This window comes from Numida meleagris, chromosome 1 (assembly GCF_002078875.1).
Source record: "Numida meleagris isolate 19003 breed g44 Domestic line chromosome 1, NumMel1.0, whole genome shotgun sequence".
Classification (NCBI taxonomy): Eukaryota; Metazoa; Chordata; class Aves; order Galliformes; family Numididae; genus Numida; species Numida meleagris.
The window spans coordinates 11104022-11176110 of record NC_034409.1 but is presented as its reverse complement, the minus strand read 5'-3'; the positions used below and the strand labels follow the sequence as shown (position 1 = coordinate 11176110).

The following is a 72089-nucleotide window of genomic DNA, read 5'->3' as shown; positions in this document are numbered from 1 at the left end:
TTGTTTGTTTGTTTTTGCCAGACTTGACAATGTGTCCATTCTAACAGCAGAGGTAGTTAGAAAAAAAGAGTTAAAACACAGAGAACAAATACTGTTACAAAAAAGCCCACTCAGTACTGTAGTCAATGGTAAGATAAGGCACTACTAAATGGTACTGCAGAAGTGTTGTGAAATCACAGAATTAATTTGTAGGAAATTATTCCCACTGGAAACTGTATTTTAAGACAAAACAGTGAAGTGTTAAGCCAGGAGGAGTTTGAGATTCCTTTGAGAACTAATTTGCATTGCAAGCAAGCTGAAGATCAAGATCCAAGGTCTGAAATGCAAGCTACAATGGAAACATTTATTCTCCCTTTTGAATGGCCTTCACCATAGCAGATGATTTTTCCTAGACTACTGAAGGAACAGATATTTCAGCAACAGAAAAGGCATTTCTTATGAAAAGGACAGTCAATTTTACCTATTACGTGAAAACAAAATCAAGAGACTGTAAAATAAAAACACATATTTTTTTCCTGTGTATAATCTAGAACAGATGAACTAGAATTCTTATATATGAGATCCAAAAGCAAAGGAAATTTACTAAGAAATATTGGTGATTAAAGGTGCACTTGGTGATCTAAGATCAAAGGCTTTATGCAATTGCATTTACTTCTAAGAAATTTATTTTCTCATGTTCAGTATTTTATCAAATTTGGATAGAAAATATAGAAGATATTTAAAGTCCTAAAATTCTAATAATTTTACATTTTATAAATCTGAGAATCTCAGGGACAAGAGAGACCACAGAATCAATAAAATGGAATAAATATTCACCCACTTTAAGAGTTTACAAAGACTTGTAGCCTGAAAATAAGCAGAAGGAACCAAATGGTATATGATTTGCCATATATACAAAGAAGAAACCATTGTTTAATAGTCTTCAGATGTCATGAAAGAATTCAGTTGAAGAAACATCCTTATTTGGATATTTCACAAATCTTCATTAGTCTTACCAAAGTCAAAACATCAATGAGACAAATAAGTATTTTTTTATGAGGTCTGCTTTTAATAAAGACGGGTCTAACTTTGACTTTATTTATTTATAAATGTATTTTTTTAATTTTAGGGATAGAAGAGAGATGAGAAAGGTTGAAGAATCTTCTTTAGGATTCACACTTGTCAGTAAGAGTTTGAATAGTTTTCTGAAGATCCTTCTGATATACTACTTTGAACCATGTCCAGGAAGTTGATAAAATTCAGTGTAATCTCCATGTCAATATACATCCAATGTCTTCTTGTCTTCTGAATTTTATTGTAGCTTTCTGGAGAAAGTTTTGTCCTATTAAATGGATTTTTATGGGAGTTGATGACCATTCATTTGCTTTCATGTGAAAATCCCAAAGTCAGCTTGTCCTTACAGCAATATGCACGACTCTGAATGAACGACCTGGCCAGGCAAAAATGAGCACTGAATACTTGTGTGTATTTCTGTCATTGCGCACTAGATGGCCTCGACATCACTGAGCTCACCTTTGCTGAGGTCGCTATTAACCTCTCCATAAGGGACTTGATGTAACAACACACAGGGTGAGACTGTCCCTAATATGTCTTTGGATAATGCTTGGGAGAAAAAAAAAAAAAAAAAAAAAAAAAAAAAAGAGAGAGAGAGAGAGAGAAAAGAAGTAGTTTTCTTAGGAAAAGTTTACATAATTACTCTAACTTCTTAGTTCTTGAATGATTTTTTTCTTTCTGATTTTTACTAGTTTTAGTATTATAATAATTTGCCTGGGAAGAAAGAAGATTTCACCAGCAAAACTTAGCTAGCCCTGCACAGTAAGACAAGAGCAATTATAGCAAGAGGAAAGGCCCCTGGGGTTTTGGATTGGACTTCTAAACAAAATAGTATATTTGGCAAAACAGTTAGGAATAGCATTCATTCCAAGCTACCCTACAGTCAGAAAACATCAAAACAAAACTACAAAGAACAAAACAATACACTATTTTTTCATTACTTTTTTTTTTTTTAGTTTCATTCTCTGGCTTATGGACAAAACACAGCTACTTCTGAGATGCTAAACAATAGGCAGCTTTGTTATAACCAAATATATCCCAGATGGGAGTGTCTGCATGAACAAAATCCCACACTTGGTGCACGGATTTTAAAGGCCGATATCTCTTTTAGACATAGCTGTTTCGAAGGGGATCTGAAATGGCCGTGCACCAGTTCCCTACCTGCCCCCAGATTAGATGTAACACATCGATGCCCCGTGCTCTTCCAGTCTCGTTCCTGCAGCTCAGCTGTGGGCTAAAGGGGCTGTGCTTGGTGGCATGGCACCACCCTTATCCGTTCTGAAAATCATAATGGAATAGAACTTTAGAAGATGCTGTATATTTAAAACCTTCAACAGGGCTAGAAGACTATTTTCTAAAAAATTACTATATGCCTTCTAGGAAGAACTGTCTGCTTGAACAGTACACAGTACGCAGCACAGTGAAAGACACAAGTTAGCGAAGAAAAGGAAAAAAAAAAAAAACTGAAGCCAGAATCTACCACTAGGTGGCAAAATGGTGTTTCCTATGTTGTAACCTGGGAGCGGGACTCACTGACACCGGATTTAGAAATGGTGTCTGCCGAAACAGGGTAATTAGAAGTAAATAATGCTTTGTAACGTTGCAGTGTGATTCCATTTGTGGGAAAACCACCATGCCATGGGTCTGCTGACTTACTTCACGCTGTCACTATTAGGATTTCTCTTATTCTGTCTCTAGTCTGTAGCAGAAGTCATTAGACAATACCTGCATGTTGGCACAGCTTTCCATTTATGTCCTTCTGACATCATGAGCTTGATGAGACAGCTGGTACTAATCACTTACAAACAAAGGCTTGCAGACTGCAAGCTTTCTTACACTTCGCTCCATGTCACGGAGTATAAAATGGGAACTAGTCTGAGTTCACTATAACTAGTCAAGTATGAAGCAGATGAGATAGAAGAGTCAAATTACTTTCATAGATAGAGCTTAGATAGTATTTTAAAGATGCCATCAAAGAAAATATAAAAATGTTTGGTACTACAGGATACACAATGCAGATTTCCTCTATAAACTCAGATGCAGTCCTGTGCTTTGAATGGCTGAGCAGCCTCACCTCCCTGCACTCTGAGAGTCCCAGAGATGGGCCTGCAACATGCAAGCACCACGCTGCAGGAAAGTGATAAAACAGCTGCAGTTAATATCTAATCTGGATCTCAAACAAAAAAAGGCATTATGCGACATCCTTGAATTATGTTAAGGACCTGGGACTTACTCTGTTCTCCTGGCTTTTAGCTGCTGTGACACCACAGTGACTTACCTGCAGACACTGTCCTGCCAACACTGCTCTTTTCCCACCCATTCCTTTCCAGCCTGCCCTGTCCACTTCATATTTCTCTGTTCTCCACAGTTTCTACTGGTCTTGGACCTTCTTGGTATCTGTTTTGCAGACTATATTCTCCATTATAAGCCTGCTTTTATCTGCAGAGCACTGGGCTTTCTGAAGAAATACCAGGATTTAGTAGACCTATATATTACAGAACAACCTGCAAAAGGAGAACTGTACTACACCTGGCACAAATCACCAGAGGCCAAACACAGCTTGCTTTGCCTCTGAACCTTTGTCCAGTCCCCAGGTTATTGCTTAAAGCAGACAGCAGGACTGAGCTTGGTCCACTTTGCAGGATGCGCCCGGCCTGCTACTGAGACGCCAGGCACGCGGCAACCGGTTCCAGCCAGACCCTGCCCCAAAGAGCTTTGGTCCCAGACAATGAAAACCCTCCGACATCTTGTCTAAATGATTTCCATTCTGTCAAATCATCAGTGTGCTCAAATAAGACAATAAAATGCTTTAAATGCATACCCCAATGGGTATCCCAAGGGGTACAGCCCCTCAGCTCTGCAGTGCAGCCTTTTCAGTGATCTCTTATTGGTCCAATGTACACCCCTCAAGGGTTATATCCCACATGTGTTTCATGAAGTCATGAAATAAGATCACTGATGGATGAACTGTAAATGCTGAAATGTAATGTAATGAAATGTAAATGCTGAAAATCAGGAGTAAGAGATCAGAGTGAACCGGTTGGAAAATGAAAAAATAAACCCCACTACTATAAATACTTATTCTGTACCCAATATAAATTAGCTGTTAATTTTGCGAATTCTATCAAAAATATCAAAACTAAATTGTTGGTTGACATCTGTTGGTTTGTACTATGAGCCTCCTGTAATAAACATTTTAATTCATATTCAATTTCATAACTTTAGTCTTTGAGGAAAATTCACTTTATATTTACATTGCAAGATCATTCAGCAGTGCAGTGAGGACTGCCTGAGGCTGTATATTCTGTTACTGACCAGCATGTATGAGTCCCTGTATGCTGTACCAATTTTGAGGCAAATTCTCTTTAACAGATCATTTTGAAGAAAATATTAATGATTCCAAAGGGCATACTCTTTTTTTTTTCCTTTTTTTTTTCCTTGTATTTCTGGACTTAATTTCAAAGCTGAAATATACGTTTATATAACAGAAATACATGCAATGTTATAGAGTCCATGGTTCAAATCTGACATACAGCTACAATTGTTTCTGATAAAACAAACCATTTACATGATTATGGCATGGTATGTAAATTGTTTTCAGCAGATTTTCTACAATTGTCCATACATTTCTGCCAGTATATTTCCAAGAAACAAGTGGGAAAACAACCCAAACACCGATAAAACTTAGCTAGCCCCAGGCAGGCTGAGTCCTGGGAACAGAGGAATTGATGTTATTTGTGGAGTCCTTCAATTACAGAAAAAGAAGGGGGTGAGCATGCAGTAAAGACTACACTGACACATACAGAGTTAAATTGGTCAATATTATTGTACATAGACTAAAAAGTCACATTTATAATCTAGCAGAGCCCTCCTCATTAGGACACGCTAATGGAGAGTGTTCTACCTTGAGCAGACATACTGAATAACAGGAAGATAAAAATATAAATGAAATAAAGAACAGACCTGCCTAGAAATAATATTCACAGCATTGTGACTGAGCCTGATATTTTCCTCTTTCTTCTAATCCCAGTAGGGCAATATCCTTATAAAGGCTTCAGACTGAAAACACAGGTTTCATTCTGACTTGACATCTCGCACATCAGCTGACCAGCAGAACAAGGATGCACTGAACTGAAATTACATTAATGGCAGAGAACAGTGGTTGTGAGATACTCTTGGCACTTCACTGTCTGATATAACGCATCACGGTTAGCATTAAGTGATTTGTGTAGAAGCTGTGTTTCAGAGCTCCATCAGTGAGTCTACAGAACCTAGCAATGATTAAACTGTGGGTGGTTGTCTGAGCCTTGGAGGCGATGAGGTTGCAGCTCGTATTGATTGCCAAAACTGGAGCTGTCGGCCTGACATCAACCATAGGCAGCTTTGAGTAAAATCAATACAGTGTTGGTCAGAAAGATCAAGGAAAAATCCTGAAGTCACAAATGTGGTGAGCAGCCGAGCTGAGATCCAGCAGCTGAAAGCTTCCCTTAGCTATACTGCATTCTGTGTGTGCCATAGCACATCACGCTTTAGCACCAGAGTGCACAGGAGTGGTCACCTTTCTAACAGCACACCAGCTAGTGCAGGCTTCTCAAGCTGTCCAAAAGTTATTCCTAGTCTGAATTATCACACCAAATTGTTTTAATAGCCATATTCGTGTTTATAACTCTATGCATGTGGCTAATGTAATGCTGTTGACAAAACAGTGCCCCTTAGAATTTTATGTAACAGTGGAATGCTTTCAATAACTGAAATGATAGAATGTATGATTCGTCTTTTCATAGTTATTCAGGAGTAACCATTCCTACAGGGGTTAACATTTAAATTAGTCAAGTTGATGCTCAGACATACCACAGACACAGTATTTTTTACAAAACCGACAGAAATCATGAGCAATGCCAGCTGCTGGCTTGCGCCAAACATCATGGTCACATGCAGAGCCTTAAGCTGACCGTGTTAGTTTACTGTAAACCAAACACACCCCACAGGCCACACCTTGTGAAAGCATTTTGGCTGCAAAGCTATTGTATCTTATCAGGACGGGATCTCCAGATTCTTTGTCCCTGTGGCTGAAGGGGATCGTTTCAAAAATAGATGTATAATGTTAGCTCAGATACTTGGAATGAAAATTATCAGAAGAATTTCATCCTTTCGCACATTTCTGTACTAATTAGGATTGCTTTGAACAATTTAGGTTTTTCTCATAGAGCTTGCCAAACACTGTTTGACAAAACTACTTTACATTTATAGAGAAAGTCAATGACCTAGAAATATAATGCCATAGAAGAGAAGTCTAGCAGCCTTGAATTTTCCATCCCGCTGCTGGTGGCATTCCAGACGAGGCACATGTCACGCTTTTCATACAAACACATAAATCTGTTACAAACTTTAAAACATTCATTGCCTGACAGAACGGGCATCTTGAATTTATTTTATTTCCCTGGTTTGCCTGTGGAGTTGATAGTCCCTGAAATCACAGCCACATGCGTTCACACGCACTCGTACAAAACACAGCAGCGCAGTCCCTGGCCACCCTGCAGCTGCAGGCTGTGCGCTGCCAGAGCTCTGCTGCAGACCTACAGAGCTCACACAGCCTCAGCTGGGACGGCTCAGCATTCCATCACACCTCTTGCTCTGAGCACATCCAGCTAACTGATCTTAGAGGATGCATGGAAAGACACGATAGAGTCAGCTATTCCGGCTGTATTAGTAGCTTTCATACTTTCAGATGAGCCGCGAGGTGCAATCAGCACTCCATTCGTTTCCCAGATAACTCTTTTTTGTCCCCCTACGGCCAGAAGCTTGAACAATGCCAGGTGTAAGAGATTATTAGCTTGCTCTTACTCCATCCATAATGAAGTAAAGACGATGTTCTCAGTTCTATTCTTCGTGTAAGCACTTAGTTCACAGAAGAAAAAACATTTTCTAAACTGTAAAGCTGAAACATTTCTTTGGGCATGCTGTCAAGTCGTCTATTTGAACTACTGTCAGCCACTGTTGGAAGCTACACAATACGCCAGTTGTTTCCATTCGACAGTTTACTGTGTTCAATAAATAAGAATGAACAAAGGAAGTAAAGATGCAATTGTGTTTCAACTCGCGCAGTTAAATGGAATAAATTATTTCTGTTTTCGGTTTTCCCTTTGCACTTTTGATATCATAAAATTATTTACCTCAAAGTTTTCTATCAAAGTACACAGCATCAAAATCACAGTTGGAGTAAACCAGTCTTGCTGTATTTATACCAGTGGAATTCTGTTTATTTGAACAGTTGATAATTTGTTCACAGTTGCTGTGCTTAGCCATTGGCATCCATCATAACTCGAGGCCATTAAGATATTCTAGAACGTTTCCAGTGCATACAAAGAAAATTACAAAACACCTTGACATTAGGTTTTCTTACGTTTTTTTTTGTTTGTTTGTTTTGTTTTTGTTTTTGTTTTCCCACTGGAAACGCAAGCATTTCAATTCAGAAGGTAATCTCTCCGCTTCTGGGGAGTACTGTGGTATTTTGTTAAAAAGCTGCATCAAGCCACAAATTCATTACTACGGTGACGTTTTACTACATCTATTGTTTTACTTATTAGATTCTACACAGACCTATATTTCAGCTTCACTTTTTCAACCACTTTCCTTCTCGTTGGGGTTAAGTGGGACTCATCTCACCTAGCTCTTATCATCTGCAAGTGGAGCAAGCTGGGCTAGTCGTGCCTGGTTTCCTTTGTAATCAGTGTAAACGGACTGATAAATGTAGCGGGTGACTCATCTAATCCTAAAATGGCTGAACACAACAGGAGATAAATTGCGTTTTGGAAGTGTTTATCTTTTCCATTGCTTGTTAAGGAGGTAACACTGATCAGGTAATTTCCTTGGATTGGATGCCTAATGTCCAGACAGCTAAAAGCAGAAGAAATTCTTCATTAGTGATGAGAGCACAGTTTGAAAGTAACCGATTTCTGCGGCAGCAAAGATGCCGGTCCAAACTGTAAGCTCACCGTTGGTGGGGAGACTGTTGCCATGTGGGGCTGTCCATTCTCCAGCAGTCCCAGGAACAGGTCACATAACTCAGCACCAGCCATGTGCTGCTGCAGCTTCCAGTGGGATAGGGGCAGAGAGAAGGGAAGTGAGAAAGTTTGGGCTGAGATACACCAGGTTTCACTAAACTGTGTACATCTAGCTCTTATTGTCCTGGGAGAATTTAAGGATTATATTTTTCTTGTTAAGTACAGAATTCTACAAGACATGCTCACATCAGCTACACGTCAATATAAGAAATTTTAAGTTATGTATCTCCTCTTGAGACTTCCAGTACTAGAATGCAGACATGAGCAGTTAAAATCCTTCTTATTTCTTACTACCTCTCACATCCACTCGCTGTCTTCCACCAACTTTCTCAGGTAAACAGTATCTGCTGGATCTAGGCATTTCGGTGTATTACTGCCCACAACAGTCACTACAGTTTATTTGCAGTAGGTTATTGCATCTGCAGTAGGAGAAGTTAATGTACGTCAGCTTCTCAGCTGCCACGGCCAGCCTGCTTTGATCGGAAGGACAATAGAAAACAACAGGGAGAAAAATGGGCTGGAGGCAAATTTTTCACCACAGCTCTGCCAGATGTATTTCCAAATAATTGAATTACTGGTATTATTTTACAGAAGAGTGATGAGGAATTCAGATGAACTCAGAGAACTCAGGCTATAAACTAATGGAAAGGACAATCCAATTTCTTGCAAATAACAGCAAAAATTGACAAAGTTGTCATGTTGATTAGTTACAGTTTGGATGAGTGATGAGGACAGAAGAGATGTGAGGAATCTGGGGCTCACTCAACACTCATAAACCCTTCAACATTTTCATCTTTCTCCCCCTCCCACCCTGCCAAGAAGACCCTCTTACAGTCCTAGGACATGAGATGTGGACAGTGACAGAATCAGAGCCAGGTTACAAATCCGAAGGAAGTCTGCATAAAACTGCTCAAGTTCATAAATTAAAGCCATCTGATCAAAAAGGGAAAAGTCACTAAAGGAAAAGTCATGTGTCTCTGTAATGAAAGACGTGAAGCCGGGTGAGGTACACTGAAATACAGCTGGAAGGTAAAGAATTTTCCCATCATCAAATTGTTTCCGCTGTTCAACAGCAAATGATCTGCTGTGGGAAGGAGCAGTATAAAGATAAAGGAACAAAAGAAAAAGCAGATCATACTTTTGTTATACTCTATTCTAATTGTCAGAAGAACAATGGTAGCCATTTCTCCAGGATTTCATAACTTTTTGAGAAAGAGAACAAATGAGACTCTCCAGAAGCAATATTGGCGCTTACCAGCACCGGCCCATTTGTGGCATGTACCACTAATCATGGTAACTGCATCAAGTGCTTCTGTTAATATAACTCTATGTCACTTGCCATACTATCTATTATTTAATGATCTTTCTCAAACATATAATTGCTTTCTAAAATCAGCAGGTGATTTGTAATATTGTTTGATTGAATCCCTAGGAGCTGGCTTGTCACACTAGCCTAGCTTTTTGCTGTTTCCAATAGCATAGGAGGAAAACAAACTGGGTAAACAGAGAGGGTAAGTGTTCCTACAGTGCCCAGGCAGTAAACCTAGAGGGATTTCATGGTAAACTGATGCTCAGATAGTGCAATAACATAAATGACCAATTGAAATCCATAGAAGCTGTAGGTTAGTAAAAGGTCTCATGATTGTCTGTGTCTCATTTTGAGCAGTAAATCATCTCCTGATGTTTTCTGTCTGATTAATTCCATAGCTTTATCAGTTTTTAGAGACGTTTGATTTCTATGTCCTTGTCACAGTTTCAATATAAAATCAGAAGCTTTTTGTCAGATTTGGTTGTCACTCCTCATTCTTGCTTTTCAGCTATGTCTGTTTATTGAATTTATTCCACCTACCCTCCAGCTATTTGCTATATATTGTCTCCATAGCAATCCCTCTTTTCTCCCCAGTACAGAAGCAAAAGAAGATGCTTGATAATTGTGATTTTAGATGCAAGGTGCCATTTGAATGTTTTCAGGAGTGCAAACAGCAGGTCATTTCTGACACTTTAGGATAACATCACTGCGTGAATTCTTTTTTCCATATTCATATTTCATCAACCATTTGCAAATTCTCATTTTACTTGATTCATTTTAACATTGGTTTTGCTCTCATTTAATAAATATGAACGATAAAAACTTAACAATACAGTATTCCTCTCTCTGGGTTGCTTTCCTTGTGCAATTTTACATTTACACTGTAAGTCTTAAGAAGCCTTTATGAACTACCTTTCCCTAAGTGTGAGAGAAAATCACTTGCTTAAACTCCCAGGATAACAGATGGAAAGGACTCTTCCTCCTCAAAACATTTGCCATGTCCTTTCTATCATTTTAGCTTTTTTACAAACCCACTATTGTTAATATCAAGGAGGTCCACTTAGAAATTTTCTTTCAAGAACCAACAACAGTTGGTAAACTGAGTATTGTGGACATGTACCACTGCTGGAGAGCAGCTGAAATACAGTAATGACATTATGTCATTATGAAGTCTTTTTTTGTATCTTGTATTATTTTTTGTAGAGTGAATTAAGTGTGGATAACTCTTTAAAACACAGTGAGCTTTAGGCTGTGCCTTCAGTAGCTTGTAGTCTGGAATGAACCTTAACTAAACATTATGTGTAGAAACATGGCAGCAGGGGTAGACAAATTTATATATAATAGTGATGAGGAGTGACTAAGCATGGGAGAATTTTGATAGAAAACATAATTACTTAAATATGGAAAAAACATATTTTTCCCCCTCCCACCCAACCAAAAACAACAACAACAAAAAAAGACAGTGAAGTATAACATTTTCCAACAAAAAAAGAACCACAGGTGAAAATTAATTAGAGGCCATGACCCAAAATGAAATTCAGTCAGCATCATATGACCTACTTTTGAAATACACAGCAAAAGGTAGTATTACTAAATGCTATAGTTATTTCTCAAGGTCTGTAGAGTTTCATACATTCAAACTAAAGGAAAGGCAATACATACTCGTAAGCCTGCACTTTTTTCTTGCTTTCAGGTGAAATCAATTATCAGATATTCTGCAGAGAGTTATCTGAAGTTCAAGTTGCAGAAAGTAAAGGTAAGAACTGGGAGAAGGAAGATCTGACTGCTGTAAGTGAAGGCCAGACTCAACACCATCTAAAGAACCTGAAGGTACAAAAGCCCATGGGACCTGATGAGATCCATCCATTCTGAAGGAACTGGCGGATGAAGTTGCCAAGCTCATATCCATCATATTTGAAAGGTCATGGCAGTCTGCTGAAGTTCCCACTGACTGGAAAAAGGGAAACATAACCCCCACTTTCAAGAAAGGAAAAAATAAGATCCAGGGAAGTACAGGCCAGTCAGTCTCACCTCTGTATGTGGCGAGATCATGGAGCAGATCCTCCTGAAGGCCCCACTAAGGCACATGGAAAATAAAGTTTAGGTGATAGGAGTTGACCAACATGGCTTCACCAAGGGCAAATCATGCCTGACAAACTCAGTGGCCTTTTATAATGGAGTTACAGCATCAGAGGGTAAAGGAATAGCAACTGACATCATCCACCTGGGCTTGTGCAAAGCATTTGACATTGTCCAGCATGAATTGGAGAAAAATGGGCTTGATGGATGGACCACTCACTGGATAAGGAATTAGCTGGATGGTCGCACTCAGAGAGTAGCGGTCAGTGGCTCAGTGTCCAAGTGGAGGCCAGTGATGGATGCCATTCCTCAGGGATCTGTGCTGGGACCAGTGCTATTTAACATCTTTGTAGGCAACATGGACAGTGAGATTGAGTGCACCATCAGCAAGCTTGGAAATAACACCAAGTGTCTATTAGTGGTGCAGCTGACATGCTAGAGGGAAGGGATGCCATCCAGAGGGACCTGGACAGGCTTGAGAGGTGGGCCCATGCCAATCTCATGAAGTTCAACAAGGCCAAGTGCAAGGTCCTGCATCTGGGTTGGTGCAATCTCAAGCACAAATACAGGTTGGGCCAAGAATGCCTAGAGAGCAGCCCTGAGGAGAAGGATTTGGTGGTGTTGGTTGATGGAAGACTCAACATGAGCCAGCAATGTGCACCTGCAGCCCAGAAGGCCAACTGTATCCTGTGTTGCATTAGGAGAAGGGTGACCAGCAGGTCGAGGGAGGTGATTCTGCCCCTCAGTTCTGCTTTTGTGAGACCCTTCCTGGAGTGTTGTGTTCAGTTCTGGGCCCTTAGCACAAGAAGGACATCGAGCTGTTGGTGTGGGTACAGAGGAGGCCCATGACGATGATCAGAGGGCTGGAGCACCTCCCTCACGGGGATAGGTTGAGAGCTGGGGCTCTTCAGCCTGAAGAAGAGAAAGCTCTGAGGAGACCTTATAGTGGCCTTCCAGTACCTGAAGGGGGCCTACAGCAAAGCTGGAGAGGGACTTTTTATAAGGGCATGCAGCAACAGGACAAGTGGAAATGGCTTTAAACAGGAAGAGGCTTGATTTAGGCTAGATATTAGGAGTAAATTCTTTACTATGAGGGTGATGAGACAGTGGCTGCCCAGAGGTTGTGGATTGTACTTCCCTGGAGGTGTTCAAGGTCAGGCTGGATGGGGCTTTAAGAAACCTGGTCTAGACAGAGGTGTCCCTGCCTACAGGAAGGGGTTAGAACTAAATGATCTTAGAGGTCCCTTCCAACCCAATCCATTCTATGATTCTATGAAATTCAGTGAAATTCTTTAAGTACTCGTTATACGTCAAGATAAAGGTTTAAATAAGACCTTTCCATCCTGTCTATTGAAAAGTACTAGCATTTGGAAGAAATCTTGCTTTTTCTATATATATTTTCCAGTTTGTTTTCCTGGAAGTTCTACCAAAATTTAAGGAGTTTGGTATCTTATGGTTCAACAGGTCTTTATTAACTAATGAGTGTGTTAAACAAATTCAAAGAAGGAACAATAAATCTGTCAGGCTCTTGCCTGTTTGTTATCAAAGAGCCTTGGTTGCATTATGCTTTCTTTGTATCTTTTTGGCAATGAACTGATTCAATAGTACTTTCAGAATGAGTACATTTCTTACTATTAAGGACCAAAATTTCTCACTGATACGAGGAGATGATAAGCTTCTTCAGTTAAGGGTCAGATATCAGAGTTCTGCAAAAAGATGGAGCTCATTTATTTATGTTTTCTCCCTAGCAGTTTGTCCATACAAGAACCCAAAAGGGAGGGAATAAACTTGGAGGAGGAGAGTGTTTGGAAAGAAAACACTTTTAATGAATAGATTTAACAATGGTTTATCTTTCCTGTTATTTAACAGTAAGAAATGCTCCATGGAAGGGTTAAAGCTTAAATCTCTTGTGTATTTATTGTGTTAAGAGATGGAAGTATATTGGGGATAATTCCCTACTTTAAAGCCTACTTTAATGAGGCCTTGGAAAAAAATAAAGTTCTAACAAAAAACAGCCTGAAGAGATTAGTTAGTTTCAAATTCAGGAAAACCATGTTGGTAACAGACAACGACGGACAATCTTAAGTTGTAAATCATTTCTTATTAATCAGTAATTGTTCAATGTTCAGTATTGTTTAGAATCAAATTTAATTTTTACTGTTTCCAGACTGAGTCTTTTGAATACTTTGAATTCACAGATTGACAGTATAAATCTTGGCAAAAAAGAAGTTAGTAACCAAAACTAGCTATCCTCAAAGCAGAACAGACTGCATGACTGTCTCTTTTATTTTTCAAGCATAAAAAAAAAAACCCTTTATGATAAAATTCACCACTGTAATTCACTTTATACATATTAAATACGGGAACCTGAGGGCAAATATGGAAATCATATTTTAATACAACTTATAATTCATTTCTTTATAACACTACTATGAAGTATTTGTATGGATAAAAATGTTGAGGAAAAAAATCAGCGTGAATAAGAAAATGCTGTCTTCAATCACACAAACTTAAAATACTAATATTTGCAATGATGATTTGTATAAAAGTTTACTTGTTGATGTATTTGAACATGATTGTCCACCAGAATATTTTGTAATATCTATTGGGAAACAGAAGGGGCCAATTATTCTCAAAAAAAAAGGGATACCACAAAAGGTTAATTAATTTCAAGTGATTACTACTCCTGTATGCCAGTAATTAACATTCTTCTTTTCAACTTGGAAATGAAAGAAAGAATGCAATGGATGACCATAAATTATCCTTTAATAGGAACAGATTTCTCCTTGGGTTACAGTGAAAAAATGATAGTAGAGATACCAAGCAAGCCTGTGATGTAGCTCCCCTGCAGCATATTAAAAATGTGTATCTGTTTGTAAAGCCTTTGGCTTTTACAGTATAAATTCAGTTCAGTGAAATGCCACAATTCCATGTAGTTTAAGACCTTATTACCATTTGAAGTAGAGAAAATGCACACTGTAGCAACGTGGTGTTTACTGATGCATGTGTATTTTATTTTTTCAGATAGATTGTCGATGTTTTTTCAGTGAAATTATTGTTTTGGCCTAAGGAATTGCAAATAAGCATTAACATAAAGCACTAAGCAACAATTTTTGAAGTGGAAACAGCATCAAGAAAAACAGAGGTGGCAGCATGCTAGCAAAAAAGCTAAATTATTTGGATTAATGAATTCTGTACCCAAAATATTCGACAGTTATTTTAAGGGCATAGTAAAATATTTCTAGATAGAAAAATACACATATTATATATAGAAAAACACCATATATCTATGCCAGATGTAAATATCAGATACATATGCCATTTCATAAAACATGTACAATGCATAGCAAATGTATTTAAACAGACAGGCGTCAAAATCTGAACAACTCCCGGATTCATACTTAAGCCGTTGCCAATCTTCCTATTAGTATTTAGCTTTCAGACAGAAATAAACATTTCTAAATTTGAATTTAATTACCTGAAAAAATTAATTGGCATTCTGAAGATAAAAACTTTTTTGTCTGTTTGTTTGTTTCAATGTTTAGATAAATGTGATTCTCATTTTGTGCAATGCTGAACATTTTAGTGTTGGCTGATCATGATCCATCTGCATTATATAACTGTCAAAAGCCTGCCTTGGCCTTGGAGCACGCTGAAAGCAACTATTGTATAGAGGGTCACTTGTCATTTTTATGTAATTGTCCAGAGAATGCCCTAGTCCACATTTAAATGACTCTACGATACAAAATTTCTCCCAGCATTCAATCAGGCTTTTGTATTGCTCTGAATAGACCCTATTAAAAAGCAGAAATGTATGAATAGAGAGAATACCCCACTGCCTGCTTCAACCCACTAGAAGCTGTTACATTCTTGTGAATAAACAACACACATATATATACATATATATATGCACACACACATACAAAGAGGAAGATAAAATGAAAAAGTTCAGTATGAAAAACAATATTTATGTTCAGGTAGTCTATGCTGGTGTGACCATAGTGCAATTCCTATTCCAGAAAAAACTTGTATATTGTTCTTCAGTCCTGAAATCTAGGCTTCTGAGTGTCTTATTGTGGCCTTAAATAGAGCGTAACAAGCTAAGAATGTTTCTTACTATTTTGTACTATGCACATTAGTAGAGGCAGATACACAGATACAGACCTTTCAAGCTTTGCTGAAGAGCCATAGGAGGTGGAGACCCAGCTCTTCTATATAAGCATGGCACTGCCCATAAGCCCTCAGTGAAGCAAGGCAATGCAAAGCTCGTCTTCCATGGCTCTTTCACAAGACCACACTGAGGGCATTTATAGTCTCTAATTACAAGAGATTTGTTACAGTTCATTTCTTAAATTGCCTTATGATGGACATGCTGACATGAAGGGATTATAAAAAACGGAGTACCTAGTTTGATTTTCCATATAAAACTTGTCATCTAAGTAAGTTCCAGCAGTCTTCTCAGTGCGTAGTATGAGAGGATTGCTCTGAATCCCAGCTGTGCAATGCTTTCTGAAGAGGCTGCCCAAGGTGAAGTTAGGCACACTGCAGCCAGCTCCTTCTGTTGCCTCTCACATTCCTTACCATTTTTATTAGAGAATTCTCCCCAGTCATTTTTATGACTGTTTTTACATTTGACTCATTTTAGACTGACTGCAGATTTTCAGTTTCCTTTTTTGGTAGGCCCACACTAGCTCTTTAAGTCGTATTTCAATCTTAGTCTAATCAAAACTTCAAGAAGAAATAAATCTCTGCTCATAAACTTTTTCGTTGTTGACCTACACAAATATCATATATATGTAATTATATATATATATACACTATATGTAGTTTTTTTTCCTCAGCATTACATATTTTCATTCATTTCTGAACACAGCCATTTCTGGAGTCATTACATACTACAACACAATGAATAATACTCTGTTCTTAAGCATAATGTTTTGTGTATGGCTGAAATAAAACATATCTTCTCAGAAATGGTCCAGCTTTATAATCATTCTAGGTCACCCTGTACAAATGCACTAGACCCATTACTAGTTAATGATTTGCCAGCCTGTGTGTCATGTTGATGATGCCTGGAACATTTCCTTTATGAGGAAAGGCTGAGAGACCTGCGACTGCTCAGCTCAGAGAAGAGATTGAGCGGGGATCTTATCAATGCTCATAAATATCTAATGGGGGGGAGTCAAGTAGATGAGGCCAGGCTCTTTTCAATGGTGCACAGCAACAGAACAAGGGGTAACGGGCACAAGCTGGAACACAGGAAGTTCTGTCAAAACATGATGAAAATCTTCTTTACTTTGAGGGTTATTGAGCACTGGAACAGGCTGCCCAGAAAGGCTGTGGAGTCTTCTCTGGAGATATTCAAAACCCATTTGGATACTTTCCTGTGTGACTTATTGTAGGGAACATGCATTAGCGGGGCAGGGGTGGACTAGATGTCTTCAGAGGTCCCCTACAACCCCTGCAGTTCTGTGATTCTATGTGCCAGCACTATCAGCTATGGTATGATATTTACTTTGAAGATACCAAACAGTGTCTGAACAGAACAGAAATTAGCCCTGTATTCTGTAGAACCTGGACATCATATTTACATAAATGTCATGAATAACAAAATTACACATCCATATAAAGAAAAAAAATTATGTACATTTAAAAAATCTGTCATCTCACTTATCTTAAATATCTCTAAGGTCTGAATCACAGATAAAGCATATTGCTGCAATTTAAATTTGAATGTCATGAAATACTTAGTCAAAAACCTTACAGATTTTCACTATTTTTTTTTTCCAGAAAATAAAATCCAGTAAAATGTTGATTGGAAGTAACTTTATTCCTAATTGTTAGTTCATAAGAAAGTGAATCACGCACCTGTTTTGTTATTTTGTCCAGGATGTTTTCAGGTTAACTGGCCTACTGTAGTAAGGGCTATCTTGGCAGCATTCATTCAATGTTAACATCAGGCTTATTTCTTACAGTATTTCCATATGTATCAACACATTGTCACTTTTAAAACAAACAATACAGTAATATCAGATCCAGTTCTGTAGGAACAGAAACCCATAGAAATGAACTGCATATACATTAATTCAACATGCCTCGGAATCTCACCTGAAGTATAAAAACAAAATACAGATGAAATGCACACCTATTCTATCAAAAACAAGTGTTCTGATAGGACTTACTCTTTTTGTTTCAAAATTAAAGGCAGGCAGGTAAAACTGAAAGAGAAGGCCTCCTTATACCAAAGGAAACCTATCAAATGGGTTAGTTCAGAATCTAAAACTATGAGAATATTATAAGGTTGGTCGGTTGTTTTTACTTTGGTGTATGCATGTCTAAAAAACACAGTTTGTGGGCTCCAAACTATTTTGCACACGGTGTATACAGTTTTGGTCCAAGACAACTCTGGTGGAAAGCTGCCCATTGCTTCTAAGTCTGTTCTGGAAGCACAGATGAAAGGCTACAGCCCAGATCAGCCTCTGGACACCAGGAATTGCTGTGTTCCAGAGGTGGAAACTTGAATTGAGAGGCAGAGAACCTTTCACAGCTACTCACTGAGATAGTCATTCATATCCATTAGCAAAGGAGCTGTTAGCAAGCATAATGATTTCTCAACTGAAACCACTTGGGGTGGGAGCCCTGCAAACCTCAGTTTTCCCATGATAACAAACATTGTAAATCAAAGTAAGTGCCCGTAGTACTGCCCTACCCCACCCAGGGGAAGTGTAGCTGCTTGGTCACAGCAAACAGCACACTCGCAGGACGGCAGGTAAACCTTGGCTCTGATTGACACAACTTTTTCAGTGCCTTCTGTCTTGGAGACAATGACCTATTTAGTATGACGGATGTGCCTCAGTTCCCCATCTATCAGCTCCTGAGGACTCAACCTCTGTTCCAGCTGCAGCTCGTTACTCACCTTGGCTTTGTAGCTTGCCTCCTCTGGCTCTCACACTTTGCTCTCTTTACAGTGACCTAGATCTTCTTCTGAACATAATTCTGGTTTGCAATCTGACTCCCTTGTCTCCAGTTCCATTTTCTGCTTCTTTAACCAGCTAGGTGCCTTGTGGACTAGCCTGCACTGCTGACCTGGTTTGTCTGACCTCAGACTGACTTTCTGTCGAAAGCACAGAACATCAGGGCAATGGTCATTCTGCATACAGTATTAGCATTCTGCAGTAACAAACAGTACTCAGCCTTTCCTGTTTAAATTCCTGATAGCTCTTTCTCATCTAAAAACATTTCCTGTTTTTTTTCCCCTTAGACACTTTTATCAATACACAGTTTTCTTAAACTGGGTTCCTCACATTCTTTCAGCAATGGCTCACAACTCAGTTTTATAGTTCTTCAATTAGGAAAATAGCTGGATCTTCCAAATGCCTCTCATGAGAGAGGCTGAAAACAGCATCTACTTTCTTGGGAATAAAGCCTCAATACTGGCCAAAACTCACCATGAGGAAATAAATTGCATGGATTATCTTGCCATATTATTCAGTCAGGTGATCTCATGACACAGAGAGGGAAGAATTATTTTTGCATACTGGGAAAGGGAAGAGATTATTTTGTTAAGTAAGGTTTTTACTTCTAGATTTTTTTTACCACTGTTCAGCGCTGTGGAAACCAAAATGTTAACAACAGTATTTTACACATACTCACAGTAGCATTCTTCTTTCATACAGTTGATCTAGTACTTTGAATTATTAGTAATACTGGCAGAGCTTAGGTAATATATATTACGTCCATTGCTAGCCACAGTATTTTTAAAACAAACTACCACTGAAAATATTTTATCATTTTATATTTTATCATTTTATGATATTATCAATTTATCAATGTATATTATCAATTTATCAGTTATTATTTTATGATATCGTTTTCTCATTTTATGATATGATTTTATATTTTATCATTTAGAACTTATGCCTGTTTCATCATTACATTTTTATATTTATGTTACTTGATTTTATTCTGTTTACACAATTGATTCTGCAAATTTTATTCTTGAAAAGAAAAGAAAAAATCTGTCAGAATCCTACTCTGGTCATCTATTTGTTTATTTTGTGGAATTTAAATGATGGAAAAAAACAAAGGATCAACAGAATGCTCCAAGGCAAAACTTCTTAGCTTTCCAACAGAAGATTTTATTCAAAATGTAATTTATAATACCAGACACCATTAGATATAATGTATTATTCAGCTAAACACCATAATGGTATTCAATTCACAACAATAGTTAAAAATTAATAACTTTGTAACCATTCATTTTCTGCATTCTGCACAGAGTAAAAAAAAAAAAGAACTAGTTATTTTTAAAGAAGTAGCAGTCCATTATTTCTAAAAGCTTTAAGGACATTAAGCATGTAAACAAAGAAAAGAATTAATAGTGTAACTCAGGCAACTCGGACTAATATGATATTAATATGAAAGTGGAGTAACTGCCAACCAAACAAAGGAACACTGAAATATAACACACTACTGGATGAGTTTGCTCAGTCCTGTTCAGAAGGTGAAGGAAGAAGAATTAGAAACCGTTAGTTCCTCTAATACGGCAAATACCTCTTTTGCTCTGAATAATAATTAATTTTCTATGAATCAACAAAATGCAACCTATTTTACCAATGCATTAGAGAATATCCTGCATATTTATTTGCATCTCTGAGATGATAAGAAGTAATCCGCTTTTTATTTCTTTAGGCCATTGAAGGAGAAACTGAAATGAGGAAATTACTCAGACCAAAGAGATGGAAATTAAGTTGTGTTCTGATTTCAAGTCCTAAATTCAGAGAATATCTTTTCTCCTAAGACGTTCAGAAGATTTTAAAAAGTTATAAAGACTTCCTTCATTTTTGCAACAAAACTGGTGTTTTTGCAGTAAAAACAATATAATGAGTATCAGCATAATCTGTTTAGATATGCAAGTCTTAATTTTGCAAGATGTCAAGCACCCTGGCTGTAGATCAAGCATGCACTTAGATACAAGTATAACTTCAAGCATTTGAGTTCCAAATGAGAAATTCCATCTGTACTGATGAGCAGTACGATAAGTTAAAGATAACATTTCCATTGACTTCAGCGGAGCCAACATTTGAATCACGAACTTTGTTGTTACTAATAAACTGCTTAATACTGAAGTTTGTTGGTAGAGGTAACATTTTTTATTTAGATCAACTCGTGCAGCTAAAAAAAAAAAAAGCTTTACAAAACACAAACACTTTTTCAGAAGGAGCAGAGTTCAAAGCTAAGCACAAGCTAAAAGTAAAAGTAAGCATAGACGGAAATATAATTCTGGATTGAATCTGGGACCTTGTACAAGCATGAACGGGAATATTTTGAAGACTGAGTATACTTGCAAGCACAAAATCATGGCAAAGGCCTTCCTTCTGACGTGCCTGATATTACTGGGCATTAAAAAGTAATCAAAGGAGATAAGCAGTTTTAAGACTTTGCTCCTTTTCCATCATTAGTAATCAAGAGAATCCTAGAGTCACAATAATAGAATGCCAAGTTCTAGTATTAGGCTTTGTCATCATGCCTGCAAAGAAGGACAAACCCACTTTGATACAGATTCCAAAGTTATTTTATTTATTGATCAGTACTCACAGTTAAGCAACATTCTTACATGGAAAGACTGCTGCCGTAACCAGCACTTACAAAGTTTGCAAAAATAAAAAGTAACACTTACTAAAAAATTATTTTTTATTTACATGCAATGTCATGTACCTTTAATGTAAAAGAAGTCAAATCATATTTATTTGATAAGTGGGTCATAAGCTACTCCATTCAATCAGTAAGTTTTACCAGCTATTTATTTTAAATTACTAGTTAAAGTTAAAGGCACTGAATCTCCATAAGTCATCAGCCCTGCTTTTTATTATGGTGTTTATATGCTTTGTCACCAAAATGGCTGCTGAATGTATTGTATATTTTTAACTAGGAACTAAAATCTTGCAATAATATTTTATAGAATCTATTTATCAGAATAAGTGATGTTCATATGTAATTTTCAAATGCAGGGAAAGGAAACAGATTATTCAAGCTACCTACTCACAAGAGCTGCCTTTTATAGTACATACGATGTCATTACATTTTATAGTTGAAAAGCTGTTAAATTTTCTTGAACTCAGTGCTTGTATGAGAGAGAAATGGAATATCTACATAGTCATTTCTCTCACTATATTCTGACAAATCTTGTATAAATATATTTAACTTAAAGCTGTTAAAAACACATCAACATTTTACTACCTAAGAATAATCTTTATAAGTACCAATATTTTTGCATTAACACTAAAGTTTACTTCCAGCTACACATGAATATACACATTCCTATATAAGGCATGCATCTAATTCTTACTCATGCACAACACTGTTTATAAATAAAACAATGGTTCAAAGTGCTGCTTCACAATTACTGTGAAAGAATTTAAAGTTTTCCATATTTACATGGAGCAAAGAATAAACACATATCCCACAGAGACACATACTTTGTAGTATTAGCTGATTTTTTTCCTGTTTTAATTTATGTATAATTTGTTTCTGCTATGTGTATGCTCAAGGCACAAAATTTTGAAGTACTGGAGATCCTGTGCAGGCTTCAGCACTATGGAAATAAAGGTGTATCTTTGTGTGTGCATGTCACTCTTTTACAAGCTAATATAATATTTATTAATAACACTCAATTGTTCAATTAGTTCTTTTATTTATTTATACTACGAATTCCTTATCATGATTACTTAATTTGCAGCTCAGAGTTTGAATGGACAGTGGCTTTTGTAGTTTCTTTTACCAGAAATACTGAGAATTAAATCAAACAAGATAATCTTTCAAGAATATGCAGATGGAACAAAAAGAAATCCACCTTACTAAATATTTTCTCCTGGCTCTAACACATTCTATTAAAGGACCTGTTTACAGTATCTTGAATGTTGAAATCATCAACTTAGAGTTAGCTCACACAACTTACTGGAAGCCTCAGCTTTTGGATAGATTGACAAAACTTGAATTAAATGTTAAATACCCCTCTGCCCCATTGATGAGTCTTCTTCTAAAACACACGTAGTCCACTTTCAAAGACCTCCAGATTACACTGTATGCATACACAAAGCTGATTCTCCTCTCACATTAGCATAATTAGCATTGACTTCATTAAAATTAACAGAAGACTTACTGCATGTTTCAGGGCAGCAGTGAGTACTAGGTCACACATAGCATCTGCTAACCTACATGGCATACATTTCCTCTCCCTTCCAGCAGCACCACCCTCGGACAATATACATCCTGGAATTTCCTTGCAGTCTTCCAGGTCACTGCCAATAATTATTTGCACCCATTGCCCCCATATTAACAAGCAGCATCAATGTTAGCATGCTGACAAACTGCAGCTTAATCAATTCAGCATTGTTCACCCACATCTTCACAAAATTTGAACTATTTTCTTTGTTGTTCCAAAAAAAATTCATTTTGACTTTACTTTCAGAGTATGGAATTTACTAAGATTGAATTTACGTAGGATGCCCCTAGTAATCTGGAAGAAAAAGGGGGATAGTAGAACTGTAAAAAAAGAAGTCAGGAAACTGTCTAAAACCAAAACTGTAATATACATACTTCAAAAGTGAACTACTGGTATGAAAGGGGATACTTTTCACTGGACTTTGGTAATATTTTGTTTTCTTAGCACAAAAATAAAGTAAATTATATCAAATTTTATCTTAGATTAGGCATTGAGCTTTAATTAACCATAGAGTGATGTGCTTTTTTTTCTTCCATGAAATCACCTTACCTTGGTCTTTTCCCTTTTCCAAATGTAACAATTCAAATTCTCATTCATTTTCCTCTGCTTGGATAACAATTGTATTTGGTTTCTCAGATGTGATGTTGCATATTTTAATCTGATTAAAAACAAAAGAGCTAAAAGGTGTAAGATGGCTGAATTAGATGATTTAAATTAAAACCAGAAAAACAGCAAAGAAGTTTTAAGGTTTCTGAATCATTATTATACACTATAAACTATCGTATCAAACATAATAAATTCTATCTATTAAGCACGTGCAGTAGCAGCTGAAGATAATCTTACTAAAAATGAGCCTAAAAGCAGGTGATGGGGAGTCAAAGGGAGGTCATAACAAGCTACTGCTACTTGTCACTAAAGCAAGCAAAACAACAAAATCTCTTGAAATAATCCTCTCTCAGAAATGAGGCTGCAAAACACACACATAGCTTCTGAGCATTCTACCAACTTGTCAGATGAAGGGAAAAAGCTGTATAATTCTAACTTCAGGGATGAAATACACTATTTCATTTAACTACACTACTGAAGAGCAATTCTAACCAACATGCTAGAGCAAACAGATTCCTGACATTTTGGAATAAAACGGATAGATGGTGTATTGTCCAAATACAGATAATGTTTAAATATTTAATTATAGAGTTTTTTACTCTACAATAGAATATTTTAGATTAAAAGAAAATACTTCAGAACACTAGAAGTGAACCTCTGCCACCACATAAAGATCTCTGCTGGCTCCAGGTGTAGATTCAGACCTCCGCTGCTCTACAATTTAACATTATGTAAGGTATTATTTGTAGAAAGTACTGCACAAACTTTTTTCTCAGTACTGGCAAGAATAATTAGCACAGTAATTATTCAACCTTTTGGGGCTCTGTAAAAGAGTTTTAGAGATTCTAGGACCCTGAAAGCTTCTACTGATGGAAAGCAACTCTGGAATACAATCAAGTATCAGTTGAGGAATTACTTAGTAAGTAGAAGAAAACAAATGAGACTGATGAACATAGATGAAAAAATCTTTATTTAAAAAAATACATGGTGAAGAAATAGTATTGTTGAATCATATGTAATCTGTAATGAGTACTTCTTATGCTCCTCTGAAATTAAAAATCAACACAAATTGGCTGCAAATAAAAAAAGTTCTGTTCTGCAAAAGGGTGATAAAAACTTGGGCCTGCTTTACCTTGTATGACTATGGGTGTAGTGACAGCATTAAGTAGTCAAGAAGGGCAAAGATTTGTGACACACACTTGTAGTCAAAAGTACAAAAATAAGTGCACAGGGTACATAATTAAATGAAATAAAACCCATACAAATCTTCTTGTCATAGATATCTTTTAATCACCTTACTATTTCTTCTGTTCTCATGTCATTCAACATCGATCCCCTTTTACCTCACATTTTGTCTCAGCATATGACAACTAACCAGCACTACACTCTAAACATTAGAGAGATGTTCCTACACACTGTTGTCATTTAGATGTGCCTGACTGTTCAGTAGCATGCAGGAACCTGTTAGGAGGGCAAACAACTGGGGGCAGAGAAGTAACTCACACCTCTTAGCTGCCCAGACATTCTTTCTGGGGCTAGCACAATGCAGAACAGCCAGATAAAATGTTTCAGAGGTCTTACAAAGACTTGCAAATTAATGTTTCTCAGAGTCTATTTAAGAAAGGGTTGCATAAATGGTTTTAATAAGAGTAAAAATATTTAATTCATGGTTTAATTCTGTTTACTTATAGTCATTACTTACAGCTTCTTCAGTGCCAGCATTCAAAGATCTATATAAAGAAGAAAATAATAAAATCATAGAATGACTTAAGTTGGAAGGGACCTTACTGATCAACTCGTTCCAACTCCCTGCTGTGGACAGGGTTGCTCAGGCTGCCCTGGGCCCCATCCACCCAGTATTTGAATGCTTCCAGGCACGTGGCATCCACAGCTTCACTGGGCAGCCGGTGCCAGCGCCTCACCACCACTCTGAGTAAACAATTTCTTCCTAACATCTAACCTAAATGTCTCCTCTTTTAGTTTGAAGCCATTCCCTCTTCTTCTATCACTATCAGACCGAGTAAAAAAATTGATTTCCCTCCTATTTATAAGCTCCCATTAAGTACTAGAATGCCACAAGGAGGTCTCCCCAGAAGCTTCTCTTCTCCAGACTGAACAAGCCCAAGTCCCTCAACTTTTCTTCAAGGGACAGATGTTCCGGCCCTCTTCCTAGCCCTTCTCTGGACACTCTCTAAAAGCTCCACATCTTTCTCATGCTGGGGGCCCCAGGTCTGGATGCAGCACTCCAGATGCAGTACTCAGGAGGGCAGAGCAGAGGGGGACAATCCCCTCCCTCGCCCTTCTGGCCACCTCTCTTTCAATGCAGCCCAAGATGCAGTTGGCCTTTTGGGCTGCAGGCACACACTGCTAGCTCACGTTTTCATCCACCAGGACTTCCCAAGTCCTTCTTAGCACAGCTTCTCTCAACTAGTTTTTCTCCTAGTGTCTATATACCTGGGATTGCCCTGACCCAAGCGCAGCACCTTGCACTTGGCCTTGTTAAATCTCATTAGGTTTGTATGGCCCCACTTCTCAAGCCTGTCATGGTCTCTCTGGATGGCATCTCTTCTGTCATAAAACATCACCTGTGCTGTCAAATTCTCTACTTTTTGAGCCCATTCTGTGAGAAGAAAAAATAACCCTAAAAGCTCACTGGAGAAGACAAACCTGCATTTAACATGCTTGCCTTGTACACTCTTGCATGTGACATTTTGAGACTTTTCCTAAAATTTACAAAGTTTTGTCTCATGCAGATTCCGTGGTAGCGCACTGGGAAGTCAGACACCCCGCCACAGGCAACTCGCAGTCTCCAGAGTAGACCCTACGGGCAATAGCACAGCCCTCCCCGGACATTCCCTCCTCAACGCAACGGAGCCTCCCGCCCAGAGCCATTTAAATTCGAGCCCTCAACGGCTCCCCCCTGTGCCGCCAGGTGTGCGGGGCTGTGCGCTGACGTCACGCACACGCAGGACGCTCTGAGGTTCGCGCCCGCATTCCGTTCTCTCCCTCCGCCGCCCGATGCTGTACGCAGGCGCACTCGCACCCGCCCCGCCCTTCCCCGCGTGCACGCGCACGCCCCCGCCCCCTTTCCTCTCCCTCCCGCCGCGCTGTGGGCTGTGCGCGCCGCCGAGAGCTCCGGAGGGGCGGGGGCGGTGGTAGCAGCTTCGAGGAAGGGGAGCGCGGGGTAGACGCGGTGCCTGGCTTCCGCCGGTAGCGTGCCCCCGGGGACGGATTGAGGGAAGCCTACCGCGCCCTTCGTCGTGGTGTTTTTTACAATTTTATTTTTTGCTGCGCTCTCCCCTTGCTTGCGTGTGAGGTAAACCCGGTGCGCGCTGCCTGCGTCGCCGCTGCGCTTCAGGTGGGGAAGGAGGGAGAAAGAAAGCGGGCAGGCTCTGCTCCGCCGCTCCGAAGCCCTCCGCTCCTCGCTTCTCCCCGCGGCGAGGTACGCAGCCCCGCCGAGATGGGCTGCACGCTGAGCGCCGAGGACAAGGCGGCGGTGGAGAGGAGCAAGATGATCGACAGGAACCTGCGGGAGGACGGCGAGAAAGCGGCCAGGGAGGTCAAGCTGCTCCTGCTCGGTAAGGGAAGCCCCCGGCCGGGCCGAGCTTCGGAGCTGTGAGGGCCGAACCGAGGGCGGGGGCCCGCGGAGGTGCCCCTCGCATCGCTCCCCCGGGGCCGGCGGGGCGGGTGTCCGGGCGCGTGGCGCGGGAAGGCCGCTGCTGGCGTCTCGGAAGCGTTGGGGCGGGGGGGGGCTCAGGTGGGCGCGGCGGGGCTGCGGGCCGGGCCGGGAAGCGGTTCCGAGCGGCTGGTGCTTTGTTTAGAGAAGGCCCCGATTCCCACGTGAAGGGGTAGAGGTCTTGAACTTCTGATGTGGGTTCTGGGTACCTCCGTGCCGAGGAAGGGCTTAAGGGAGTTTTAGGTTGGGGGATGTATGTTTAGTGTAGAACATTCCCTTCTAAACTACTGCTGTAAGAGTGAAGTGGAAAAAACATCAAAGGAACACGAGGCACCGTCTGACTTCTTGCATTGTTTTCTTTCGGAAGTTGGTTACGTTGCCGAACTTTTACAACATAAGGTCAAACCTTGATGGGGTTATAAAATGTGTAATACAGCGAATCGCTGGAATAGGGTGATGAGCTGCGTGGAGAAGCTGTGGATGCCCAACCTCTGGAGGTGCTTAGCGCCGCGTTGGATGGGGCCCTGGGTCCCGGTCTGGTGAGCCCTGCGCTCGGCAGAGTTGGCACTGAATGGCCTTTGAGGTCCCTTCCAACCCAAGCCATTCTATGGTACTGTGCTATCAAGTCTTCCTGAATTTTGCTCTCAAGTTCTCGGAGCTAGCAGGATTGCGTATTTTAAGTGATGTGATTGTGTATAAAGATAGATGAAGTAAAATTACTTCTAAAAATGACCATAAAAGAGGAAGCAGTGTTTAATTAGAAATGCCTTTGTCCAGATCTAAAACTACTGTACATGTTGTGGACAGCTGAATCCTGCAAGACATGTGTTGTATTGGTCTTGTCGAGGAGTTTTGTGTTACACTTTATAGCTCAAGTGCTCTGGGTCCTTCTAACCCGTATTTAAAAAACAAAACAAAAAAAAATGGAAAAAATGAAGTTTCAGTTTTCCTTGTGTTGCCCTTCCTGAAGCTACAGTTCCACGCAAGGTTTCTTTTTTAAAATACTACTCAATTTGTCTCCTCCATAAGTTGGCTTTCGTAGAGTTCTATTCTATTTAATACAAACCTCACTGTAGTAGAAGTCTTAAGTAACTTCTCTCTGTTGGGAACTTCTAAAATAGCTCCAGACAGGTACAGGAAACTGAAGCACTCTCTTGTGTGTATATATGAAGAAATGCTACAAGCCTAGTATGGGTAAAGCAAGTTTCCAAAAATGTATGTATAGATTTAAAATTCTGCATATAAGGGAAAGAAGGCTTTTCTCTTCAGTTTGCTTTCCTGAAAGTGTTAGGCTGTTGGTTGATACTGTGCTTAGTCCTGTACGGCTTTGTAAGCCTCTAGACTGTTGTATGGAAAGGTTGTCCTCTGATCAATAGTAGTGCACTGCAGGAAACATCCTCTTCTTTTTTGAAAGTTGCAGGGTAGTGCTTTGTATATGCTCTGACACAGCATTTGAAATCATTTTTTGGCGTTTTGCTGTTGTGTACTGAACTTTAAATACTCGTAGTTAGGTAGTTGTTACGCTATTCTGTGGAAATGGGTGAAGTCTTCTATAAAAAGTTGCATTAAACTTGAGAATGAGCTGCTTTCGGTAGCTTAACATTCTTATGTACAAATTTATATGTTAGTAGCTTTTTATATAAATTCTTATTGATGCAGAAAAGCTTTTGAGGAAATTGTTTTCTGCTGCAAACTCCTGAAATCTTAGGATATGATGCAAATGCTCAAATACATGCATTTCCTCAAGTTACAACTCAGTGTAGCATTTCCCCTTCAACTATTAAAAAGTGAAAATGAACAGATTAACTTCTTCTAGGGCCAGTGTTTGAATCATTTAAATATTACATAAATGTTCACTGAACTCAGAGTAAGGCTTTGTGTGTATGTTTATGGATACATTTATGCATTTCAGATCCTAATGGAAGCTTTTCTGTTCAATTTCCTGTGTTTAGATATTCTAAATGTTATGTGAATGCTTTATCTGATGGCAAAACTATTTTAAGTTACTTCCACTAGAGTCATTTTCCTCTCACCACTCATTTTTCCAGTTGCTTTTTCTGCCCATATGTCGTAGTTTATCATCAACTCAGTTGTATTCCTGCATCTATTTATGGGCTTGTGCTACTAAAAACATGCTGAAATAAAAGGAAAAGAACAAGTTGTGGTGTGCTGATGGGAAGATATGGTGTGTGAGAGGCATCTGAAATACCTTGTTTATGTAAAAGAGTGTGTAGCTGTATGATTACTACTCAGTAAGCCAGTTGTACTCCAGCATCTGTAAAAACTATTTTTGTACAGTGATTAGAAAATCCTAATGAAACTTGAGTTAGTGTATTCAACTGGAAGATATGTTTATAAAATTAGTCTGTTTCTGGCTTACAGTGGAATTAAATTAAAATTCCTGGTTTTTCTAAACCAGGAAATATCATTGATTTGAGGGAGATATGATACTGCTGTGTGTAAACCATGACTTTGTGAACAGTATCACTGACCTATGTTAGATTTATATTTTGTTCTATTTCTAGGAAGAAGCAGTCAGAATGAAGCTGTTCAAAATACTGTTGCTTTGAATTGTGTAACTTGTTTTAAAACATCTGTAAATTGGTACTTCATTTTCTACAGATTTGACTGTAGAACGTGCATCTGTTCTTGGAATAAAAGTATTGGATTTGGCCCAATATCTGTATAAAATATTCTAACCTTGTAGTTTTATGCACTTCAATGTTATATGCCAACAGTGGGAGAACCTTTTCTGGAAAATTTGAAAGCCATCTTTGTTATTAGAAATAAGCTGAACTTTAGTACATTGTCTGTAAGCCAACTGTAAAGTGTTTGTATATGAAGCTTGGTGATTTTTTTTTAATCCTAAATCATTAAACAAGCTTCTTTCATTTAAATGGCTTTTATCCATACGTCTCTTGTTTGTGATGAAGAGTTTTTTTTTGAGTTTCTGTGAAATGTAATTACAGTCTAGTATGTTGTCCAACACTAAAAAATGTAATGTTCCAAGTACTTTTCCATAAGCCATTAGTGTTTGTATCATTGATGGTTCCTAAACTTGTTTTGTGGTTGTTTGAGATAATGTTTTGTTTTACCATCATTATTTCTCAAAGATAAGCTCATATCTCTAGTGTAAACTATATTTCTGAAAAACAGTATGTATCTTGTATCTTGACTGCCTTCCCAGAAAGGGTAGCAATAGAACCAAGTTCTTCTCTCCATGGTTCTTCATTATTTTTTTTAAACTTCTAGTGTTCAGAGTTGGGGGAGGGTGTGAAGAAAATACTGTGATGCTTGCAGAATGAATGTAATTCTACTCATTTCAGGAGATGGTGGCTCTTTGTGACTGGTCTGTGTGCTGCATTAATATACATGTGATCCAGATCAGGTGTGGATTTGCAAGTACATTTCAGTTGAATTAGCCAAAGCACGAAAGACTGAATTCATGCCAATGGCAGGAGAACAGACAGTACCTCATTTAGTAGAAAGCCTTCTGGTATGAGTTTAACTCATCGAGGCTTTATGAATTCATTCAAACTGGCAGCATGAGTTTACAGGATTAACACATTTGTCTTGTGGGTCATCACATTTTTCACCTAATACAATAAATTAAGTGCTGGTGTTCTCAGTATCTCTGAAGAAGGCAGTAGGCCTGTTCTTTAGGAGTGGAATCTGGGATCCACAAGGCTGCTGATCGCACATTTGACCACTGAAGTTGTTTTCTTTCTGGATAGTCTGGCTTCTGGATTTAAGTTCAGCAGGGACTTTGTAGTTATGACCAACAGAGCTACTTTTCCATTCCTAAACAGATTCGTATGGCTCATGCTCAAACACTGTTGCCATGTTCTTCAAGAACCTATTTTTCACTTTAAGGCAGAGTACTTCTCTTTTTTTTTTCATTGCAGTTCTCCCTGCTGCTTAAGGCACTAACTAAAATTATATTCAGTTCTAAATTTTCACATCTCAAGCATTTTTTTTCTAGCTGCTCTTCTTTTGTTCCAGACCTTCATATTTTTGCTCAGTCAGTTGACTCCCACTGCATAGTCATCTTTCCTACTGCATCCTCTTCACAGTCCTTGTCAATACGTGCTTTCCTCCAGACCTGACTGCGCAATGAACTGAAAAATATATGTGCATTATATACTATTAATTCTCTTGCCTTTCCCTCATTGTTTTCTTTCTTCATACTCAAATAAGATAGAAGTCTCAATTACTGGAGCTCTTAAAAAAGCCGCCTTCTCGCAAACATACATTGCACCTTTCAGAAATTTTGACCTTTTCTTTGTGAATTATGCCAGCCTCTATTGTTGTAGTCCAAAACGTTCCTGGCAACATCTCCTGTGTGACCTTCAGTGATAACTGTCTGTAGAAATTTAAGTTCGTACCTTATCTCAAGCTTTGTTATGGGATAACTAGCAAGTGTTTAATGCTACTTTTGGTTTAGAATAGAATATTTCACTTGGAAGGGATCTACAGGGATCAACTCCAGTTGCCTCACTACTTCAGTGCCAACCACAAGTTTAAAGGTATTAGTAAGGGCATTACCCAAATGCTGCTTGAACACTGTTGGGCGTGGGGCAGCAACCACTTTGCTAGGAAGCCTAGTCTGGTATTGGACCACTGTTGTGGTAAATTTTTTTTCTCACATCCAGTGAAGGAATCTCCCCACGTGCAACTTTGTGCAGTTTCCACGTGTTTACTGGGGAGAAGAGATTTGGAGAGGAGGAACAAAGGAAAAGCCAGTTGCACAGATCAGTGACATTGCCTCTTCTCCTCCTTTTCTCCAAACTGGGCACCCCAGCCATCCTCAGCCTCTCCTCACCGAGCATGCCTTCCACCCCATTTAACCAGCTTTATTGACCCCTGCTCCAGATACGTTAGAGGACCTTCACATCCTTTTTATATTACGGAGCCTGTATAGGCGCACAGTGTTTCAGGTAAACCCACAGCAGTGCTAAATGTAGTGGGAGAGTTACCTCTTTTGGCTGTCTGACTAGGCTGTGTTTAATGCACCTCAAAACGTGGGTTGCCATTTTGATTACTGGGCATGCTGGTGGCTCATGCTGAGCTGCTGTCACCAGGACCCCAGATCCCTTCCTGCTGAGTTACTCTCAGCCATTTATCTCCCACTCTGTGCCTATGTCTGACATTGCTCTGTCCCAGGTGTAGCACCCAGCATTTGTCTTTATTGAACTGTGTGCCATTGCTGATTGCCCAGTGCTCCAGTCTACGTAGATTCTTCCCAGTATCATATAATCAGTGAATTTGCTAAGGATACATTCAACTCCTGCGTCCATTTCACTGATTGAAAATGAATAGGGCTGGTCCTGGGATTGAGCCCTGGGGAGCACCACTAGTGACTGCCTGCCAGCCTGATGTAGCCCCATTCACTACAGCCCGTTGAGCTCTGCCATTCAGTCATCATCATCCAGCATAGCGTGAACCTGTTCATCTCACAGTTGGGCAGTTTGTCCAGAAGGATGCTGTGAGGGATGGTATCGAAGGCCTTGCTGAAATCCAGAAAAATTATGTCCACTGCTTTCCCTTCATCCTTTAAGTGGATGACTTCTGTAGATGGACATCAGATTAGTCAGACTGGATGGACTTACCTTTCATGAAACTATGTTGACAATGGCTGATAGTAGCTTTGTGGTTTAAACGTTCCTCTAGGACAATCTTCTCCATAACTTCCAGGTTCTGAAGTTAAACTAGCAGGGTGTGCCCGCTACACATCTTTTTTTTCTGGTCATTTTTTCCCCCAGACATTCTGCTGCATGATCTGTTTAAATTTAGATACTTCTTAGTAGTTCTGAAACAGAAACTGTCCTGTATTTTAACGTGGTACAGCTGGACGCTGACATCAGGATGTTATTTGTGTGAATTCTGTGTGTGACTTGTAATTAAGTTCAGGCAATCCTCAAACCTTAGTACTAAATATAACAATAGTTTCTAAGGACAAAGTCAAAATTGCTAGATTTCCCATTGCATACCATTTCTCCTTGCTTTTTTGTAAGGAGACTCATGCATGTACAGAAAACTGAGCCACTCAGTTGTGTATGTGTAATTGCAGTTTGGGTTTTTGTGCTTGTCTCTTTCTCTTTGAATTTTGGTGTACTAATTTATAGCAGTGTAATGCTGGTCAGTGCAATATAAATTATCTTCTTAGTGAGAGTTTAAAGTCGCTATTTAGGGTTGTATCATGGTTTTATTTCTTCAACATTCTTATGAACAATTTGCTGTAGTACATGTGCTTTTAGATGGGGCTAAGGAAAAACCATGCATTTTGTACTATGCTGCAATACCAACAATGGTGTCTTTTTTTTCTCTCTTGTTTAGGAGGCATAGTTGTGGATATATATCTTTTTGCTTTTACATCAGACATTAAAGAAGTTTCTGGATTTTAAGAGTTATGCAATAAGGATTTCAAATGTTTATCTTTAAAAGATAGTTTTTCTGTTTTTCTTCAGGTTATCTTTTAATGCTATGCATTTTTTTTTTTCTCTCCTGAACCAGAGACCAAAAAACCTCCAGTAAAATTTTGGTAGGCAGTTCATTTCCAGCGCCAACACGCCTCAAGACAATACATACGTTTTGTAATACACTAACTTATCTAGTTTCTTTTTATTTTTTTCTGGCAGCACAGCTTATTGTATCATCGTTGTGCTAATATGATAGCTTACTTCAATCCTATAAATTATGTTACTGAAATGATCTTGTATTGAAGCTAACCCCACTTTTGTGAAGAGTTATTCTTAATTAACTTCAGACTACAGTTGACAGTACAGCTCCTTGCCTGGTTGCATTGGTACAACTTGTACTCAAGCTTTGTGCTATAGAGTTAGGCCATGCTGGTTTATGTATGTATACAGTCATTTCTGAAGTAGCTTGTTCTGTTGCCGCTGTATTTTACCCTCTAATTGTCTTGGTATTCTCAGAAGGAAGAACTGAGTAATGGGCGCATCCTAAAATCTGGCTAAATATTTTGAAGCCAAGCCATCAATCTGCTTCCGAGGTCCTGTAATTCTGAACTGAGTTTTGCTGCTGAGTTTGATAGATATCTGCAGTGTTTCTTGTAGTATGCTATCTGGCAAATGTCAAGGTAGAAAACTGAAAGTAGGGAAGAGAGATTAGAAACGTTCTGTTAAGTATGAAGATTTTTCTGCCATGGAAACGCTACAATAAAGATCTGAACTGACTTGATAATTTGCTATTAAAAGGCTTTTTCCAAAATGTGTATAGGAAAGCCTGTATTGATAGAAGACTTGCTATTCTGAGCTTGACTCTTAGTCATTGACCAGCTTTACTGAGCTCAGCTGTTCTATTTATTGCCTTTGTTTGTTCAGTGTCCTAGCTCTGTCTCAGGCTTTGTGTAAATTACTGTTTTGTTATTCTGTAAATGGAAATTGGTTGGCTTCACCTGAGGGATTGATTCTGTATCTGGAAAGAAATACCTTAAACTGGTAAGGTATTTTATAAGCAGTTGGAAAATTTGGGACTTGTGAGAGCAAGAGGTTTTGAGTCTGCTGTTTGGAAAAATGCAGTTTTTGAAGTGGCTTCACTTAGTGACATTTCTGAGGTGAAGGATATTAAGATACTGAAATCTTTTAGAAAAATAAGACGAAATAGCATACACTTTTTACTGAAACAACTTTGTGTACTAGGAATAGGTGCTTTTGCAGTAAAAGACTCATGATATCACAGAATGGTTGAGGTTGGCAGGGACTCTGGGTCCATTTGGTCCAAACCCTGCTCTGCCAGGGACAGCCAGATCAGGGTGTCCAGCACTACATCCAGGTGGCATTTGGAGATCTCCAAGGTGGGTGCTCCACGTTTTACTTGGGCAACCTGTGCCAGTACTCAGCCACCCGCACTGTAAAGAAGTGTTTTGTGATATTCAAGTAGAATCTCTTGTATTCTAGTTTGTGTCCATTGCTTCTTGTCCAACCACAGGGCACCACTGAAAAAATGCCTGTCTCCACCCTTTTTGTCCCTTGCCTTCAGGTATTTAGAGACATTGATGTGATCCCCTGAGCCTCCTCCAGACCGAACACTCCCAGCTTTCTCAGCCTCTTGTGTACTGGAGCAGGTTGCCCAGAGGGGCTGTGGAGTCTCTTCCCTGGAGATTTTCAGGACTTGCACGTGGTCCTGGGCACCCTGCTCTGGGTGTCCCTGCTTGAGCAGGGGTTGAAGCAGATGGCCTGTAGTGGTCCCTGCCAACCTCACTGGTCTGTGATCTAAAAGTGTTATAGGTTGAGGTCAATTTTTGACCTGTCAGTTCATTTTGGCTTTTGAATGCCAGCCTTTTATACTTCTGGGAAAAAAAAAATAAGCTCAGGTTTAGTTATGGCTGGGCCTTTCCTTTGAAATAACATTTCTGTGTAATCTTTAAAAAAATTTATCTCAATGTCATTCTTTCAGGATCTCAGTTTTTGGTGTACTTTGCCTTACAATGTATGAAAACTGTTTGTTTAAAGTGACTTGTTAACATAGGTTTAACATAAACATTTATTAAAGTACATGAATTGCTTTCCTTTCCTGGCTTTAGTAATTGAAGGGTTAGTAAACCTTCAAGTAACACAGTTTCTTGTCTGTTTAAGCATTAACTTGATTAATAGGTGGAGATGTTGAAATACACATCTGTCTGTTTATTTAAGCTATGTATTTATATTGTGAGATGCATGTAAACTGCGATATTACATATGCCTATATAAATTGATACTGAAATTAGACAATTTTCATACATCTATTTTATTTGAAAGAATCAACATTTGAGTATATAGTGCTTCAGTTTATGAAATAAACTGTACGTCACTACTTTTTCATACGTGCTTTGTAGAAATGTATTATCGCATTTGAAATGTGTAATACACTTAGCAAAGGTACCTGGTTACATCTTTAGTGAAATGTAACTGTATCTAGGCAACCAAATTGGACCGGAAGTTTCGATGATCACTGCTCTGAACTGATTGCTTTTAAAGAAGAAATCAATATACTGTAATGTAAATTCCTGTCGCAGCATGGGGAAGGAAGCGCCAACATGAAAATCTCAGCCCACCTTGCAGCAGAGGGCTCACAGACCTCTTCCATGAAGAAAAGTTGAGGGAGCTGGGCTTGTGCAATAAGGAAAACAGCAGGCTCCTGATGCGAGGTCTCATTGTGGCCTTCTAGTACTGAAAGGGAGCTTATAAGCAAAAGTGGGACCGACTTTTTTCATATGCAGATAGTGATAGGGGGGTTGGAACTAGGTGATATTTAAGGTCCCTTCCAATCTAAACAATTCTGTGGTTCTCTGAACTTTATACGGCCCGTATTTTGAGAGGAAAATACTGATTGGAGTCACAGCTTGGGATCAAATGGCAACCTATATAACTTCCTTCTTTTACAAGGTTTTTAAAATAATTTCTTTCATACGTCTATCTATCTGTCTGTCTTTCTTTCTTACATGGTTGAAGATGATGTAATTTCTTTGGCTCAAAACATGAATTGTTACACATTATGATGGTAAGGAAATACTTTCTAAGAAAACTTATGAGGGTCTTGCCTGCTTTGTAAATCCATGCTGGAATGCTAGAAGTAAGTAGTCTACATTGCATAATAGTGTGGTGACATAAATAGTTACGCCAGTGTGGGAACTTGCTAAAAGTAGAGAGCTATCGCCACATCTGGCTGAATGGTTTTGCCCTCTCCCTGGTACTTTAAAATATTTGAGTCAGTTTTGTGCTGGTTTAACAGTCAAATTAGATACCCTGTTTTGACTCAGTTTTGCTGCTAGAGTGGTCAATTTAGCTGATATTTTTTAATGATCTAGTGAGCACCTGAATAACTGCATAGCGAGCAGCAGAGATACATGCCTGATGCAAATAGGATACTAGAATTACGCCGCAGTAGATGGAAGGTAAATGAGTGCTGAAAGGGATTCTTTCAGCTTCTGCATTTCTCTGATACAAGTAACTATAGGATTGGAATAGCAATGATGTGAAACTGTGTTTGCCTGCAAAGTCCGATTGGTAGACTTGTTAAACTTATTCAAAACTCATTATTATTTTAAAATATCGGTATAGTAGGAAATACTTTTCAAGAAGTGTACTGATAAGAGCACTTCATTGGAAAATGGAGGTATGAGCTTTGGTTTAATTCCATGTACTGGGAGAGTGAAACCTGTTTCCTTATTCTTCTGAATGCTCTTTTAACATATAGGTTATAGTCTCAAGTAGGAAAGATCCCTTTCTACCTGGTGCTTTGTGAAGAATGCCATATGGTAGTGGGTAAAAAGATAACTACCAGCTCAGTGTCCAAACAGTAGAGTGCTCAGAAGAACACACGTTAGTCTCAGTTACCAGTATTATGATATGGGTACAACATGAGTGGAGTATTTGAGTGTAACTTTAAAATTTGCTGTGATTGAAGGTAAATGGCTTGCAATAACAGTATTGGGACTAAACAAGACAATTGTCTCAATTACTTACAGGTTCTGTTCAATTAAATGTCATATTGGATTCTTATTGATTTTTGAATCTACCATGATGTGTGGTACAAGAGTGGACTGAAAGTAAGCTGCCTAGTCTCATTTAAGTGTTGCCTGTATTCTTGATGCTTTAAACATTTCTTGAAGCATTTTGAAAATGGATTTATCAGCTGTATGCTGCTTCAGTTACTAATCCTTAACAAATCCGGTGAACCATTATATACCTTCTAAAGCTCTTAATGACATTGACAGGGATTCCTTCTAATATGCTTTAGTGCCTCAGTGTTTGCTAGCAGAGGTTGTCATTTAGTTCCTAGATGAGAGGCTATTTAGATTATTTTCTGCCTGCTGTTCTAGAACATAGTGCCTTTTGGTGTCAGATCAAACCATGACAACATACTTGTTTGAGGCTATCAAACTGCTGTTTATGTAAGTGTCTGTCTTGCTCCTCCTCACTTCTGGTCTTGTTGGGTGTGACAGCCTCTTCGAATGGATTGAAATTCTGATTAACCTCAAAGCTTTCACAATTTAATTTGAGACCAGTTATTTATTTCAGTCTATTTAAAAAAAAAACAACAATTTTTGATTTAGTACTGTTAAACACAAATAATCGTGTCTACTTGTAGGAAGCTTTGTGAGAAAACTGCATGTGCATACAACAGAGTGTGATTGAATGTGCACACAAGTTTTCTTCTTTCAATTAAAATAAAAAATAAGAGTTCTGAAAAGATTTCTTTTTGAAAAAGATCAGTTCAGGTAGCAAGACCCTTTTCATTTAGTATTTCAATCTGTGTCAGTTTGTAAGTCCACGCACCTTTTTGGTGGAGGTAGAGACCTTTTTAAAGTGTGTTTATTTTGATTGGCAGTGTGCTTATTCTCCTTATTTTTCTGGAACTCATAGTCCTCAAGCTGTAAAAGATGAAAAACACTGTAGTGCTAGACGTGGGTGAAGACTAAGAATTTGTGTGAACCGAGGTTTAGTGCTCTACTTTTAAAGCATGGACTGACTTCAGTATAACTGCATTTGTCCTTGTATAAACTTTGATGATACCCATTTATCTCATTTACAAATGCTACCCTGCTGTCACATGACAAGTAGACCTTTAAAAAACTAAACAAAAAAACAGTTAAGATTTACACGAGACCTTCTCATGCATCCGCTTTGCTTTCTGATTTTTCCCAACTCTTTGTATAGTTACATAGGAACTACTGTAGATATAATAGTACTGTTGATCTGAATTGCAGTGAGCACGAAGTGAAAATATGCTGTGAATTTTGAGTTCCTTTGTTGTACGTCTTCACCAGAATGATGTGCATAATGTATGCCTCTACTGCAGTTGTGAATTTTTTGTAAAGTTTCTTTGACTATGATTACTGGTGGTCTGCTTATCTCTCTACTATCTCAGGCACTGAACCTGCCATCTTCTCACACCATATTTATAATTCAAAGAACAATAAAAGGCCATGAAGGCCACCACACTGTCAAGAGAAAAAGGACAATTTGAAGTTTTAGATATCTAATTATACTCATTAGGTATGCTGTACACTGTTGGCAGAGATTGGCTGTAGCTGTCTAGGTAAACACTGTAAGACCAAAGGGGATGATTCTTTCTGCTGGAGTGTTTAGCATTTGTCTGTATGGTTTTATATAACGTCCTCTCAAACTTGTGCTCTAGAAGGTCTTTAATCATATCCTTTCATGGCATGACTTCAAACTATACAGCAATTACTGTTTCTGAGCATTCTACAAGAATAGTTACCTTAGTAGGATAACTACTTTTACTTGTGCGTTTTAGCTAACAAATTCAAGTCTTCAATTTTGAGGAGCAGATCAGTTATTTACTGTTCTGCTAGAAACACCAGGAGATTTCTGGACTTAGAATTTTTGGGAGATTCCCAAAACTTTTCGAGGCTCATCTTTGATGTATTTAAATAATTAACTGATAAACTTATTGAGATGCTGTTGGCATTCATATGTTAGAAAAAATTGGAGCCATAAACTTCTTACCTGTTGGTGCTATGACGTTTAGTAATCATGCATGCTGTTTTTTAACAGCTGTGATTTTCACCTCTAGGCATGCATCCATTCCCCTAATTTCTGATGTGATTAAGGTTTATTTCAAAAACTTTGAGTCTCAGTTTGTCTTGGTCCTTGTGGGTTGGGTATCTCATACTGTTTGTGTGAAGCCTTGCATATGTATTAATTGAAGAAAATGCTTCAGAATTTAAAGTATGGTGACACTGTCCCTCATCTTGTAAGGCAATGATTTTATTTTCTTTGAAGAGATCTCTTGTATGCTCTTAACAGAAATGCCCTTCGAAAGTAGCTTCAAATCCAAGGTATTGTATTTCCTTTAGAATATTTCATAGTGTTTCTGAAATATTATGCCTGGGATTATACTGATGCTCTCCTCTTCGGTGGGACAGTTGGTCCACAGTATGATTACAGTAAAAGTGATGTTAGAAGGGTTCCTACTAGATGACAGTAGCCGTACAGCCAGTGATTTAAAACAGCTGCGGAATATAGATATAAGAACAGTTTTGAAGAGCTAGGTATACTTTACCTTCAAAAGCTACATGCATAACAAAAGTTGCCTGCTAGATTACCCTTCTTACCACATGCATCAAATTCTAAGGAAAAGGATTGCTTCATAACATCGTTCTCATAATAAGATATTCAAGACTATTAAAGAATTTGAAATAACTGGAAACTGAATTTGTACTTCTAAAGACACTAATGGGAAGTTACCTTAAAATTTGCGAAGTAGAATGTCTTGTGCTTGTTTACTACAAACAGTATTCTTTAGATAGTCCCAGAGATTATACTGAATATAAAATCCATATTCTTTGTTACTTCAGTACTAAACTAATGGATATGGTTTTAATAAGCACTTTATATGTTTACATTAGTAATAGCCTAGATAAGGAACTTAAAGAAGTTATAGACTTTGGTTGTATGGACCTGGGCAAACACACAGGACGCCAACTTGAGCTACTCTGCAGTTGCTTATTTATGAGCATTTTATAATAATAATTTTTTAAAATAGTGTTTAGTTGTGTACCATTGCTTTCAGAGATCTAGTAAGAGTGACACTGAAGGCTTGGGGAAAAAATAGTCACTTATAATTAGTTCTTAAAAGAGATGGTGAATTATAGTTTTGCTTAGTGCTTTTACTCTAGAAATAAACCAGCATGTGGCTGCTGAAACTCTGAGAATTATCTCAGTTCTTTCATCTGAGTCAGTGTCATAATTTTAGAATCTGTCACTCTTGTGGTTTCAAAGAATGATGTAATCTGGGATTTACACTCCATTACTGCATTTTGAAGTTACTGAAGTGTGTCTTCCAAACAGTACTAACCACAGCTTCTTTCTTAACTCATTCAAAAATTTCTGACATATTCAAATTCTGATAGTTGCAGAAATTCCAAAAACTAATATCGCTTCATGCATAATGAGTATTCTTGTAAGAGAAAACTTTTGTTTGACTGTAATAAAACAGGTTGGGGGAAAAGGAACAGAAAATGTCAGCAGTAGTAGCTGCCATAGCATGAGAGGAAAGCAAGATGGTAGTAGATGAGAAGCGTGACTGTCATGTGGTTTCAAAAGGAGAGAAGAGAGAGCGCAAGACAAAAAAGAAAAATAAAACTTTGTAGGGAAAAATATACCTGTGTGGGGGCCCGTACTGAAGAATATTCCATTTGTTGGTCAACCTGGATGTGTGGCAGAAAGTTTTCACTGTGGATTTTTCGTACTACTGTGGATGTGTTTGTGAGTATAGTAGCAATGATTAATAACTTGAATAATAGCTAAAATAAGTCTCATTTCTGGTAATGTGTCATGAGGTGATAAATGTAAGAGATTATATTTGCAAGCTGTTTTATGAGCCCTGCGCTTTTGTAAGAGTTTACTGGCCCCATAGCAGAAACTGCACTTTGCTTATGCTGTCTATCAGTGATAGCTGCAGGCCAGGTACCATTCGTCTTGTCCTCCAACCATAAAATGCTAACATCTGACAGGGGACTGGGTTGGAGAGTTGTGAGGAGAGGGTTTTCGAGAGATGAATCCAATAATTTGTTATTAAAAAAAGCAGGCAACATTTAAATTTTAAAGTTGATCTGGTACAAATCTACTTTGCAGTCTGAAAAGCTGATAAGTATCCACTGAAAGTTTTATATTAATTACTCTTGTCTATGCTTGAACTCTTCTCTGGCAACATACAAGACAGTTTCATTTGTCTGTAGGTTCTGTTCCTTTTGAGATTGATCTGGTGGTTCAAAGCCAGCCCTGTTTTACTCTTCAGCTTTTATGTAACTCTTCAACTAGTTCTTTAGTCCACAGTTAGTCTACAGTTATTTCTGTGTTAGTATTGCCCGGAATATCTTTGCACAATTAGAAATCGTTGTACATAACAGTTGGTTTCCTCCAAAGAGGAATGTGTGTGAAATTGTGAAGTTATTCGGACTGCTTTTTATTTGATATATGAGTATTTTATTCAGTATGCAATTATCAAGTCTTTGACAAATTAGAAATGTTACTACTGAGGTATCAGAACTTAAAAACAGCAGTTTCTGTGCTTGCTTTCATAGAACACTTGTGAAATCTGTAGTTCTCGAGTGCCTGCTATGTAGGCAGTGTGTGGGATAGTAAATCATGAGAGTAATTTAAAGTAAGGCTTTTGCTGACATTTTTTCAAATTATGAAAATACTTTCTTTAATTGTTTTTGAACATGGACATGCTTCATTTGAAAAGAAAATGAAAGCAGCTTGCAGAGCTAAACATTGTTTTAGCTCTTTCTTAAATTTTTTTGAACTTTGATACCCCTACTCAGTTTCTTCAAAGTACCATACGTGCAATTGATCTGTTAAGTGCTTGGGGTTTTTTTGAAGACATTTGCACATGAAGAAGCATCAAGTTTTGTCTCTGTTTCCAAAGCTGGAAGTTGTCTTCAAAGAAAAACGGCAATACAGATCAGTGTTTCTTGCTTAGCTAAGTTAGAGTTTATGCTGTGAAGGGTGTCACAGGGTTAGTTATGTGCCTGAACTGAGTTCACTGAATTCCCGGAGTGCTGTTATAACTCATGCTGGATCGAGGTAAACAACTTCTTTGGATACCACCAATAGTTGTCAAAGTGTTGAGGTGTAAAGGTAAAGCCTAATTACTTTGAGAGAGACGACTTTACAGATTTTAGTACGGTCAGTAGGGGAAACATGGTTCTTCAGACTCCTTGTTAAGTTGTGCTGATTAAAGTTGGACATTGCTTTCACACTTGGTTTATTTGCAAAATGAAGCATAAGGATCTGCCTTTCTGGCAAGCAGGTATAATAAGAGCATTAGACTTAGATCATGTTATATTGAATTATATCAATGAATTTTTTTAAGAAAATGCTATGCTTTAAATGGGATTTTCATCAGATATGTTGTCCTCTGATTTTCCTTAGTGGGGAGCTCCTGTGGTATCACAAAGGACATCAGGTGCCAAGAGAGATGAAAATACTCATCAATTATTCAAGCCTCACTCTACTGAAGAGCAGATGACTTAATAGTTAACTTACTTTCATTTAAAACTAAGCAATCAAAAAATCCCCACCATTCCTTCAAATCTGAAACTGATACACTGCTGCTTTTCTGGTTAGAGCAACTCTGCCATCTCTTTCTGTTAACGTATTTTTATATTATTCATAATTATTTTTATATTACTGTCTGAGCCAGTAAGGCTCTCAGCATTAAATTCATTGGCAGTAGTGAAGCTGAAATCAAGTATCACACTGATGTAGTACTAGAAACAATAAATAGTATTTTTACTAAATAATAGAGTAATATACATTCAAGGCTGTCTGCATTTGGACAGGGTTTGGTTGTGGCAGTATGGCTATCTTTGACATTTTATATCCATCTGTCACATGAAATGCTTAATACTGCTTGCTCCTGAGTAATATTTTCTAAAACAGTTCTCATTTTGTTGTAAAGAACTTATTCACACTGATGTAAAGGAAGGGACGTTTTTTATCCATGTAGATTTGCATCTATAAGAAGACCTGGCTGAGCTCTGCATTCTGGAATACAAAAATTGTCAATCTCTTTTCAGTATGGGACAGTGAGTAAGGTGTCATTTTCTGACAGATTTTGAAGGATTATTATCAAACTGCGGACATTTTAGCATTAAGTAAAAGCAAATAAAAAAAAAACATCAAAACACTTTCCCCAATAAAAAGAAGAGAAAAAATAAAAGGAAGAACAACAGCAAAAAAACCTGTTTCTATTTTGCAGTTGATAAAGTAGTAAAAAAAGAGAATGCATCTTCCAGGAGCTCATTGTTAATGCTAGGTACACTAATGAATTGCCTTTTTTTTTTTTTTTGTATGTATTATGAATGTTTATGATTGTGTTACTAAAAGAACTTTTATGAGGATTCTAGATGTTTGACACAATTTAGTACTAACACCGTAGTGGAAGATGGATATCCAACTGAGGAAAAATTGAGTCAAATGCATATTACATAGTAATTATGATCTTATGACCAGCCCTGACACTGACCTGCTCAGTTAATCAAATATGGTAAATTTCTAAACAGCACTTCACAAGGTAATGTAATCACCTGTGTCCCTGGAAAGGTGATGGAACAACTTGTTCCGGATATCCTCTCCAAGCAATTGGAAGAGAAGGTTATCAGGTGTGGTCAGCATGGATTCACCAAGGGAGGATCATGTTTGACCAACATAGTAGCCTTGTGTGACTGGCTGGGGAGAGCAGAGGATGTTCTGTACCTTGACTTCAGCAAAGCGTTAGACACAGTGTGCCCACAACATCCGTGTTAGGAAACTTAGAAAGTGTGAGATAGATGAGTGGACGGTGAGGTGGATTGAGAACTGGCTGACTGGCAGAGCTCTGAGTGTTGTCATCAGTGGTGCAGAGTCTGATTGGAGGCCTGTAGCTAGTGGTGTTCCCCAGGGGTCAGTGCTGGGTCTCGTCTTGTTCAACATCTTCATCAATGACCTGAATGAAGAGGGAGAGTCCACCCTCGGCAGGTTTGCTGATGATACAAAGCTGGGAGCAGTGGCTGACATACTGGAAGGCTGTGCTTTCATTTAACAAGACCTGGACAGACTGGAGAGTTGGGCAGGGAGGAACCTGATAAAGTTTAACGAGAACAAGAGTAGACTCTTGCATTTAGGGAGGAATAACCGCATGCATCAGTACAGGTTATGGGCTGACCTGCTGGAGAGGAGCTCTGTGGAGAAGGACTCAGGTGCTCTGGTGGCAACAGAATGGCCGTGAGCCATCAGTGTGCCCTTGTGGCCAAGAAGGCTTATGGTATACTGGAGGGGATTAAAAAGAGCGTGGGCAGGAGGATGAGGGAGGTGATCCTCCCCCATACTCTGCTCTGGTGGGGCCACATTTAGACTACTGTGTCCAGTTCTGGGCTTTCCAGTTCAAAAAAGATAGGAATCTCCTAGAAAGAGTGTGACGGAGGGTCACAAAGATGGTAGAGGACATGGTGCATCTCCTGTAGGAGAAAAGAGTAAATAACATGGATATGTTCAGCCTGGGGAGAAGAAGTTTGAGAAGGGGTCTGATAAATGTTTATAAATATCTAAAGGGAGGTGGGAGACAAATGAATGAGGCCAGGCTGTAGTGTAGGACAAGGAGCAATGGCCTAAAACTTGAACAAAGGAAGTTCCATACAAGCATGCAGAAGAACTTCTTTATGGTAAGGGTGACAGAGCTCTGAAACAGGTTGCCCAGAGTTTGTGGAGTCTCCCTCTAGAGATATTCAGGACCCATCTGGATGCCCACCTGTGCAACCTATTGCAGGGTACCTGCTTTAGCAGGGGATTGGACTTTATGATCTTACGATGTCCCTTCCAACCCCTGCGATTCTGTGATTCATATCCTGTAGTAGTAATACTTATTAACTCCAAAATTCTTCTTAAGTAGAGGAGTATAATAGGGTAGTTTGCTTTTTCTTAAATGAGGCGTCTAGCGTTCCGTGATTCTTGGAAGTGATGCACGGGTCTTGCCTACTCCAGTGAGAGAATTATTCCAAAATCTGTCATATTGTCAAAATGTGTAGTACTTATTAGCAGTTTGTAGAGGTTAGTGATCACTGTTTTTGCCTACATTTGTGTAAAGTACTGTTTCCTGTTTATATTAACATACTTTTATTGAATTTCTGTGGCAGCTCAGAATAAGAACTATTGCTGCACTGTAGTTAGTGATATGTTTATCAAAACCAAGCCTTTAACTTGGACATTAGGTAAAGAGAGCATAAACCAGTCTTAGGCAGAAGTTGACAGTTACTTTATTCCATAGCAACGTAATTCTACAGTGTACTAGCTTCTGTTGGTGATAACAGTCATTGTGCTATGTATTGGAAGAAAGGAAATCTAGCCACATCAATTGCAGTGCTGGGGAGGATGTGGGACAACTCTAGTCTGACAAATAGTTCAAAGCTGGCTTGAGCCTGTCATGATGCTAAATATTTTGTTTAACCTACCAGGAGGAACCTTCCAAATGGAACATTATACAATAGTGAAAGTACAGAATATTTTATTAGTCTTCAAAGGGTATTTAAGTTGGAACACAGCTCTAGAAGTCGTCAGTTTCAGTTCTTGGCTCAAAGTCAAGTTAGCATCAAAATTATTTGAGGTTGCTTAGGGCCTTATCCAGTTGCATCTTGAAGATCTACAAGGCCGAGTTTGTACTTCCTGTACAGACAGTATGTTCCAGTGCTTAACAGCTTCCACTGGAATAGTCCCATTTTCACAACATGCTACCCACATCTCTAGAATAACGTATGCTGAAGCCTTGTATTTGCTTCATGCCTTTTTGTTGTTGAGAAGTTTGGTTCTGTGTTCAACTGTCTTAAGTGGCTTTATGGAGGAGAAAAAAGATTAGATCCCTCCAGCAGTCTTTTCAAGCTTAAATAGCCCTCTTGTTGTAGCTTATCCTTGTATGCCATATAAACCAGTCCCTTATTCATATAAGTGATGTGCTACTGTTTTTTTGTCTCATTAATCTCATTTTTGGGGTGCTGAAGAGAAGCACAAGAGGTGCTGAGATGCAGCCTCATGGATGCTGACAGCTCAGTTGCCTAACTTCTTGAGTATCCTTTGAATAAGCAAACACCTTTGTTCTCTCAACACTTACACAACTCCTGACCTCTAAAATGGATATTGTCTTAAGTAATGACTTAATGTAAGTGTATTTTGTCCTGATTTTCTGGTCAACATGAAGATGTTAAGTAGTGTTAACCAAAAATCAGCTCCTGAAGATTACCACTTGTAACTAGCTTGCAGTAGGATTGGCCACTAACCTTTTCATTTGTCTGCCTAGGTCGTGTTTTAGACATCTTGAAATCATTATTTATTCAATGTGGTACAAGGATACTACTGTAGATGACATTGAAAGTCCTGCTAGAGGCACAGTGAATGATATAATTGGTGTTCTACATCCGTAGGGCCAGCTGTTTCCACATTAAAGCATTACCAAGTCATGTTCAGTTGATAAATCCTTCCTCGTGTTTGCCAGTCATGGTCTTGCCCTTCAAGGACCTGGAAATGACTTCCAGGAATATTTGCTGTATCATTAGTCTGAGGAACAAGGTGAAGCTGACTGCCCCTTTTTTTTAAAAGGTGAATGCAGCCTTTAACAGTGACTTCTTATGGTCACAGTGACCTCTACAGTGTTATAGAGTTTTCTTTGGTCATATTGGAATTGGACAATTGGAGATCTGTTTGAATTTAGAAACACCAGCAGGCTGTGTGAAATGTATTGTTCGCTTGCACAAAAAGAAGAACAAAGACTTTCCAGAGTTGAGTGATTTCTTGTCAAAATATCTCAATTTTGAAACTTAGCTAGAGGCACTTAGGTTTTTATATTAAAAATAATTTGTAATGTATTTGGAGCCATTGACGTTTTTTGTATTGGTTAGGTATTTGAAGTGTAGAAACATAAATTAAATGTGTTCTCAAAGATGAGCAAAATGTGATGAATTTCCATTTATTTTTCAGGAGCTGGTGAATCAGGGAAAAGCACAATTGTCAAACAAATGAAGTAAGTATAGTAAAATACAATCATAGAAAGACGTTTTTTTATTTGAATAGAGAATTTATTTTTTTTCCTTTCGTAGGATTATCCATGAAGCTGGTTATTCAGAAGAAGAATGTAAACAGTACAAAGCTGTTGTCTACAGTAACACCATTCAGTCAATTATTGCTATCATTAGAGCAATGGGGAGGTTGAAGATAGACTTTGGTGATCCAACCAGGGCTGTGAGTATTGAAGTAAACATGCGCATATACTGTTGAAATATCCATTCTTTTTCAGTTTCTATCCATTGTTATTTCCTGGAAAAACGTCTTCGTATCCAACAATCTTTGTAGGCTAGAAGGTTTGATAAAGAGGAAGTATCATTTTGTTTTCTACACAGTGAAGTGCTCTACTGAGCAATCAGCTCTGGGTTGATTCATGACAACTATTTTGTTTAGATGCAGTTCTCCAAATTCTATGTAAATCTGAGTCTTAGGAATATTTTGAAAAATAATAAGCTCTGTAGTCATACTTCTTAATGTTTGCTTACGGGCTGCTTTAATTCCTTCAAGATGAGCATCTTCGCTTTCCTTGAAAAACGCAGATTAAACAGGTAGGCGTCTAGCTGTTCTCCACACTTCTCAGTTGAGTCACAGACACAGTAGTGCCTTAAACATTTTCGCCTCTAGGCCAGATCCAGTTTCATACTGAATTCTAGTGTGGATGACTCTACTGTACTGTAAGGCACAGGCATAGTGCTGCTGCTGGTACTCAAATTTTTTCATGATAGCACATGAATTAAGGATTTTTCCCAAGAAAGTAGTTGCCCATTTCCAGGCTTTCTTGTACATTTTTCATCTCATCCACTTATTGGAGCCAGTCTGCTGAACTGATCTTTTTGCTTATCACTTCACGATTTCTAACTCTGTACTCTTATTTGTGGTGAATCTGATTGTGTCCCTGTCTGATCGGGAGGATAGATGCTGTCTGTAAAATGTAGATACGTTTATGTACATATGTTAATTCTATCTGAAACCTGCTTAATTGTAAATGAACTATGTAGATTGCTCTGAAAGTAATGCCTCCCATTTGTTTCCATGGAAACTACAACAGGTACATAGAGCACAATAACACTATTTGATAGAGCAAATTCTCGTTTATAAAACACTGTTTTTCAGCAGTCACCACTATGAGCTGTGCATTTTTGTCAGCAGTGAACAAGAGGCTACATGCCACACTTGTAAAAATCTGCATGGTTGTTCGTAACATGGCTTGCCTTTCACGTTACTGTCACTACTGCTGAAATGCACCACCCACCGCCTGCCTTACTGTACTCACATCCACCGTTTGGTCTCCATAGATATTCAGCAAGCACTGATGAATGTCAGTGGGTGCAGTTTTTCCACATGAATTTAATCACACACCTTTGCTTCATACACACTTCCATGTCAGACACCATTTTGTCAGACTTCCTCTCTGCTACCATCTGTCTCATGGCAACAAGGTGTAATGGAATGTGGATGGGAAGGTTCAACCTCTACTGCCATACCATCACCATCCGCCTCTGACATCATGGGCCAATATAGTAAAATAAGAGGCATTACTTTTGGAGCAGCCTTTCTCTCACTTTGTTTTCATGTTTTCTGTTGTCTTACCTCGAGACCAAAGATTTTCAGGGCAGAAGCAGTGAGTTAATGCATATTAATTCATTTGTATAGTGAAGCCCTCTTTGATGTCTGACAGTTAATGCTGGAAAAGGGTGAACGGTATATTCCTGTTACTAAACACAAAGTAAAAGAAAATGGAGGAGAGCGTAAGTGTAGATTTTATCAGATAAAAGGACTGACAAGAAGATCTGAAAATGTTCTATGTATGATATGAATTTGAACTGATTTGAATTTTTCAACTTCAGAGAACTATATAACTGAATGCAAACTTCAGTCAGGGATAATAGTGAAATAGCTATCTATTCCCCAGCACTTAGACAGGTCTTGGTGATCTGTGTTCTTTTTACAGAGCAGCATTGCTATTGAAAGTAAGTATTAGACTTTAATTTCAAAATGAGAAATTTAAAAAGGAATCCAGAGCTTGTGGGACACAAGTCTACCTTTTTAGAAAATATATGCATGTTCCTCAATGTATTAAATATAGGCTTTTAAATTTTGTTTTTGTTACCATTTCTATGGTAGAAAAAATGTGCAAAATTGCAGTGTCCTGAGGAAAACTGCTATTCAGACTCTTTGTTATTTTTTTGAATGGAATTATTGGAGATTTTACTCCGAATAAAATAAGTCTGTTTGGAAAATTACGTGCTCTTCTCTTGTCAGAATAGTGGCAAAGTAACAAGTTGAATATTTTTTTTTGTGAAATTACTGAATCAGGAGAGCACAAGTTGTACCAGGAATGTCAGTAATGGTGCATCCCAGGATTAGCATACCTTTCTTTATCCTTTGGAACATTTCCATACCAAAACAGAATCCATATTTTGAGAGACATTTAGTGAATATGCTTTAAATGAGAATGGACTACCTTCAAAACATGAGATTAGTTGCAATTATCCTCAGAAAAGGCTAAATGAATTTCTGTAAAGTATCTCATTTATGGAATCTTACATAAAAATAGTGAGTCCTTGAGAGGAAGGAGCCCTTGTGCAGTATGATTAAAGGAAAGCATCTGGCATTCGTTAATAATGAAAATAGGACTCAATTATTATGTGCTACCTCATTTGTGGCATCTGTGTGCTTGCCTTCTGTAGAAAAGGGACGTGGGGGTTAACAGATGCCACTTAACAGAACTTAATTTGCTTCCTGCCCCTTCTTGTTACTCCCTCTTATATCCTCCCAATAAAAAACAAACACAATCTTAGAACACGTAGAGATTAGAGCTGTTTCAAAAAGAGTAAGTTTTCTGTATTTAAAAGTCAGACTGTAGCAGATGTGAAATGACGTTTTAAGTTCATGATAAGACAGACTTGCAGTTTCTAGTATGGATCTGCTGCTTCTATCAATTGTAGATTGGCGTTTTCATCCAGAAACAATATTCAATACCGCAGTTGCCATTCATGTTTCTTCTAAGCAAGCATGTTGCTTAAACTACAGTATAAGAGATCTACTTATCTTGCTCTTTGATCTTTACTGCTCTATTTTTTATGTAATTATTAGCGCAATCCACTGAACTTTTACTAGCTGCCCACAGTTTGCCAAGTGTATGTATTGTAATCAGCGTACTGTTTTATGTTTGTTAAATATTCGTTTTTAGATTTGGAGCTTTCTCAGGATGATGTATCAGTTACCTATTTGTTCATATGTATAGCTACATGTGTACTGTTATGGTTTAACCCAGGAGCTAATCACCAAACAGCCATTTCACTCAGTCCCCTGCCTCCTGTGAGATGAGGTAGAGAATTAGAGAAAAAACAAAGTGGAACTCGGGTTGAGATAAAAACTGAGACAGAAAAGGATGGTATACATATATTTACAAAACAAGTCATGAACAGTGCAATTGCTCATTACCCACAGACTAATGTCCAGCTGGTCTGCAAGCAGAGGCTGTCTCCCCTGAGCAGCTCTTCACTGTTATGTAGATTTTTTTTGCATGATGTCATATGGTATGGAATATCCATTTGGCCATTTTAGTCCTGAGTTTAGTTCTCTCCCAGCTCTTTGGCCAGGCTATATGAAAAGCTGAAAGGTTCTTGGCTCTACGCTGCACTGCTCAGCAGCAACTAAAACATTGGTGTGTTATCAACATTGCTTTTTTTCCTAAAGCCAAAACATAGCACCATCCCAGACACTATGAGGAAAATCAACTCTGTCTCTACAGAAACCAGGACATGTACACACAGATACATACAAATATCTTCAAATCTGCCTTGAGTTGAGTAAAGAGCAAACTTTTTGTTTCCAAGCTGTGAATATTTAAGCCTACAGTAGGCAGTCTTTTGAACAATCGTTACTTTCCATGCTTATGCTAAAATGTTATCTTCATATAACAGGAAAGATGATAGAACCTCTTTTTTTTCTACAGATTTGTGTCATATCTACACTTACAGTTCTGTGAGAATAACTTTACAACATTGCAGTTTGAATCCTCTTCACTCTTGAAATACTTTCAGTTCCTAGTTGATGTACCTAAGCCCCTCTCTTTCCTCCTTCCTCTGTTTTAATATCATCTCCTCTTTCTTTCATTTATTGAACAAACAGTATGTGTTGTGGGTAGTAGTTACAAGCCACAAGTATGCTGATTTTGCTGACATACCGTTTCAGTAGATCACATACAACGGGTAACTAATGTCAGTCAGCTATCTTCTGAAGAGAACCAGTGTGCAAATCTGTTTCCTCTATCCAGCTGCTATCTTCTTTTTCCAGTACCTTACAGATTTAACATTTCTAGTCCCTTACCTGAGTTAAAATTGGGCAAGTTAGACAACTGTTCAAGTTCTGTTAAAGCTGAGACTGGCTCGTGGATTGATATCCTACAGGATGTCTCACTTTCATAGGCAGTCATTATATAAATGCTGTTTTTCTTTAAAAAAAACAAAACAAAACAAAAAAAAACCAAAAAAAAAAAAACCAAAAAAAAAACCACCTTGATTATTCCTAGACTTGTAGTTACCAAGAAAACTTGGTCTCTGTAGAGTAATTAAGGTAATGAATATTTTAACTATTTTATCTGGAAAAGTTTTAAGGGCATTTCTCTTTACTAGTGAATGATCATTTTTAACTTTCAGACAAGTTGTTTTTTGAAGTTGAAGTGATTAATATGTATTGTGCAGTCAGTATACATCTGCATATCTGAAGGTTCTAATATGCGCTGTAACTGTTCTGTTCAGTTTGAGGGGTTGTGACAATAAAATAAGGTTAATGTTAGACTTCAGCACAAAATGTACAAAATATTTCCATTTATAGAAGCTCAGTTCAAGTGGTAAACTGATCAGAATTTTTATCAGCTGATGTGAAATTTCTCTGAACTTGTCTTTCTCTGTTGAAAAGTGTGGGAAGTAGTATGCTGTATAGGGTAGTAATTGCTTTCCTTTGCATTTTTTGGTTGGTTATAATCATGTATGCCAGGTTAAGTAACTCATTCCTTTGCTGAATGCAATTCTTATTCTTAGGTGGTAGGGTAACTTAATATAACTTATTGTATTTCTCAATGTTTATCTCTCCACTTTCTGTTTTCATGCTAAAGGATGATGCTCGTCAACTCTTTGTGTTAGCTGGAGCAGCAGAGGAAGGATTTATGACTGCAGAGCTTGCTGGTGTTATCAAAAGACTATGGAAAGACAGTGGAGTACAAGCTTGTTTCAACAGATCTAGAGAATACCAGCTTAATGACTCTGCTGCCTAGTAAGTACTGTGTGACGTACAAGGCTCTCTTTTGGTTTGTAAGTAGTAGCTAAAAGAATTTAAGAGAAATGTAACCTTTTAAGTAATTCTGCTCCCACGTAGGTGGAAAATCTAGAAATAACTAGATGAAGATATTATCTACTTGGGTCAGAATGCTAGACACAACCTTTGAGAACAGAGAGGAAGAGATGTGGTGTATTACTATGAATTTAAATAATATTCTGATCAGTTGTTAGATTATTTCGAAGAAAAAAAATGCTTTAAGAAGCTTTAGTATTTTCTGTAGCATTTTTATTACAAAATGGTGACTCAGTTACCTGTTCAGTATCAGAACATGTCCAGGAAGCATGACTAATTGATGTGAATCTGTATTACAGAAACTCTAATTCCATGTTCATAATCAAATTTCTCCTACAAAATTCTCCAGCAAAATTCAAATTGCCACATTTTCTTTGTTAACATACAGTATTTATTAGACATGTAGAGTAAAGGTAACAATCAAGCGGTGTTTTCTGTGCTAGGATACTTTAAAAAATAATAATAAAAAAAAGTTAGGAATCCAAGGTGTGAGGAATAGGATATGATGGCAACAAGTAAGGGTAGGTCAGTCAAGAAACATGATCAATTACAAGAGAAGGAAGATGATAGAGTGGTGTGACAGTTGTTATTCTGCAGGACAATTTTGGTTCCCAGTTGTTTTGTAGTGTTTGAATTTGTTTTTTACATTCCTTTAAAATATGCTACTTCTGTTCTTTAGAAGAACTGTATATCAGTAATCAACATACAGGTAAAGTACAGTGAGATGACTACAGCTGGAGTAATGTAATGAAAGGCACACTTAATGAATAGAAATGTGATAAAACTGTGTGGAAATAACACATTTCCAGCATGATTGTTACTTTGTTTGCTGGACTTGTTGAGATGAGCTCCCAGTGACAGATCTCTTGACTTAAACAATAATAGCACAAGTATATAAACTGCCTTCAGTATGGAGCACTTCATTTAGAGGATCACTTACTTTCCTCTAGTAACCTCTGCTGTTTTGTTTTGTTGTTTTAGATAAATTTCACCTCCAATTTCGCAATAAAACTAGTGTTTTAGACATACAGTTGTATCCTGAAAATTGCTAAATTTTGATTACACATAAAGAACTTTTAATATCTTCTCTATTCACTATGTGGAAAGCACAAATAAGATTTGTATCGTTTTTAGAAACACTGGGCTTCTTGGTGTGCATCACAATAGTTTTGGAAATGAGAGCTTACTATTGTAAAAATATGTGCAATTACAAATTCTCAGTAGAAAATTACTGATCATGTATTTAGTATTGTTCTAAAACATATATTAATTCTGCCTAAAATACTGAGTTGTTCTCTTCACAACTGTTGTCTGTTCCAGAGTAAATTGGGTTTTAGTTGCAGTGCAAAGTAAATTATGGCTCGGTAGGAAGTTACAAGGGTGAAACTGTTAATGCAGAGAACATTGTTAAATGTAGAACCATGTTTAAGTATAGAACCATGTTTGCATTGTGGGATTTCAGAATAATAATTCTTTGTAGTAGAATCCATTGTACAAATTTCCTTCTGGAATGAAAGTGTCTCTAAAACTTTATTTCAAAAAATAAGTGGAAAATTAAGAGGAAAATAATCTATCTAATCTTTTATCTCAGGGAAAATTGTTCATATAAAAGTCATGTACAGTGTAATGAATGGACCTAGGACTTGTGTAATTCTTTGCAATTATCTAATTACTATTTTATGAATAACTGAATGCAGTATTTATTTTTACCTTCAGTTACTTGAATGACTTGGACAGGATAGCACAAACAAGCTACATTCCAACTCAGCAGGATGTTCTCAGGACTAGAGTGAAAACTACAGGAATAGTGGAAACTCATTTTACTTTCAAAGATCTTCATTTTAAGTATGTAAATTATTCTGCATGTTTACCTGTTAACAGCTTCTGTAGAGTTCTCATAGATGGACTTCTAGTGATGCAATTTAATAAATTTGTCTAACTATAACTAGTTTATTATTTTTCTTTTTGCTGGAAAATTTCTTCATGCTTGACTCAGTTTTCTGAAGGCATATGGGAGTTGTTTGAATTTCTGCAATATCTCAGAATAAATATGGCAATATTAAGTGATAAATGCTTTTGTTTTTATTTGAAGCTTTTTGTAAGGACTATTTTCTGTGTAAATCAAATCTTGAAATATTCGATCTTATACTGAGTTGACATGTAGCTGTTCTTCCAGTTGGAGACTTGGAGATTTAAAAATGTTTGTTGCTCTGGTTATGAAACAACAAATCCTTCTTCCTGGAGAACTGAATTCAAAACTATTTGGTATTCAACCATTTTATGCCCAAAGACATTCATTATGGAAGTGTAGGATAATGTAAATGTGACATTATTGTATCTACTCCTTACTCGGAAAAATGAGAGGGAAGCTCAGTAAAACTCTCATTGCTTGCATATTTTAGATTGTGTGGAGATAGTTGTCAGCACATCTATACAGTATATTTGTTTAGTGTCTTCACAGAAAACATTGTTTTAAATCTATGTACTGTAATATTGATGCTTCAGGATCATCAGTTCTGTAGAAAATACATTTGGAAATATATTAGAAAGTACATTTTGGCAGGATTTACTTATTTTAGGAGTTTCAGTGTACATTTTTTTTTATCCCTAAAATAATAGGTGTTAAAAGATTCTAAGGAATCCATTTCATTTTCATGTTCTTACAGGAATAATCTTGAAGAGATTTCTAAAAATGCGTTATTCTACTGTAGAACACTGTAAGTGAGCATTATCACTTGCAAGCAGAAGACCTTATTAGAGGTCATAATGTTTGTGAATAGATTTTGATCAGAAAGTCAAGGGACTGTCTTTACCCTTCTTTTGATTCATTCTCTACTTCTTTTTACTTTTTTTTTTGTTTAATAGAAAGAAGCAGAACATGTCAAACCTGGGAACACTAGCTTTGAAAAACATAAAGTGCTAATGAAATACCTTGCACAAGTTCTTAAATTTCTATGAAGAAAGGTTGAGGGAACTGGGCTTGTTTAGCTTGGAGAAGAGAAGGCGCCAGGGAGACCTCATTGTGGCCTTCCAATACTTGAAGGGAGCTTATAAACAGGAGGGGGTGCGGCTGTGTACATGGGTTGGTAGTGATAGGACAAGGAGGAATGGTTTTAAACTAAGACAGGTTAGGTTTAAGTTAGATATTAGGAGGAAGTTTTTCACACAGAGGGTGGTGAGGCACTGGAACAGGTTGCCCAGGGGGGTTGTGGATGCCCCGTCCCTGGAGGCATTCAAGGCCAGGCTGGACATGGCTCTGGGCAGCCTGGTCTAGTGGTTGGGGACCCTGCACACAGCAGGGGGGTTGAGACTAGATGATCATTATGGTCCTTTCAACCTAGGCCATTCTAAATTTGCACAGTTGCTGATAAACCATTCAGAAACCAACCCATATAGCTAAGGAACATAGATTAGCAGGGTGATGACTTGAAGAACCATCTGCAGTGCTTTAGACTTAGTTCAGTGAAGTAATTTGTCTTTATATGACAGTCACTGTGCAGTCTCACTGGAAATGTCTGCATTATTTAAATAAATGAAAGGGAAGGTCATTAAAGCATTTATTTAACAAAATCATCCTTTAGGTAGGGCGGGTAGATTCAGCTCTTACAAATCTTAATTCTTTCACTACTGCCTTGTATTTTTTTGTGGTTCACTGTAGACTGTAACTTACTGTGCATAAGAAAATACAGTTTTTTGAGTAGCCAGACTGCACTATGATTTCGAGTATTAAGGCAAAGGATGAGCTTGCACACCATACTCCCAGACTGTGAGGTGGAATCCGTAAAGCATCCAAGCTTCTCATTCTTTCAAAACTCTTTGAAATTTGTCTGCAGATCAGGCAGTTTCTGTCAGTGTCTTAGTGTGCTGGGACTGTGACCTAATAGACTTCTGTGTACACAAATAAGGCTTTCATGATAGATGCTGACCAAAGCGGATGGAACTGCTCTGTCCTCTGTTCTTTCTCTTCTGTCTTCTCCTTCCCATGTCAATATTTTTATACTTAGTGAATTCGAAACTTTTTCATGATAATGCTTAAAGAAGTTAAAATTACTCGGAAAGATCGCTGAAGACAAAAGTCAGGCCTCTCTTAAAAGAAATAATTGCATTTCCTTGTAACGAGGAGGAAAAATCCAATATTTGCATGGTATAATATTGGCTACCATAGCTAAGGAAGGCATATGGTGACCTTTTCACATTGTTTTCAAGCTGAAAGTAATAACAAGAATTTGAGACAAGACTCTTCTTTGTGTGGCAGGAAGGAGACAGATGGAAAAGGGCTGTGTTCTGTTTTGTTGAGAAAATTCAGCAATTTGCATCCATTTTAGGATAGCACAGTTGTCCCCGTATTTGGTTGCATGTTGTTGCTGTTGTTGTTTTTGTTGCTTGGTGGTTTTGTTTTCTTTTTTTTCTCAACTTAGTTCATTAAATCCAGGTTGCTATTTTTCTGGCGTGCAAAATACTTGAAGTTCAGTAAATAAAGATGTCTAATAAAACATTCAGTCTTTCAGATTCATTGTAGCTCAGATAAGTTAGGAAATAGCCATTAAATCTTTTAGATAGCAGAGAAAAGCAAATTCACATAAACCATGCTGACTTGCCGATCCTCTGCTGTTAAGGTCTTGTGTGTGGCCTTTTCCTATCACTTTGTTTCTGATAAGCTGGGAATTGAAAAGAAACACCTTTATAAGGTTAGTCATCCCACTTAACTGTATTTCCAAAAAGTTCCTTTATTAGAGGGGAAATTACTAGTCTTTCTTATTATTTGATGCCTATTCTGTCTTTTAAGAAGAGAATGTTGAAAATAATATTTACTGTCACTTAAAAAATAAAAATTCTATTTAAACATGGTCAGCTGAAAAGCTGATCAAACTACTATGTTGTTTAACAGAGATGAGCTGAAGCTCACAACAGCTTAGAGATGCTGGGCTAAATTTGAAAAACTGAGAATTGTATTTTATATATTCAGATTTGGATTCAGCATACAGAGATAACAAAAATGTATTTGTGTCCAACTTTCATAGTATAGCATTTTTTCAAGTACTAAACCAGAGTGAACTCTTGAATTGAAAGAATTTTGTATTGTTGACTTTTTATTACTAAGGACTATTCATTTGGGAAAAATATTGAAGAACTTTATGAAAGTTTGCATTTAGTTAAGCTAACTGTGTTTTTATTTTCTATGGGTTGCAATTAACTTTGTTAATGGAACTATTTGTAATAATACAATTTTTTTTAATAAGCAGTTTTATATAGCTTTCATATTACTTTCTCATGTTTTGTGAAATGTATAGGAAGACTTCTAAGTTCTCTATAACTTGAAGTTATTTCTTATACTGAGAAATGAAATTCTAGTAAATGTTGTAGATTTTATGCTGTTTTTCAAAATTCTGTGATCAGGCACAGCTGATGGTTTCAGATTTTATCACTTAATGTTCAGAAAGCTGGAAAATCCAAAGTTCATTTCCTGCTTTGTATTTCTGTTTTGCAGAATGTTTGATGTTGGAGGCCAAAGATCAGAGCGGAAGAAGTGGATTCATTGTTTTGAGGGTGTTACAGCAATTATTTTCTGTGTGGCATTAAGTGATTATGACTTGGTCTTGGCTGAAGATGAGGAAATGGCAAGTACCTTAATGCTGAAGAAAGGAATAGTTGTTAGAAACTAAATACATTGAAAGGAAAGCTGAATACCTTTTGCAGAATAAGAAGCTAAATACTCCTTCTATGAGATACATGGGCTTTTTGTAAAAGGTTTTGGAGAACTGATGATAGATTTCATGCTTTCAAGTTTCAAAAATAATTTCTTTATTCTCAGGAGTACTTTGAGATAAGTACTCTTTTCAGCTGTATTCTTTCATATATTTCAAATTATACATACATTAGTGAAGATGTCAATAATACATGTCCTAGTCTCTTTATGGATACTCAAAGTATCTAAGAAATTGGTTTGCTTATCTGTCTCTGCTGTGTTTTGTTACCCTTCCTCAGCCTTCAGTTTTTGTTTCATTATAAATGTTTTACTCCAACCTCTTTCCTTAGTTTCGGAAATCTTTCTTTTCTTTCTTTCTTTCTTTCTTCAAATCCCGTTCCATCCTTTCTCTTTCAAGATGTGACTTCTTCCACATCAGTGTGCACCGAGTATATGCTTCTTGTTATCTGGGTAGTCTATAGCGATGCTGATCTCTTGTGTGTAAATCATTAATGGACTTCTCTGTTCTTCCTCATGTTCTGTAGCTTCTTGTAAAATAGCTGAGGAGGAACGAAAAACAAAAACAGGAAAAAAAACCACTTTCAAGTTAAATCTAGTCAAAATAGATCGTATCTGCCATCTACTTAAATGTCTGGAAGAAGTGTCAGAGTACTTACGTATTGGATATTTTTTCTGCAGTGTTAAAATTAGGGTAACATTTTTATTTTTAATGAAACAAACCCAGCAGCCTTCTCATTTAATTCTCCAGTTCTGTAGAACTATTGTTTTTTCCTTAAACTGGCATCTTGACTGTGTGCAGAAGTGAATTGTCAGTTTTCAGAATATCTCATAAGTATCAGACAAATTCAGGTCACTTGGAGAGTTTTCTAGAATATAGTTATTGCAAAATGTGAAAACACACCAAAAGTTCCTAACAAACTAAAAAAGACAAACCTGGAAGTGGAGAAAAATAATATAGGGAAGTTGCTTAAGCTGTACTCATGTAATCATTTCATAGAATCATTTTAGTTGGAAAAGACCTTCAAGATTATCAAGTCCATTAAAGTGTTATTTGGCCACTGTGTATTTCCCTGTGGTAATATGTGATTCTGCAAACTGGAAACTCAGTTTTGTAACTTTTTTTGTTGTAACTAATCAAAAATATGTATCCTGATTTTACTTGTAAAGTCTGACAAAATACAATAAACTGTGTTTTTTTTTCCCCAAATTACAGAATCGAATGCATGAAAGCATGAAATTGTTTGACAGTATCTGCAACAATAAATGGTTCACAGACACTTCTATTATTCTGTTCCTGAACAAGAAAGATCTTTTTGAAGAAAAAATCAAGAGGAGTCCTCTCACTATTTGCTACCCTGAATATGCAGGTATTGGGAATGGGCAGATGTCAAGTAATTTTGGGTCAAATTATCTTATCTTTGATGAAAAAATTAGGAGGAATTTTATAACTCTAGGTGTGCAAAATATTTAAATAGCGTTTAATTTGGCAAGAAGTTCTTATGAATCATGAATAAAAGTGTTCTGAAGCCAGATGAATCTTCTTGACGAGATGAAATGATGGTGGTACACTGATAGCATTTAAATGTTCCTGTCATAGTGCTTGTCAGCCTACTCTGGTTAGCCTGTTCTTTATTCTGTATTCTGTTCTTTTCTTCTCAGATGTATTTTTTTTTCCCCTGGCAGGAATCCCTGAGGATACATGAGAGTTTTTTTGAAGGGAGCATATATACGTAGATGTTAGAAGAGGTGGCTTGTTCAGGAAATATATAACAAAAGACAGTTTTATGTAACAAGCCTTAGGCTTTTTATGTATCTTTTTCATTGAATATCTCGAATGAAGGAATCAAATATAGTCTATGTAATAAATATAAGTCATTAATGACTTGCTCCATCTACCACTGCAATAAATACTCTTCGTGGAGCACTTAGTTTTTATTATTAAAAATGCGTCCAGAAGGTTTCCTTCAACAAAATACAGGTGTTGTATTGTAAAGGAGTGGCTGTGAAATTATTTAGATCAACATACTCCTGTTCAGGTTTTAGTGATTGTTGCAGAGTAACTACTTCCTTCTTAGATACAATGTACATTTAGTTCTTCCTTTTTGAAACCTGCTCACTGAGCAATTTTTTCCTTCTAGGATCAAACACTTACGAAGAAGCAGCTGCTTACATTCAGTGTCAGTTTGAAGATCTTAACAAGAGAAAAGACACAAAGGAAATCTACACTCACTTCACATGTGCCACAGATACGAAAAATGTGCAGTTTGTTTTTGATGCTGTAACTGATGTCATTATTAAAAATAACCTTAAAGACTGTGGCCTCTTCTAAGAACAGACAAGACGTTGTTAAATGGTAAATTACGTGCCTGAAAAAAGGACTTAGGCATTTGGAATAAGCCCATGTTGTGTGAAACTTGCATAGATGTACTTAATTCTCTTTATTTTATTTTTAGGTTTGAAGAATGACTTCGCACAATTCTAATCTGGTTGATTTCAAGATGAAAGATACACAAAATACGTTGTGCTGAATGATAGATCAGTACTGTACTTGCCTGTTTTAACAGCTTTATTTATGTTTGTCTTGTAAATTTAAGTAATTAGGTAACACTGAGATGTCTTTTGACTGTATGTAAACTTGTAGTAATGTATTTGTATAAACGTTGAACAGAATTCTTTGGTAACTTGTCCTCTAAAATTTCTGTGGTTTATGAAGATGCTCTTAGAGGAGACAGACACTTTTTTTGCCTTTTGGTTATTTAAACATCTTGTAAAATTAATTTCTTTTTTTTTTTTAATCTAGAGGGTGCATGCTACTTTATTCTTTACTTTTTGTTGGTAATACTGTATATGGCACTAGCTTTTTGATATTTAAACAGCCTCATACACCTGCTCAGATTTAAAGAAACTTAACTAATAAAACTTGTTTTGTTGCCTTAGGTTTTGGAAAAAAAAAAAGTTTTTATAAATTCAGGTTGAATACAGAAAATATTTTTAAAACATAAGTGAAATCCACAGCTTATGAAAACTGGATTTGCAGTCTTTGCAGTGGAAATGTGACTATAAAGTTGAAATATTGAAGCTCATGGAAATGCAAAAAGGAAGTTGTTAAAAACACACTTGTAGAAATAAAAAAAAGAGTTTGAAACTAATCTTTACTCACTGGAGTGAATGGCAGTTTTTTTTAAAGACTTCAACAAAGGCTGGACTTCCGATTAATGTGATTTCTTTCTGCTTAGTAATTAAAATAATGTTATCCTTTAACTCTTTGATATCTTCTGGTAATCAAACTAAAACTAATTTGCTAATTTAATAACCGTAGAAGTATTAGGTTCTCTCACAAGACATGGCCCTGTATTTTCTTGTGTTAAAGCAATTTACTGTTGCTTATTAAAAAGAATCTTCAGTATATAGGATACGGTGACTTAGTGACTTTGAAGATGCTCATTCTTTAATTTAGTTACATTTAAAGTCTCGTACTTTCTTTTAAAAATGAGTTAAAGAACATGATTTTCTTCTGGTTATGCTTTCATTGTGTAATTTGCAATTTTAGGTATATATCATCCATTGCCTTATGATTTGTGCCAAAACTGATTTTTATACCTATTTTAAAATGAATAAGCTTCTATTTGTAAATAAGTTCCTGGATGGTTGTCTTAAATGTATGTCTTCTAGATAATACAGACGTACCAAACTTGGAAATATGATTTTCTATAATTGTTAGAATATTCCAGGCAGCTACAGTACACTGTAAGTTTTTTGAGAATCATTCTTTGAATCTGTTGCTATTTTTCTATATTAGCTTATTGTTCTTAGAAATGTTCAACCAAAATATTCAAATCATTGTTCTGTTATTTAATTTTTAATTGTGTATATGTTTCGTTAGGCCTCAGCTTCAGTAAAACTTTGATGCTTCCTTTGTTAGGTACAGAATTACTTAAATGCGTTTCAAATGAAAGTTTAGAAAGGAGTTTCTAATTTATTACTGGAGGTTGTTGAAATATTCATACATTGTGAGCTCTTTCAGCAGTTGTAGTAAGCAATCTGTATATCCTGGGCTGCTTTTAATTGTGCTTTACAGTTCTGGATATGTAACTGATTTTAAATTTCATTGAAAAACTTTGTGGAAATTGTATTTACACCTACGTTAAAGTTGGTTTTTGTACTTGATGTAAAAGAAAAATTGGGATTAATCAAATTACATGAATAAATTTAAATTTTGTGCCTTGCTTGAAAGAAATGTTCTTCCTTAAATGTGCTGATGGAAATCTTTCTGCATCCATCCTGTAGCCACAACTAGGTAGTAAAACTGAGAAGATAAAAAGTCAGGAGCCAATTCAAATGTTTTATGCCAGAAACAAAAATGAGCATAAACTTACATCTATCAATTCCTAAATATTTTTCCTCAACCACTGTTCCTGACATCTTCAATTTCAGAATTTTTGGAATTTCATAACTGTTGTTTTCTTAAATATTAATGTCTTAACCCAGAACAAAATTGTGAAATAGTTTTGTTTTTAAGTCCAGGAATATGAGCTTGTCTTTTGTAACTTGATGAGTTGACAACTGCTGTGTTTCCTTATAGATGCTCTGTAGTGGTCCTTTGTTTAGGTTTATAAATTGCCTGTATAACAACTTTTCATATTGAAGGCCAGATATAGCATTGACCACATCTGTTCAAAACTTTCCAAAACTGGGTTGTTGGTAAAAATTAATTTGTTATACTTAAGTTGAGGACTCCTTTATATATTGAAAATACTATGCTTAAAAGGGTGTTTTTTTAATGTTCTAAGAATTGTCTATGCTGATAGCAAGTACTTTGATTTTCTTCTGAGTTTGTATAGCTTCTTAGAGCCAAATTAATTTACCAATTTTGTTACCTAAGAAAACTGTTGATAGAAATCTCTTCTTTTTAGGTTGTAATTAGTTGATAATGATAAAATTCTAATATAAATATTTCCAGACTTACTTTTAACTGATCATATGACTTTGCCTGAGCTTCATGGATTTTAGTTATGTACTTCATTAGTATTAGCACGTGCTGCTGTGGACTTAGCTACCTTGGACAGAACTTTCTGAGGATCTTGTGTAACAGAGTTGATTCTTTTTTGTCATCCTAACCTAATCATCTAGGAAATGCTACAAGAAGGCTTAAAAGCAGTGGTGGGAGCTAGATGCTTATTTTCCACTCTTAAATGTTATGGGCCTCCACTCTATCTCTCCTTGATCAGTAGGCTCCTTCTCAGTTTTAAGTAAACAAAAAGGAGGAAATCCTGCTGATCTGAGGACAGTCTTGTGCCTCAGCAATCTGAGCCTCTGTTCTCTTCCAGTCCTTCATTCCTTGCATTTTTTCCATTCAAAGTATCCAGACGGACTGCTTTTTCTAGCAGTACACAGGGAACCTCCTTCTACTATCTCAGAATATTTCTTAAAATTATCTTAAATTATTCTCAATTTAATATGTGTATGGAATTACAGCCTGATGGAGGGTTCTCCAACAATACCAGGATCTTGTGAGCATATTGTCGCTTGTTGAAGTCTCAGCAAAACACAGCCATGATTAAATGTTCTTTTTAAGAAGGTCATTTTTGAGGGAATGGAGTTTGGAATATTTGGTATGTAGCTTTATGATGCCACCTACTGAATTTGGAATAAGTTTGTCATCAAATATAGTAACTTTTTAGTAACCAAAACAGGGTCCAGGGTCAGAATGGAGAGAGAGTAGTGTTTGCTGAATTTCAGTTCCCACTTCCATGTACACAATTAGCCTCTTCATTATTTAAATTCTACATAAAACCTTAGGGGGGGGAAAGAGATCAATCTGCAGCCTGCTGAACAGCGTGATTCAGCTAGTATGCATTTAGAATTGGGAAGAGTAAAAGAAGTTTCTTTTCCAAATCAAGCAAAAAGGAAACCCTGCCAAGACACTGAGTATCCTGCTGTGTGGAAGTCTCTTGAATCATATTTCATATTAATAACTAAGAGCCTTTGGGTCATAGAGTAATGGCAAGGTTGAAAATTTCAATTCCGTACCTCTTTCATTTTGAAAAAATAGCAGGTGCAACAAGAGGTTGTCTAGAGCTCATCCTTGGATAGTTCACAGCTTGTGAGAGTGCGCTCACAAGGAAGATGAGACTGTATGTTGAGTAACTTATTTACCAGTCATTACCTATATCAGAGCGTGTCTGCATTTTTTGCAAAAAACTTAGTTGACGTTAGGGGCTCTGAAAAACAGAAATCAAAATTCAAGTTGCAGAAGTCGAGAAACAACATTTCCAGCTCTGCATCTACAGGGTTCTGCCTGTCAAAGAGGCTTCTGATCGGGCTGTGTCTGACTTCAGAAACTAAAGATGGTTAAGACCAAATGCGTTGTCAGCAGAAGCCACTGCAGCCCCACAAAACTAGCTGTTCCCAGCTAACTTCTTCATTCTCCTTTCTCCTCTCTGTCCCTCCATTAATAGAGAATTTGGGGAAGTTTTGCCTGTGTGCTTTCCCACTCATGCAGGGGTCACACGAAGACTGTGCAGAATGGCTGTGGACTGCTGTCTGCAACAGTAATGGAGGAATATGTAGAATGATTAGATTAAGTGCGCTTAAAACTGCACGTATGTGTATGTTCAAAAGCATGAACAAAAGTCTAGGAAACAAACCTGAGCAAGAGAAGGATTTGTGAACATAGTTTAGTTTCTGAAGTCAGACACAGCCTGATCAGAAGACCGTGCAGTGTGACACACATGATCCCATACTTTTTACAAATAAGTGTCCTTATAAAAACATAGTTTTAATCCTCCATTCTAATACAAATGTTAATGGCAAAGAAAATACATTTTTTTGTTAGGTACTATGCATGGAAATGTGAGTGTGTTTAGTTGAATTATAAAGTTGTGGCTTTTAGATTCTGCCAGTATCTTTCCCAGCCAAGTTATGTTGCTTTGGCTTAAATGTCATTAGTTTGCCTCCCTTTTCTACTTCTTGCTTAGTTCTCTATGAAATTCTCAGTCTTTGGCTTTCTGACTCTTAAGGGATGGAAGAAAGTCATAAACTATATGATCTGCTGAGACTACAAGAACATTTTCAGTACGTTTGTAGTCATGGAGGCATAGGAGACTGAGGTTCTGGGAGAGCTTTAAAGAAAGTACTCTGTGATGAACTTGACAGCTGTATCCAATATTTGAAGAAAGCAGCTTTGTGAAAGTGATGTGGAATAAAGTTGCATCTGTTTTTGTTGAGTGGAGCTCTGAGTGTGAGGAGATAGGCTGAGGTATGTAGAGTTGCTCAGCTATGTACCTGTTCCCAGATGAGGCTGTCAGATGCACGTGCTTTAAAGCCAAGGAAGTGGCTTTAAATATTTAAATATTTAAACTTATAAATATTGAGGAAATACCCCTTTCTGCATTGCCGTCTAAGTATCAGGGTATTTTTGAGCCTGAAAAGTTTTGAGCTGCCTGCTACATTTGAGGGACGTGTCACTGCTGGCACTGATACTTGTTTAGGGCTTCTCTCCAGCTTGCCAGAACTGCGCAGTCAGGAATGAAGAGCAACTCAGCAAAAAGCAGTACACAAAGTACATAAGAGGCCCCTTTATTCTGCTGCAGGGGGAGAGTGGGGATGCTCCCTAGATAAGTGAATGGAGATTGCAGGGGGAGCTGCTCTTCTGTTTCTCGATGGTGTGTTTGAATGCTTTCAAGGCTTAATACAATTTTACAAGAAGTGATGGCAGCAGGAGAAAGTCGGTGTTTTATACACTGTTTCTTGAAACATTATGTCCTATCTAGATTCTTAGCCCTTGAAGATCTGTTTTCCTCTAGCTAAAAGCCGTGCCAAAAAGAGTAAATTGTTAATGTGGCTGCAGAGTGTGGTGTGCTAGTCTTAAACGAGGATTTTTCACAAACAGAATTTCTAGTGGTGTAGTAATACAAAGATTATCTAAATGATAAATCCAAAGGCTGTTGAATGAGTTGTATAATATTTTAAGTGTGGAGACAGGGATAAGATCCTGCATTTCACTTCGTTTTTCGCCAGCTAAGTCTGTGAAAGGAAGGTTAATGGAGCACTCAGAGAGCTCAGTGTGAGCCTTCTTGAGATCAGTGCTGAAATAGAGTGCTGCCATGGGCTGTAATGGAGGTGGGGTGAAGAATTTATGTCTTCTGTGGAGTTACAGTTCTTGTGGAACTTCATGGCCCTTTGCTGGAATCTGTGGTCACCTGTCTGCTGGCATGTGGTAGTGGGTGCTCTTAGCCTTTCACAAATGCAGGGTAGTTCATCGTGTTTTAAACAGTGAAACTTGTAAGAGCTGAGAAAGACATGATCACTAAGGAAATAATTTACAAAAATTTAGATTACGAAAGTTAGGTTACAAATGTTTGCATGCTTCCAGTAACACTTACACGCATGATCACGTTTTGCCTGCCTTTCAGAAACTAATTTATGAGGTGGATCTATGCTGGATTTTTGGCGGTAGCGCTTCGCGCTGTCGTACTTGACACAGAACTGAGGAGATGGTGGCACTCATCCAGCTGTGCGCTTCCTGTAGTCCAGCTGCAAGGCTGTTCAGCTGGCAACTGGGATACTGAGGTTTACGCAGTCTGATTTCTGAAGTGCATTTGAATGAGAGAAACATCCTAATGACTGGGCCAGTAGATACTCTGAAGTAATGACCTCCACCTTTTCTTGTTACATTTATTTTATTTTACTGTATAATGACTTCTTATTTCCACAAGGATTAGAATCTGTATGTATCAGTTACCAAACCTAATCATTCCTTTTTTGCATCAAGTTTTTGTACAAAGGCAACTTGCATAGAAGATCTCGGAGTAAAACATTTGCTTAGATACGAGCTCTGAATCAAAGCCGATGCTGAACTTAGTTGCCTGTGTCCTGATCAAGCATCCTAGCCAGCTGTACTGTGTTGCATAAGTTTACAGCTGTGTCCTCTCTGGTCACCTTTAACTGGTAACAAAATCATCCTTTTAGACGTTTTATTTTCCAGATGTCATCTTCCAGCAATCTATAACATACACTTCAATTTCAAAATAATTTATGAAATATTTTTGAAATTCCTAGCAAACAGGGAAGTTACATACAGAGCTTGCTTGAAGACTAATCTCGTCCTTTAGCTGTTTCTTTGTTGAGCTGCCTGGATTCAGCATGAGACTTTTGTTACAATGTATGTTTTTAGTCCTTGAATAGTTCTTGCAATTCTTTCCTGCCTCAGTTTCCAGTTCTCCTTGTGTATCTCGAATTGCAAAGCTATTTATAAGTGAAAAGAATTTAAAAGTGGAAAGCTGCTTCTTTCTTTTTTTTTTTTCATTTTCTTTTTTGTAGGATGGATGGGAGAAGAATACAAAATTAGTGTTCTACCAAAAAATACCAGTTAGAGTCATCTCAACAAGCTTCAGATTTTTCCATTCTGAAAGCATAAATATTGCTAGAGAGCACTGCAGGTTTTTGAGCAATTTTTAAAAAATAATACAGTTTGAAAGACAGGAAAACTCCATGCTATGAGACCAGAGAAAGATAGATGAAAATCAGAATACAGCATTCATTCTAGAATAATTCATTAATACGGAGGAAAGACCACCAATGAAACGGGACAGCAAGGTTTTGCTTAGACAGCAGAACTCTGCATTTCTGCAGGAAAGCAATGCTGCTTCCCCACAAGTCCCTTGCCTGATCTGATTTTAATTAAAGGTCCTCACTAACACTTTAATTTGCCTGATTCTCAACCATTTGCATGGGATTCAGCTCCAGAACCATGAGTGTTTACTACTGAGTTCAGAAGGGAGTTCCTAGGAAGTCAGGGCTCTTTTTGCCTTTAACCCTCATAGCTCCCCAAGGGTACTTTCATATTCTTAGGTGGGCATTGGCCCAGGAGGAATAAGTTGGACTTCTAGTGCAGATTCTTCTTAAGAATAGTTTTCTGGAAGTAAAATACTGTAGTTAATACATCTGTGCAGGCTTCTGTGCTTTAAACAGAACAACTTGGTGTTTCTACCATTTCATTATGCCTAAATAAGGTACATAGTTGGCCATTGTATCGGCCTAGCTCTTTACTTGTGTTCTAAGAAGGACTCACCTACTAATGTTGCAGCATTCTGCCCCTCTGCACTGAATTCTTTGAAAGAGGGAGGTGACAGAAGTGTGGTGAGAAGCTGACCATCTGCCATCATTTACCTTCCTGTATCTGTTAGTCTTTCAAATCTGATTTTACTGCTGTCAGCATGGAGGGCAACATACTCATGCAACAGCACAATCAACGTGCAGTTTGAGTCACAAAGATGAATTTGGTTCTCATACCAAAAGGTACAGATAATAGAGGAGCAAAAGCCAAAAAAATTGTACTCAGTGCTTCTGTGAGGCATGTGATTGGTTTTGCTTAATGGATTTTTGCTTTAGATCTCAGCTGGCCATGGATGGCTGCTGCATTGTGGAGGTTTTTCAGCTCAAAGGGCAGATAGTTTTGTGGCCATGGTATTCTGTAATGCTTTGACAAAAAATAATTCTGTCTTTGTTACGAAGTGTTCCATCATACCTCAGCCTCTATTCCAGAGCTGTGATCTGTGATAGATGGAAGAAGGTGCAAATATCCATCCTTCCACTGGTATGTTCTCATGGCCGTATTCTAGATCTAAGCATTTCAGTGGTCACATTCACAGATTTCCTTGTTTGTTTCTCATTTGTGTTTTCTTATTATTATTTGTTGCTCTGTTTTCTGTCTTCTCTGGCACTACAACCATGTTCAATGTATCAGGAAGAAAAAAAGCACAGGTACTTAACAGTCTTGGTGATACAATGGTTATTTTGGATTACAGTGATTAAATGTTTCCTCCAGAGTTTAGAAGTGTCATTTGTGTTTTCTGTTTTGGGACTCCACTTGAGGGTGTGGGGGCTTTTTCAGATTATTTTTAAATCTAGGCTGTCTGAAATCTCTCATCTTGGGATATTAGCTTGTGAAACACAGATTTTGGTAAAAGCTGAGTAGATTAATTAAACTGTGAGCCAGTGTATGTTTTCCACTTGCTTATTTTTTGCCCTCTATGTTCTTTTTGCCCTTTATGTACTGCCACGATAAGTGCACTTGCCAAGTAATGCATTTGATTTAGTGCTATTTTTTCATTATTTTTTATTAGCAGAGGTAAGTAACAGGAAAGGCAGTGAGTAGATCTTGGGGAAGAGGAAGCAGCTGGGGATGCCAGTGGCTATGGGATTTGTCGTAGCTGAAAAATAAGACTTTAACGTCTCTGTTGTGAATGCTATTATTAATGTTCTGGAGAGGAAGCAGATGGAAGGGGACTGTCAGTTCTATGCAGCGAGGAAAGATAAAGAATGAACCCTTTAAAAACAATATACAATCCTTACTAGTATGTCTGTTCCATAAGTGTCTCAACATGATGGTCACATGGGCGTACAGGCAGCCTCTTGCTGGCTGTGCAACTCCGGAGCTCCTTGCATATTTCATCAAAGAAGGTTTTGACATGTGCTTTTGAGCACTTGCTGGGTTGTGTTTTTAAGTGTTTTGTGCTCAACTATCATCTGTACCGTGGGTTTACAGTTCTGGCACTTTTAAAAGCGCAGTTCTCAGTCACTGTTGCCATGCTGATGGAGAAGGGTACCTCCTGGCTCTGCTGATGGTTTAATGGTGGCACCCCTAGGCAGTGGAGTACGAAGTGTGAAACCATGGAGCATTGACTGTATGAGTATTTAAAGAAATGCTGGTATTGGAGTGTTTGTGTTAGAGTCTTTCACATTTATCCTAAAGCAGGCAAACTCATCCTGAGTTGGAGTTGCCTGATCTTCTGGACAGCTTACTTGCTCTAACCAAGAGTATAAAATCCCCTTGGCTTTGTTTCCATAGATAATCATCAGAGGTGAACGACTTGGATTAGCATTTTGTAGAGACAATGCATGAGTAGAAAAGGATCACAGCTGATAGAGTCGGCAGCATGTGCAGTTCTTTCAATGACACTGTGATTTACCACTCAGACAAGATTTTCCTACAGTAAATAAGCTTGAGGGATTACCCTGGTCTTGAGAAGAATGTGAATCCTCTTTAGAAAAACAAGCATTCATCACACTTTATCCTGCAGTATTGCAATTTAGTGTCTTGTATTTAGGGTATTTTCCAGAAGAAAAACTGAAGTTCCTTTCTTCTGTTGGAAATCACATATTGTTACTAATCTGCTACTGAAAACAGAGACTGAAACTGATTTCAGTAGAATCTCTGAATAACCGTTTCCTCGTATATCTAATTCATTTTAATATTTTCTTACTTCAAGTTGCATTGTGAATCTGTGGTAGAACAAGTGAATATGAGACAATATTTCAGCCATACTCTCCAAAATGGCACTGTTATTCCTCAGTAATTTCTAAGGTCTGGTTCTCTGACCTGTAATACAGACAACGTATTTAGAGCTTAACTATCCCTATGGTTTGGAATGCTGCTGAACCTAACCTCTCTTTATAAAGGCATAGAATAAAACCCAAATCTTCCAAAGAGTAGGTTTGAACTAATTTTGAAAATAGATATATAACTTTTTGGGGGAGAAAACCTATGTTTATGTCCATTTAGAAAGCAAGTTTACCTGAACCTTATCTTAATCTTTTCATGTTTTCTCTGCCCCCAAAAATAGCTGACTTCAGATTAATTTCTCAGAAATATATTCTGTAACTTCAACTTTTGTGTGCTCCTTCAATCCAGAGGTAAGACAGTAAGTGTTATGTACGCATAGTTGCTTACAGTACAATCTTCCAGCAATCCTATTGAATAAAACTGAACCTCTTCTCAAGGATTCATAAAACTAACACTAAAAGCACATTGTAGCTGAAACTGAAATTGCCAGATCCATTCCAGCCTGAAATGCTTTTATATCCATTAGAGAAAAACAGAACACCCTGTGCACAACTTTAATATAAGAGGCAGCTGCGGAAGGCTGTTCTATGCATCTGGGAGTGCTCTAAGTCCGTGTTGGCGTCTCCTCCTGCCCCAAGCAAGTACAATCAAAGCAAGGCATGCGGTAGGTCTTAGTTCCTGTGTTTTGCACAGCCATAAAGAGTTGAATTGTTTATGTTTGAGTCCTTGTAACTACAGAATGTAGAAGATACAGATCTTCCCAAATCCAAGGGAAGATGCCATGGAGATGTAGATTATAATACTCCAAGATGCCAAATACCTGCAAACATGAGAATCTGCGGCTTCGGCCATTGTCTTGATTTGAGAAATACTGGTTTGAAATTGACTAGGGTTAAAAAAAAAGCCACTGAATTCCTGTCAGGAATTTTATGGCAGGTAATAGGGCAGAACAGAGGCTGTAGGCATGAGGAGAATGAAAAAGGCAGGTTTGCTGCTGGAGGTTTCTGAAGATGAACCTTGTGCAGCAGGTCTGTGTCTCTACCACAGGAGCTGATTGCATGGCCTGAATTTTGCAGTGCTTTCATAACTCTTGGTGTGAATCGTTC

The 72089-nt window shown here is 37.7% G+C and overlaps 1 protein-coding gene and 1 long non-coding RNA gene across 4 annotated transcripts; one reads left to right on the top strand and one right to left on the bottom strand.

Moving 5' to 3' along the window:
• On the bottom strand, positions 1048-2316 carry LOC110392661. The gene is made up of 3 exons (XR_002434538.1): positions 2215-2316; positions 1513-1602; positions 1048-1429 (listed from the first exon to the last, which is right to left on the bottom strand). It is a non-coding gene; the product is annotated as an uncharacterized LOC110392661 (long non-coding RNA).
• Positions 26408-69469, top strand: GNAI1 (G protein subunit alpha i1). 3 transcript variants are annotated; one of them, XM_021384474.1, is made up of 10 exons: positions 26408-26913; positions 47489-47531; positions 47608-47749; positions 52695-52852; positions 54647-54775; positions 57547-57618; positions 58419-58548; positions 59851-60004; positions 60776-60990; positions 61091-69469. In XM_021384474.1, the coding sequence occupies exons 1-9, from the start codon at positions 26796-26798 to the stop codon at positions 60964-60966; spliced, it is 1137 nt and encodes a 378-aa protein (XP_021240149.1). In that variant the 5' UTR covers positions 26408-26795; the 3' UTR covers positions 60967-60990; positions 61091-69469. The 3 variants fall into 3 exon arrangements, with proteins under 3 accessions (XP_021240149.1, XP_021240150.1, XP_021240151.1); XM_021384476.1 differs by lacking the exon at positions 26408-26913 and adding an exon at positions 27173-27621; XM_021384475.1 differs by lacking the exon at positions 57547-57618 and having other exon boundaries at positions 26413-26913.

What these genes read in the sequence shown, in the direction of transcription:
- GNAI1 (XM_021384474.1), top strand. Translation starts at nt 26,796, where the DNA reads ATGGGCTGCACGCTGAGCGCCGAGGACAAGGCGGCGGTGGAGAGGAGC. An exon ending in ACAATTGTCAAACAAATGAA is followed by an intron (nt 47,532 to 47,607) that starts GTAAGTATAGTA and finishes TTCCTTTCGTAG; the next exon opens with GATTATCCATGAAGCTGGTT. An exon ending in CTTAATGACTCTGCTGCCTA is followed by an intron (nt 52,853 to 54,646) that starts GTAAGTACTGTG and finishes TTTTACCTTCAG; the next exon opens with TTACTTGAATGACTTGGACA.